Here is a 57199-nt window from a genome sequence, read left to right on the forward strand (position 1 = left end):
GATCTTGGTGCCCCTCCAGTTTAGATGCAACTTGTCCTTCTTGTACAGGTTTCTTCAGGTAAAGTTTCCCCTTACCCCCGATGGACTTCCCATCCGTGGTTACTGCGCTGCAGTTATACCCCCGCCCCCCACCCCAGCACCCACTGGTAAACAGGCAGCGAACTGCCCTAACCGGCAAAACCAGCGCACCCCGATTGGTTCTTCTTGCACGCTCCAAATCCCCTGTGCCTCTACATCCAGTCCAGATTTTTGTTCTGTCACAAAGGACTTTAAATCGCCGGCTCCCGTCCCTCTTATGCTTCTGTCCGATACCGACGGTAGTGAGTACTCACCGTTAGTTCGGTCCAGACGACACTCGAGGCCTTCACCGGGAACTGGACAATCCTGCCGACTACGCCAATTTGTTGGGAGATTTCTCAGTTACACTTCTTGGGGTTTGTTAATTTGCTGAGGGCTTCCTGTCGAGTTGGTGTGGCCAAGAGAAAACAAGAGAAAGCCACAAGACCTCGGCTGGAGGTGAAGACACAGTTGATTTTATTATCGCTGCAACGAGAGATGTGGGCTACACCAGAGTCACATCTAACAAATACAAGTTTTTATAGCAAGACAGTTTCATTCATTGCTATGGCTAACAATACAGTGAAGATAGTAAGCAATACGCGGAGATTGCTTCCCATTTCATATTAACAAGTCAAGTTCATGTTACAATGCAGCCGGAGGTAAACTCTGTTAAGTATTGATAGCCTGTTCATGATCGGAGGTGAACTCCGATGAATATTGATAGTCTACTATTGTCTACTTACAGACATCCGTCTCTCTTGAACTGCCCTCCCGTACCAAGGTTATGGGTGTTCACAATGCTCAGTTATTCCAATTATTTTAAACACACAAAATACACATACAACCCACGTCAAAGTATGTACCTATCTTACACAGATTTACAATATTAACTAGCTCAGCCTATTACCTTTGTTCTCAATTGACCCAGGTTTGTTCATGAGCAGCAGGGGTCCAAGCACCGGCACCTACATACCTTTCCATCCAGCTAATGTTGGGGGGACCACCACACAGCCAAGGAACCATGTTCCCTGACTGAAAATTCCCCACAACAGCTGCATGGCTGCCCTTTCAACCTGCGACATGGGGGACACAGGCCCAAACCAGGATGCTGAGGTTGCAAGGGGCTGTGAGCACCTCCAGCAGTGACTGCTGCATGGCCAGCGTTGGCGAGGAGATTGTACAAAGTGTGCAGTCCAAATGTTCCATGGTTCAGCAAAGTATTAGTGGACTCAAAGTCTGTGCCGGGGGGTGTGGTGGGGGGTGGGGGGCAGTGGCAGGGGTAAGGTATGGAGCACTTGGCCCTTTGGTGCTCCGCGTTGCTTGCATGGGTGGGCAGGCTAGGAGCCTGACCCCAATCATATCACTGTGGCTGCGCCTGATCTGTCTCAGTTGCAGAGGCACAGTCAATTTATACAGGTGTCCCTAATGCGAGGCCACTTTCCTCGCTTACCCTGCCCCAGACCTGTGTGTGGGATGCAGAGCCAGGGCAGCATCTGACCTCAACCCCCCTCAGCAGTTGCGTCCAAGGCTGGCCAACACTTGCCCCTGGTCACCCTCACCCGTCAGCAATCACCTGCGGGGCCAGGCATCAGTTACCCTGCCCACTGGTGCCCGTGGGGCCTGAAAACAATGAGAACGCTGCTGCTCACTCACTTCAGATCCCCCAAAATGAAGGCTGCCAAGTGCCCGTTACCTGCGTGCTGTTCTGAAACATGTCAGCTTTCTCACCAATGTAGACAGATGATATGGTGGGGTTCCAAGAGCCTGGTGGGATGGCTTTTTAATTATATGCTAATGTATTACAATTAACTCCCCGTTGACCGATGGCAGGAAACGCAGCCCACCATAGGTGGGCTGAGCAGAAGATATGAGTCCTGCCATATTTTCCACACACACCACCTATCATGCCCACTGCCAGAGAGCTCGGAAAATTCTGCCCAATGTGCCACGTCAAAGATTATTACAGAAAATAAAAGTGCATGGTGTAGGGGGTAACATATTAGCATGGATAAAAGATTGGCTGGTTGGCAGAAAACAGAGAGTATGTATAGAAGGGTCTTTTTCTGATTGGCAGGGTGTGACGAGTGGAGTCCCACAGGAGTCTGTGCTGGGTCCTCAACTTTTTACGATTCACATCATTGACTTAGATGAGGAGAGTGAAGACATGGTAGCTAAATTTGCAGATGACACAAAGATAGGTAGGAAAGTATGTTGTGAAGAGGACATGAGGAGGTTGCAGGTGGATACAGACAGGTTGAGTGAGTGGGCAAAGATTTGGCAAATGGAGTTTAATGTGGGAAAATGTGAAGTTGTTCACTTTGGCAGGAAGAACAAGAAGAGTATTACTTAAATGGAGAACGGCTGCATAATTCTGAGGTGCAGAGGGATCTAGATGTTCGAGTACATGAGTCACAAAAAGTTAGTATGCAGACACAGCAAGTAATTAAGAAGGCTAATGGAATGCTATCCTTTACTATGAGAGGAATTGAGCAGAAAAGTAAGAATGTTATGCTTCAGTTATACAGGGCATTGGTGGAGACCACATCTCAAATCTTGTGTGTGGTTTTGGTCTCCTTATTTAAGGAATGATGTAAATGCATTGGAGGCAAATCAGAGGAGGTTTACTTGATGGAATGAGAGGATTAACTTGGACAGACTAGGCTTGTTTCCGCTGGAGTTTAGAAGAGTGAGGGGTGATTGGATTGAAGTGTAGAAGATCCTGAATGGCCTTGACAAGGTGGTGAGTCCAGAACTGTTTTAAAATGAAGAGTCACCCTTATAGGACAGAGATGAGGAGAATTTTTTTCTCTCAGAGGGTTGTGCGACTTTGGAACTCTCTGCTTCAGAAGGCGGCGGAGGTGGGGTCATTGAATATTTTTAAGGCAGAGGTAGATAGATTCTTGTTAGCCAAAGGAATCAAACGTTATCAGGGTTAGATGGGAGTATGGAAATCGAAACACAAGAAGATCAGCCATGACCCTATTGAATGGCAGAGCAGGCTCATTGGGCCGAATGGACTACTCCTTTCCCTAGTTTTTATGTTCTTATGTGGCTGAGAAGTTGGGGCCGTGTCTGTGTTTCGATGCTGCTGTGTAGCCTGAGCAACACAGGGGTCTTGGTGGCAGGTCAGTTCAACTGGAATAGAAGACCAAGAAGGCTGGATCTTGGAGCAGATTTGAGAGAGATCTATAACTAGTGTGTCTTTTGGGTTAGGATTGTACCATGGAACTCAGGTGGAGTAGAACTGCTGTCAGCTGGGAACAGACTAGCTCTTGGAAGAAGAGGAGCTGAAATCCCTCATGAGAAAGACAGATAAGTACAGTCAGTACTCAACCAATCTACATTTGAAAAACTCAGAACATAATGTCTAATGTTAGATGTGATTCCACGATTGAGCGGCACTTGCTGAACAATCCCGAATGTGCTAAGAATTACACTAACAACCAGTTTAAAATTATCAGTCAGACTGACAATGTAGCTCATTTACACTTGCTAGAAGTTACATATATTGAAATGCAGGGACCTGTCCTATGTAGGAAAAAAGAATATGTCCAGACATTGCACCTTTCTTTAATAAACAAAAGCATGGGGGACGATGCTCCCTGATGATTTGCCATGGCAAGATCTCAACCAATCAGCCAACTTGCCAACCAATCAGCACCCCTTTTCTCATGCAGTCTAAATTGTTGTTCCTTTGAAATTTGGTATTCTTGCATCTGTCCTGATGAGTGCAAGATCAAAAGCTATGACAGCATGTCTCTTTTTCAGCAATACTCAAGTTTTGTGCTGCTAAACGACTGTTGCTGTTTTAATTTTAGTTTTCTTAGAAACCTGAAGGTTGCTTTTCCTTCTTGGGTTGGGCTTGACCCCAAAAAATACAAGTTTTGAAACCAAGGACTCAATCCTAAAGGTTATTACCACTCACTGTATAAAAAGTTCTTCTCACATCCCCATTGTATCTCTTATCCAAAACCTTCAATCTATGTTGCCCTAATCCTTGTACCATCTGGAATTAGAACAGCTTTTCTTTGTCTACGTTATCTATACCTGTCATCATCGTGTACACCTCTATCAAACCCTCCTTCAATCTCCTTTGCTCCAAGGAGTTCAAGCCCAGCTTCTCAAATCCACGCTTTTAGTTAAATTCCCTCTGGTAAATCTCCTCTGCCCCCTCTCAAGGACCTTTGCATCCTTCCTAAAGTGTAGTGACCAGAATTGCTATATGCAATACACCAGTTGTAGCCTAAACTAAGCTTTATAAATGTTGAACATAATTTCTCTGCTTTTGTACTCAATGCCTCTATTATGAAACCGAAGATCCCATATGCTTTGCTAACCACTCACTCAATATGTCCTGCCAATTTCAAACATCTGTGTACATGAACCTCTGCTCCTGCGTACTCTTTACAACTGTGCTATTAAGGCTATATGGCCTCTCCCATTCCCTTCTGCCAAAATATCACCTTATGCTTCTCTGTATTATATTCCATCAGCCACTTGTCTGCCATTCTGCTAACCTATCTAAGTCCTGTTGCAGTCAATTGGTACCATCCTTACTGTTTGGCAAGCCTCCAAATTTGGTATCATAGGCAACTTTTGAAATGTTAATCTGTATTCCAAACCGAAGTCATTTATATATAGCGATAAAGGCAGTGGACACACTGACCCTTGCGGAACACCATTGTCGACCATCTTCCTCCAGTCATCAAAACAACCATCTACCACAACTCGCTGTTTTCTCTCCTTAAGCCAATTTTTTAATCCAAACTGACACTGACTCTCCTATTCCATGAATCTCAATTTTGTTAACCAGTCTTTCATGTAGTACTTTGTCAAACACTTTCTTAAAATCCATATAGACAACATCCACCACATTCCCTTCATCAACCTTCTCTGTTACTTCATCAAAAAATTCAATTAGATCAGTCAAGCATGATCTTACAAATCCATCCAGCTCTCCTTAAGTAACGCAAACCTCTCCCGGTGCCTGGTGATCTTTCCCTGATTATTGCTTCTCAAACCCTACCCAACACTGATATTAAACTGATTAGTCTGCAGTTCCTCAGACTGTCTTTATGGCCTTCCTTGAATAAGGGCATCAAAGTTGCCACTCTCCAGTCCTCTGGCACCTCCTTCATAATCTAGGGAAGTTTGAAACATTATGGCAAAGCCTTCCGCTATCTCCAACCCCATTTCCTTTAGCAAACTGGGATGCAATCACCATCACTAGAGAAAAAGTACTGAGCAAACTATTCGGGCTAAAGGGTGACAAGTCCCCAGGACCTGATGGCCTACATCCCAGGATCTTAAAGGAAATGGCAGTGGAGATAGTGGATGTATTGTGTATAATATTCCAAAATTCTCTGGATTCTGGAAAGGTTCCACTGGATTGGAAAAATGCTAATATTACACCCTTATTCAAAAAGGTGGGGAGGCAGAAAGTAGGAATCTATGGATCAGTTAGTTTAACGTCTGTCATTGGGAAATTGTTAGAATCCATTATTAAGGAAGTAGTAATGGAGCATTTGGAAAGTCAAAATGCAATCCATCAGAGTCAGCATGGTTTTATGAAGAGTAAATCATGTTTGACTAATTTGCTAGAGTTCTCTGAAGATGTGACAAGCAAAGTGGATAATGGGAATCCTGTAGATGTAGGATATCTGGACTTCCAGAAGACCTTTGATAAGGTGCTGCAAAAACATTAATACACAAAATAAGATCACACAGAGTTAGGGGTAATATATTAGCTTGGATAGAGGATTGGATAACCAACAGAAAGCAGAGAGTCGGGATAAATGAGTCTTTTTCTGGTGGCAAGCTGTAACTAGTCGGGTGCCACAGAGTTGGGTCCTTGGGCCCCAGCTATTTAATCTATAGTAATGACTTGGACTGAGGGGTAGGAGGTACTATAGCTATATTTGCAGATGACACCAAAATAGGTGGGAAAGTAAGTTGCAATGAAGAACTAAGAAATTTACAAATGGATATGGACAGGTTAAGGGAATGGGCCAAAATTTAGCAGGTGGAGTTTAACGTGGATAAGTGTGAGGTTATCCGTTTTGGTTGGAAGAATAAAAAGGCGACTTATTATTTAAATGGAGAGAAACTTCAGGATGCTTCAGAGCAGAGGGATCTGGGTGTCCTCGTGCATGAATCACTGAAAGCTAGTATACAGGTACAGCAGATAATAAGGAAGGCAAATGGAATTTTGACATGTATTGCTAAAAGAATAGAGTATAAAAATAGGGAAGTGTTGTTGCAACTGTACAAGGCATGGTGAGACCGCACCTGGAGTATTGTGCACAGTTTTAGCCTCCTTACTTGAGGAAGGATGTTTTTGCATTGGAGGTGGCTTAGAGGAGGTTCATAGATTGATTCCAGAGATGCCGGGCTTTTCTTATGAGGAGAGATTGAGCAGTTTAGGCCTATGGTCGCTAGAGTTTAGAAGGATAAGAAGAGATCTAATTGAGGTATATAAGATGCTAAAGGTGATAGACAAAGTAGACACGGAGCGGATGTTTCCCCTTGTGGGGCATTCTAGAATGAGAGGCTATAGTTTTAGGCCAAGTGGTGGTAGATTTAAATCAGAGATGAGGAGGAATTACTTTTCTCAAAAGGTTGTGAATCTGTGGAATTCACTACCTCAGAGTGCAGTGGATGCCGGGACGCTGAATGAATTTAAGGAAGAGATAGACATTTTTAATTAGTAACTGGTTGAAAGGTTATGGGGAGAGGGCGGGAAATTGGAGTTGAGGCCAAAATGAGATCAGCCATGATCGTATTGAATGGCAGGGCAGGCTCGAGGGGCTAAATTGCCTACTCCTGCTCCTAGTTCTTATGTTCAAGGTGGTGGAAGCAGAGGCTTTGAATATTTTTAAGGCCGAGCTGATAGATTCTTAATTAACAAAGGGTGAAAGGTTATCAGGAGTAGGCAGGAATATGGGGTTGAGGTTACATTCTGATCAGCCATGATCTTATTGAATGGTGGAGCAGGCTCGAGGGACTGATTTGCTCCTAATTTGTATATTAAAAGATTCATGAGAATCATCCAGGGATGAGAATGGAGAAGTTGGGACTGTTCTCCTTTAACAAAAGGCAGAGAGGAGATTTGATAGTGGGATCATACTCATGGGTCTGGACAGAGTAGATAAGGAAAAACTGTTGCCACTGGTGGAAGGATCATGAACCAGAGGGCACAGACTTAATATAATTGGCAGAAGAAGCGGTGGTGAGGTGAGATAAATCTTCTTCAGGCAGCAAGATTGGTGGAGGAAGGGTCAATCAAGGCATTAGGGAAGGAATTAGATTATTATCTGAAAAGGAAGAACGTATAAGGCCACAGGGAGAAGGCACTTGGTAAATTGCTTCTACAGAGAGCCGGTAGATGCCTCCTTCCATGCTCTAACAATTCTGTGATTCATTCTATTTTCATCTTCTTTGCTTGCCAGTCTTATTTTCCTCTTCACTTTCCCCCTCAATCTATTGTGCTTGGCCTCTTTCTCGCTTGAAAATTTCACCAAACATGGATCGTGCACCTTTTTTTTTGTTTCATCATATTCTCTATCTCCCTTGCCATCCAAGGAGCCCTGGTTTTGGTTCCATCATGTTGGGATATACCTAGCCTGTACCTGAAACATCTCTTCCTAAAAGATAACCCATTGTTCCATCATAATTTTTTCCTCAGTCTTTGGTTCTTTCTAACCCTGGCTAGATCCCCTCATCCCATTAAAGTCAGCCCTTCCAATTTAAAGTTCCACTGTAGATTGTTCCTTACTCATTCTCCATTATACTGTTATAAACATAATGATACAATCATCACCTTTACCCAGTGTACCCCCACAGACACTAGGTTCACCTTATTCCCCAGCAGCAGATCCAGCAATGTCTCCTTCCTGGATGGACCGAGAACATTCTAGTCATCCTGAACATGTTTCAAATCCACCACCGCCTCCCGCCCCCGCTTACCCTTTGCTCTAATTACCCAAGTACCAATGCGATAATGTTAATGTCTCCCAGTCACCACTCTATAGTTCTTGCACGTGATTTCCCTGCAGATTGGCTCCTCCATTTTGCACACTATTTGTAGGCCTATGGAATACCCAAGTGCTGTGATTATCCCCTTTTAGCTTCTCAACTCTAACCAAATGATTCCATCGCTGCCCACTCAATGGCATCCTTTCTTTCCAATACTACAATGTCTTTCCTAATTAATCCTGCCACCCCACCTTTTTTCCTTCCCTATCATTTCTGAATACTTGAATATTAAGCGCCGTCCTCATCATTTTTAAGCAACATTTCTGTTATTGCCACATCAAATTCCCACACAGCGAGTTGTAGCTCACCAACTTTATTCACACACTGTGCAATTACACATCTGCATTTTAAACTATCTAATACGGAACTACTTCCTTCTCTAGCACTGTCCAAAACATATTCCTTTATGCACCTTATTCCTCTTTTCTACTTCCACCTCCTCTGCTCACCCTTTGCCAATTTAGTTTAAACCCTAACCACATGAGTGAACCTCTGCAGGAGGATATTGGGCTCCCATCCAGTTGCAGAGATATCCATCCTGTTTGAATAGGTGCCTTCTGTCTCAGAACTGGTCCCAAAAATTTTCCACCTACGTTATCATCGTCATTGGCTGTCCCTCAATTTGAGGATGATGTCTACTCTGGATTGTGAGTTTTTGACATGAGTCTTCATGTGACTGAACAGGCTGATTTTTGACTGGCTGATCTTTGAACACATGGGGCAGGAATACATGAGGTAGAGAGATCCAGAATGCAGATTTATTTCCTTTTCTTCAGAAGGATCTCTGCCACGTCATTAAGACCTTATGACTCAAAGCTTGATGGACAAGTTGCTATTCCAGCTATTGTTCCTGCCAGTCATTAAGGTCAATGCTAAGTGCTTCACGACAGCTTGAGTGTCTTTGAAGCATTTCTTTGTCCTGCTCTGGGATGTTGGCCATTTGACAGTTGAGGAAAGAGGACCTGGCAGGTGAAAGCTTTTGGTTATCATGAGTTTTGGCCATCTGGACAGTGTATTTTGTCCAAATGAAGGGTGCTAGCATTTGTTCAATTGTATTGAATCCAGAAGATGCGCCAGAGACATTGCTGATGGACTTTCTTCAATACTATATATGGACCCTGAAGCCTGTGTGTGGTTTTAACATGGGGACCTTGGGGGTCTATCATTGTCCAAATGAATTTGATGGGTTGATCAGATCTCAATGATGTCAAAAGCATGTTGACTGAGAGTACCTTGCTGCTGTAGCCAGTGAGACATAGTCTTCCTTCAGTTGTTCTGAAGACTTTTTGGACTGCACTTTGTCTGGCACCTCTATCCCAACCTTGTCACCAAGGCTGGCCCTGCCAGAAGGAAGAGCTTCACTGTGACAATCCATGTGTCCTACACCATGTCTAAAGCCACACGTTGATCCTCCTCCCTATTTTGCTATTGCACTGCTTCCATGTCCTTTACCCTGGCACCAGGGTGGCATCACACCATGTGGGACTTATGACAGTTACAGAATGCCTAACTGTCCCAACTATGGAAATCTCCCAAAATAACACTTTGCTGTCCCTTCAATGCAGTCCCTATCCATTGGTGTCAGGGTCTGAACTGCACTCCTTCAGGGTGTTATCACTCCCAGCTGTTTCCAATCATGAGTACCAGTTTGTGGCACACAATTCCTGCTTCTTTCAACTTTTCTGGCTGGCCAGCTACCTATTATCCTGAACTGTCACTGCCAATGTAGTGACCACCTTCTGGGACCAAGAAACCCATAGCCTCTCTGACACTCCAGTGACTTTGGCCCCTCAGGCTAAGTAATCCCAAGTGAAGAAAACTCAAGCAGCTGGGGACTTATTACGTGGTTTCCCCAAGACACAAAATGGCTGAGGGTCCCCCATGCTGATGGAATTGCAAACAACCAGTCTCAGCTGCCCATCTATGGTCTAAGAATAAGAAAAATGCCAAAGATAGCTCCTTGGGAGATTGGTCATAATGAAGATGGGGTTGATAGAAACTCACTGGCTGCAATTGTATAGGATGGAGTGGAATGAAGCAGCCGCTCCACCCTAGCTTTAAAGCAGTGGTAACCAAGTCAAAGGTCACTGAGGTCAGAAAGGGACCGTCACATCTTTTCAACCGAAATGCTAATCTCAACTAGAAGTGATAACTATATCACAGCATCGCTGGGGAGAAAACAGTAATTCTTCCTGAAATTGTCTGGTACAACAGATCAAAATGCAGCACTCATTTTTAAGGTTCACATTTGGACCAGTGTGAGTGAACCACCTTTGTATTTGTATGAAAGATACCAGGTGATGTGAAAAAGAATCCAGGGAGAAAACTAACTTAAGTAGATTTATATTAAACACCACACCAAGATGCACACATTTCATTTGCAAACTTTACTGAACACTTGAATACAAAGATTGGGAAACCAAACTGTTTAGTTGAACATAAGAATACAAAAATGATTCACCATAAATAACCATGAAACATGAGTGCTTATAATGTATGTGTTACTGCTAATGGCATAAGAGCCTTGGTGAAAATGCACATTATCTTTGCATATGCTTACAGCCACAGAATGGAACTCTCAACACTAGTTACACTTTTATTTCTGAAGCAGTTTTATTCAGTTGGCCACATTATAGTGATATACTAGACTCAAAAGGAACAAGATTTGTTCAACTATAAGGGAATTCCATCTTCATTCAACCTTTCAGAGAAGACATTCCAGCTCGCATGATTTCATCAACCAGGAGAATATTGCTAGCAATTACAGTACTGAAAAACAAAAATACATGTTATGCAGTTTTGTTCAATTTTACAAGAAACAATGCAAAATTTCCAGTCCCAAATGAAATTATATATTGCTGAAAAGAGAGATGTTGCTGAAGCTTTGTCTTGCACTCACCAGGACAAATGCAAGAATACCAAATTTCAACAATCACAATTTATACTGTAGGAGGAAAAGTGCTGGTTCACCATGGCAATGCCTCTGCCAATGGGGAACTGTAGGCCTTGAACTTCTGTGGAATAGCAATCAGAGTTAGACTGCCACTCTGCTCCTAACTTCTTACTTTAAAATACAGCTGTTCCTTCCTCACCTGACCTTTCGACTCAGGCCGGGTGAGAACAGTATAGTGCAGCGGGTTCCCAAGGCCTCGTGCTGAGAGCAGCAGAGTCAAAGTTAAGTTTCTTCTGTGTCTCCTGCCAACACAATATGGCTCTGCAAGATGGCCACCGATAATAATCTGCACGTGCACACTGGTCTACGCATGTGCAAGCATCCAATGACGTGCACACATCAGTTTACCCAGCACACCTCTAACTCATTTTGCTTTGTAACTCGGTTATTATAATAGATTGAGGATTCCATGGATCCCACGCATCATTTAGTTGGCAGATTGCTAGGGACATCGAACTCAAACATTTTGACATTTGAGAAAGTGTTACATTATTTTAGGGGGAGTGACAGAAACAATCCAGAATTGATACTGAAGGCCATTGCTTCAACTCTAATGATTTTTGTCGTCTCACAATTTATAAGCACTGAACAAATGTTGCTAAATATTAAGTGATTTGAAAGATTCAGTCAAGACGGGGAAGAAAACTGTTGCAATGTTGTACTGAGCTCACTAATTCTTGTGGTTTAGCCTGCCTTAAAACATCTGCATATTCAGTCATGTTCTCAAATCTCTTCAGTTTACGAAAGATTAATGAATTAATGACGATGCAGAACTAAATATGATATTGCAAAGTACTGTCAGCCACTTTATTTTTTATTCATTTATGGGATGAGAATGTCGCTGGCTGGGCCAGCATTTATTGCCAATCCCTAATTGCCTTTGAGAAGGTGGTATTGAGCCGTTGTCATGAACCGCTGGACATGTGGTGTAGGTACACCCACAATGCTGTTAGGAAGGAAGTTCCAGGATTTTGACCCAGCGACAGTGAAAGAACGGTGATATATTTCCAAGTCAGGATGGTGAGTGACTTGGGAGCGGAACTTCTAGGTGGTGGTGTTCCCATCTATCTGCTACCCTTATCCTTCTAGATGGTAGCGGTTGTGGGTTTGGAAGGGGAGTTTCTGCAATGCATCTTACTAATGGTACACACTATTGCCACTGTTCAACAATGGTGGAGGGAGTGAATGTTTGTGGAATGGGTGCCAATCAAGTGGGCTGCTTTGTCCTGGATGGTGTCAAGCTTCTTGACGTTGTTGGAGCTGCACTCACGCAGGCAGGTGCAGAGTATTCCATTACCTATCGGGCACATGTGGCTGCCAAGACAGCTGGCGATTTATATTGTGCTTTTGGATGGTTCCAATTGCAGGGCAATTGTTGTGCAGTCCTTACTTGGGGACTTCCGGAGGAGGGTTCCCCAGCGCATCTTTGGGGTGCCCCCCTGTTACAATGCCCCAGAGCTTGGAAGTTACAGGCCATAGACTTCCTGAGTAGTTAAAAGGCTTGAATAAATTCCTTTGTTTGTAGAGAACATGTCCCTGCATATGAATGTATGTTGCTTCTTGCAAACATAGATGAGTCACATGATGAGCTTGACTGACATCTTAAATTGTTAGTGTAGCTGTTAGCATCCTCAGGATTGTTCAGTAAGTGTTGCCTAATCACAATCACAACCATGAGTAGACGCTTTGTTTTCGGTTTTGCAGGTGCAGGCTGGTTGAGTATGGTTGTACTCTGCCTATTATGAACAACTAAAAGGAATATGTTGTTAGATTCAATCAGCTAATCTCTGTGGTTATGGCATCACACCAGCACTGAAATTTATACACAAGATTGTTCAGTTATGGGGTCTTTCTGGACTAATGGTAGCATACTGTTAGTGGAAAATACCACTCGCATACCTGCTGCAAAGTAACAGCGTGAAATATTTCCTCAACTTGTTGTTTAAATTTTTGAGATACCTTTGCCTTTCCAGAGTCATTTGATGTAGACTGGACACATTTTTCAGGTCCAAAAGTGGCGGTCTTTGGCCTATTTACAAGCTTGCGCGGCACATAGCGAACAATGATCTGATCAGGATAGTCATTACCCCACAGGATAGCTTTGAATATGCTCTATTTCTGCTTCAAACTTTCAAGGTGAGCAAATGGCTAGGGCCCTACTTACAAGACTGCTAATAAAGCTAAACTTTTAGCATGTGGAGCTTTACAAATTCCAACGTGTACAATGACCAGTGAAGACAGGTTTGCAGTAGACAGTAGTGGAGAACCCACTGGAAGATTTCTCAACTAACATGTCGAGTAACGTTAGACTGCTCCATCTCAAGTGAATTTGAGTGTGGGGTGGAGCACGTTGAGGCGTGTAAGAAAATCCTTATATATGGCTGCAGATTCAAACATTGAAATCAGAAATATGTATGAGCGAGGGTCAATTCATCAAAAAACAGTTTCTTGTGGAAATCAGCAAAAATGTGGCGAGCTCTGCACCGAGAGGGGATCCCATGGCGATATCATCTATTTGGCATAGATAGAGTCTTTTCACACTGGTACTATGCAGCAGCTATGAGAGTGGTATTTTCCACCAACAAGATGCTGCCGTCAGTCCAAGAAGATATTCTGCCTACCACACAATTGAACAACGTCATGTATAAATTTCAGTGTCAGTTCAATGCCAGGTGCACATGCCATATACCCCAGTGACTGGCTGATTGAATCAAACAGCACCTTCCTTTTGGTTGCTCATAATAGGCAGGGTATGGACTGTACTCAGCCATCCAATGCTTGCAAAACCCAGAACAAAAGGTCTTCTATTAGATGTGATTCCAAATTGAACAACATTTGCTGAACAATCCTGGGGGTGGTAATAACCAATTAAGACAGTCAAACTAGAAAAGTGGCTCACTTGTGCTTGCTACAAGCAATGTCCATTCATATGCATGAACCAGTTCTCTGCAAGAAGGACTATGTTGAAGTCTTGCACCTTTTTTGAATTACCCAAGCGCTTGGGGTCCCTATAGGCTCCTGTTGCTTTTGCCATGGAAATGCCTGAAATTTGGCATACTGGTGTTTATCCTGATGGATGCAAGACAATGCTTTGGCAACATGTCTCTTTTCAGCAAATTCTAGTCTGATGATGCCAAATGTTTGATTCTTAATGTCAGTGATTCTGCATCACTTGATCACACAATTATTGTTTACTTATCACAACTCACTGTTTTCTGTCCTTACACCAATATTTTTTATCCAAGTTGATGCTGACTCTCCTATTCCCTGATCCTCAATTTTGTTAACCAACCTTTTGTGTGGTTCTTTTTGTCAAATGCTACCTTAAAATCCATACAGACATCAATTGCTTTGTCCTGTCAAAATCCTGTTACGTCATCAAAAAAGTTCAATCTGTCAAACATGATCTGCCTTTTAAAGATGTGTGCTGGCTCTTAATTAACTCAATCTCTCCAAGTGCCTGTTAATTATCAAATAAAATCCCCATCTTTCACAAGGTTAATGCAAGGAACCTTGAAGGCCATTTGGATGCCATCAATGATGTCTTACACACGAGGGTTTTCAGTGGAGGCTGCAACCAATCAAGCAAACGCCTTCCTTCCTAGCACTGAAGGCACTGCCTTTTGCAAACATAGCTTGACACATGTGTGCTTTGATGCAGTAGGTATCTCCTCTGGTGGCTTGGCAGGATCTGGTGTTAACCAAGCTTCATTTTGCGGTAACAGCTTCCAAGGGAGGAGCCACACCTGTTTGAGACAGCTAATAGTTTCTCCTGTCTGTAGAATCAACGTCAGGAAATTCAGAGTGGGATTTCATTTGCCCAAATCTATAGATATGGCCACATACATTCCAAGCATCATGCTTTGCAAAAGTTTTGCACCATTAGCGAAGCCTTGTAAGATCTGGGTGATATGCAATCCCAAGCAAGATAAAATTCTGTTCACTTACCTCGAATGAAGCAGTTGTTTCTTGACGTTATAGTTATCCCAAACCCCAGCTTCCCCTGCTAGCATTGGTTCACCTGTGAAAGATAAAATATTGAAACAGAGACAGATATCAATACAGAAAAAACAATTCATTCATAAAGCCGTCCAGTTCTTTCCTGTGAACAGGATAGGATCTATAACAAGGAACAGGTCTTGATGCTGTGACAAAATTCTATAACAATTCACTTTACATTTGTATATCACTTCATTAAATTATTAAACTGGTACTTCATTTACTAACTTACCAGTGTTTAAATTTACACCAACAAGTTGACCTGATGCAGAATATTCTGTCTGAATTTTTACAAGAGTCTCTTGAGGATCATATCCAGAGTTTTGTGCAAGTACCTGAAACAAACGGTTATTAATTATTTGTTCTGCAAATATTGTGAGCAGTGTTAGAATGACAATATCTTATTCAAATTGAGGTTTTGTTTATATTCATTCAGGGGATGTGGGCATTGCTGGCTAGGCCGGCATTTATTGCCCATCCCTAGTTGCTCTTGAGAAGGTGGTGGTGAGCTGCCTTTTTGAACCGCTGCAGTCCATGTGGTGTAGGTACACTCACAGTGCTGTTACAAACTGAGTTCCAGGATTTTGACACAGCGACAGTGAAGGAACGGCGATATATTTCCAAGTCAGGATGGTGCGTGGCTTGGAGGGGAACTTCCAGGTGGTGGTGTTCCCATGTATCTGCTGCCCTTGTTCTTCTAGGTGGTAGCAGTCATGGGTTTGGAAGGTGCTGTCCAAGGAGGCTTGGTGAGTTTCTGCAGTGCATCTTGTGGATGGTACACACTGCTGCTACTGTGGGTCAGTGGTGGAGGGAGCGAATGTTTATGGATGGGGTGCCAATCAAGCGGGCTGTGGACGGTGTCAAGCTTTGAGTGTTGTTGGAGCTGCACTCATCCAGGCAAGTGGAGAGTATTCCATCACACTCCTGATTTGTGCCTTGTAGATGGTGGACAGGCTTTGGTGAGTTAGGTGCGAGTTACTCATGGCAGGTTTCCTAGCCTCTGACCTGCTCTTGTAGCCGCAGTATTTATATGGCTAGCCCAGTTCAGTTTCGGTTAATGATTAGATTCTGTCTTGTTGGAGATGGTTATTGCCTGGCACTTTTGAGGTGCGAATATTATTTGCCACTGGTCAGCCCAAGCCTGCGTATTGTCCAGGTCTTGCTGCATTTGGATATGGACTGCTTTCCAAAGCAAAAGCTACAAAGCTAAAAATATCTATTCTCTTCGCAAGCAGGAAACATGGCAACAAGCAAAACTAGTTTACAACTATTATGCTTGCAGGCCAGAACATCAATTTTTGTTACGATCCAGTTAGGGACCAGTAACTTTTGTTGTTGACAAAATTTGAAATCCCATTTACTTACTAAGAGAATAAAGTCACAAGATTGCACAGTTTTAAACAAAAAGAAATTTTATGGTACGGTCAGCAAAGTAAACAGGTCAACATTAATATCCAGAATTAACATGAGGTAAACATGAAAAAACAGGCAAACTACACAGACACACACACAAACTGCACATTAAATGGCAGACACCAAGACAGTTTCCATGAATTTCTCGGCAATCCACCGAGTCAGTCATCACCGAGCCACAAAAATTCTTTGAAACTAAGTCTTCCTCATGAGGAATTTCAGCTCTTCTCCTTCAAAGAGCTAACCTGACCCCCAGCTTTACTCCACCAGAGTTCCAAGAATACAATCCTCACCCAATAGGCACAGTATTCTAGATCTCTGTTAGATTTGCTCCCAGGTCCATCCTTGGTCTTCTTTCCCAGTTGAGCTGACCTACTACTACTACTCCCTCTGTGTTAGCCAGTCTACACTCCAGCGTGTAAGCCTGGGAAGGTCCCAGCTGCTCAGCCATGCTGCTGCCAATAACTGCTCCTGGGCTTTCTTGAGCTCCCAGCCTCCTCAGCCAACAATAGCACCTCAGTTGCGTGGAGCCAACCTTCCTCTTCATCTGCTCTCAACTCCCTGTAACATGGGGTCCTTTCCATGTCCTAAAATCCCAATCCCGTGATCAGAGAGTATGAACCCTCTAAGCAGATTGTCCTTGTGGCATTTCCACCTTGTCCCTCTCTGTGCTTGTGCTGGAACTCCTAACGTGCCAGGAAGTACAGTCCTTGGCCTCCACTCAGAAAACCCATGAACCCAACCATATAGATTCCTTTGAACAACTATGAAACCTTGTCCTACAAGGCTTCCTTCATTCCTTGGTACACTCAGACAGGAATGCAAATCTACAAAACTATTCAATGCAGTGTAAGAAAATAGTTGTTAGCAGGTTGGGGCTTGGAACCTCAGTTCTGATTTAAAACAAAGCTCATTCATAAAATCTTTTCTTTCAATCACGAATGCTCTCATTAGTACTGGTGTTTGGAGAGGAGGCAAAGACATACAATCAGTATTAAAACAGGTGTAGAAAAGGGAGTCACTTACCTTGGGAATAACCAACAGAGCATCTGCAAATGCTTGCACTCCCAACTGTGCTCTGCCCTTTATGCTGGCCTTGTGTTTGATCAAACCATCTGCTACAGCAACTTCAAATGCACCTGCACCTGCCACTACACAACCTACGAAAAGGCAACAAATACCAATTTTACTACCATTTCATCCGATTGCTACACAAGAATTGGCTCCCTAGATGCCTCCAAGGTAACTAAGCTGTACAGTGTGTTACTGAAATGACAGCCAAAACATTTGTTTGTGCAGTTGAGATCACTGAAGTGCTGCTAAAAGCTTTTCAATGGGCAGAGGGAATATGAAAATATGAAGTAGTGAAGATTTCTAATTTTAATAAATTAATATTTTAAGCTTTTGCATGAAGAATAGTCAGATAGGCACAGTAATGCAGGGCTGCCAGTGCCAGTATCTCAACACATGCAACAATCCCCAGAAAGAGAGAGAAATAAATCTACATAAATCATGGAGCTCATTTGATCCTTTGACACAAGATGCATTTTTAGAACTTGTAATGGTACCAAAACCAGCTCTACCAACAATTAAACATGGAAGCTATCAAGTGTGAGATAAGTATTACAGTTAACAAATTCCATACAAAATTCGGTTTCATTACTACATTAAACGACTTAATGTAACTTGTCGACAGAAAACAAGTGTTTCCTCAGTCTCTTGAGGCTTACAGAAGCCAAACTTGGAGCTCCAGACACACTTTTTCAGGCTTATGCTCCACATGAGAAAAACTCAGATGGTACTTCACATCAAGACAAGATCTCAAGTCAGCAGGAGAAATTGTACCTAATTCAATATTTATATTAGAGTTCAATAATTTAAATTAGTCACTTGCCATCCTCAATTGCATTCTTAACAGCACGCAGACCATCACGCACTGCATCTTTGATTTGTGTTAAAGTGTGCTTGTTTGGTCCCTTGAGAAGCAGTGTTACCGACCGAGGATTATCACATCGCTCAACAAAGGTGAACTTCTCTTCACCCTGTATTCAAAAGAAAAATATTTATAACATTCTTCGCAACACAAGAGATCTGAACGCAAGATGGTTCATAAAAACTGAAAATGCTGCAAGTACTCAGTAAGTCTAGTAGCATCTATGGAGAGAGAAACAGAGTTAACAGGGTTCCAGGATCTGCAGTATTTTACTTTTATTTTAGTCACCAAAAAGATGGTTTCAAGGAAGTTTCTCTTGAAGATAATCACAACAGAACTTATGACACACAGCTCCCCTATTCTGAATAGATTCTTTACATCTACTTGAGGAAGCAAACAGATCTTGGTTAACATCACATTTGAAAGATGGCATGTCTGACAATACAGTAATCCCTCTAGATAAGTATGGTTCTCAAGCCCCTGGAGCAGGTTGGAACAATAACCTGACTTAGAGACAGGGTGCACCGACTGAACCAAAGCAGATACCTAGTGCCGTAGGCTCGCTTGCAACTGCCTTCAATTTTCTTACAGCAAAGTACACAACTTCCAGTGAATACATATATTTCACATGATGAATGCAACTGACAGCCAAATCTTAATGCTCTGACAAAGTATACAGGACATAAAAGTAAATACTGTATCACAGTATAAACCAATAATTAATTCTATTACAATGGAGAGAAAAAGTGAATTGCACCACCTACCAATGTGTGCTCATACACAAGTCCAGCGTGTCCCAAGCACTCTGGGGTGAGATCCTCCACAGAATTCATGGCAATGCCTCCACAAGCAAGTGTCAGTCTGAAATGTTTAAAGTCATTAGGTCAATGATCTAATCAGGTCAGAATCCAGCTACTTCCTATTGCTTTTAGGTGTACATTGTAAAATAGCACTGCCCTAAAAGGTTCACACCCCTAAAATCAAATTACCACTGTGTGTAACACCTTCTGACATAGACAAATGCCCCAAGGCACTTCACAAGTCAGTGGGTCAACAGGAAATTTTAGGAGTGACAAAATGTTCTGTCATAGGTGGGTTCTAAAAGGATTGTCAAAAGAGGATAGGGAGGGAATTCCACAAGATACAGTAATTCACTCAAGTTCAAGGAGGTCTATGCTTCTTAAGCCACAAAATAGTTTGTAATATCTGGGAGAAAAGCTTAAGGTAGAAATTTCCAATAATTCAAACCGTAAAATACTAAATACTCTTTGCTGCCAACTTAATGATTTTTACCCATTTTCCTAATATTTTCATAAAAATTAATTGGCCAAACATGAATGGAAAGTTGTCTCAAGTGGTGTTCCACAGGGCTCAGTGTTGGGACCCTTGCTGTTTGTGTTATATATTAACGACTCGGATGTGAATGTAGGGGGCATGATTGGGAAATTTGCAGATGACAAAACGATTGGCCGTGTAGTGGATAGTGTAGAGGATAGCCATAATCTCCAAAATGATATAGATGGGTTGGTGGAGTGGGCAGTTAAGTGGCAGATGGATTTTAACATAGAGAAGTGTGAGGTCATACAGTTAGGGTGGTCAAACAGTTACAGGGATTACACAATAAGTGGGAATATACTAAGAGGGGTAGATGAAGTGAAAGATCTTGGTGTACAAGTACACAGGTCCATGAAGGCAACAGTTCAAGTAGACAAGGTTGTAAAGAAGGCATATGGAATGCTCTCCTTCATTGACAGAGGTATAGAATATAAAAGTAAGGATATAATGTTGGAATTGTATAAAACACTGGTGAGGCCACAACTGGAGTAGTGTGTGCAGTTCTGGTCACATTACAGGAAGGACGTAATAGCTCTGGAGAGAGTGCAGAGGAGGTTTATAAGAATGTTGCCAGGGTTAGAAAAGTGTAGCTACGAGGCGAGAATGGATAGGTTGGGGTTATTTTCCCTGGAACAAAGAAGGCTGACAGGTGACTTGATTGAGGCGTACAAAATAATGAGGGGAATAGATAGAGTTGACAGGATAAAATTGCTTCCCTTGATGGAGAATTCTAGAACCAGGGGACATAGATTCAAGATAAGTGGCAGAAGGTGTAGGCGGGACAAGAAGAACTTTTTTACGCAGAGGGTAGTGGGCGTCTGGAATTCGCTGCCCAAGTAGGTGGTAGAGGCAGAAACTTTTAAAAAACTCTTCTAAAAAAGTACCTGGATCTGCACCTAAAATGCTATAAGCTGCAGGGCTATGGGCTGGGTGCAGGAAGGTGGAATTAGAAAGGGCACCTAGGTGTCCTCGGGCTGGCATGGACAAGATGGGCCAAATAGCCTCCTGTGCTGTAACTTTTCTATGGTTCTATGTAAATCATTAAGCACTTGAAAGATCTAGGACAAGGTTCACAATCAGGTACAAGATCTCACTGGCACTGCTGTGATTCCATGGCTATTTTTCAGCTCTGTGGGTGTTTGATATTTACAGAAATCCCTTATTTATTCCGAAACCATGGACAAAGTTGGGAGTCCGAGCATGTGCAGATGCACTGTTGGTTATTCCCAAACACATGACTCTGGATTATTACCTGAGCCATGTGCCAATCGACAAAGGGTCAAGGAGATTAAAGAATTAAACGCTTGGCTCAATGAGTGATGTGAGAAGAAGGGGTTTAATTCATCGGGGCACTGCACTAGCATCAGTACTTGGAAAGAGCGAGCTGTTTCGTTGGGATGGGCTCCACATAAACAGGCTGGGATCAGTGACCTGACTATTCGTATAACTAGGGCCGTAGATAGAGCTTTAAACTAATGAGAAAGGATTGGAGTGGGGGAGGGGGGGTCAGGACAAGACAATAGAACAGTGTAGCAATTTGAATAAAGAGAAGCAGAGTGGAAAAGTAAAGGACAGAGTTGAATGACAATAGTGCATCAGCAAGTAAGGTCCATCAAAATAACAGCTGTTTAAAAAAAATAAATAAAAGGCTCACTAACTAAATGTGCAAAACATTCACAAAAAGATAGACGAACCACTGGCACAAATAGGGATAAACAGTTTAGATGTAATTGTCATTACAGAGACATGGTTACAAGTTGTCCAAGGTTGGGAAATAAATATCCCAGGATACACAAACTTTCCAAAAGACAGGCAGAATTGAAGAGCAGCCTCAATAGTAAAGGTTAACACAAGGACAGGAGTAAGAAAGGATCTTCACTTCGAAGATTACACAGAGAGCCAGTATAGGTAGAGATGAGTAATAAAAAGGGTCAGAAAATGCTGGAGGAGTAGTCTTTAGGATCCCTGACAGTATAACTACTGAGCATTGGTACGGAGATTATCAGAGATCAATATAAATAACAGTGCATTAAACAAGGAATTATTGGAGTTCCAAACAAAGACAACGGCTTTAATCTTCATACAAACTGGATCAATCCAGTTGACGAGGGTGGTCTGGAAGATGAGTTTGTAGAATGTTTTCCTGAAACAACACATTGTGAAACCATCTAGGGATAAAGCTATTTTAGATCTAGTATGGTGTAATGAGGCAGAGTTAAGTAGTAATATCATAGAAAAAGATTCGCTGGGTATAAGTGATAATAATAAATGAATTCCATATTAAGTGTGAAAGTGACATACTACAGTACCAAACAAGAATCTTAATCTTCAAGCTGATTACGTAGGTAGGAGGGGGTGGTTGCTCATTTTGGTAAAGTAGACTTAAAAAAAAAAGATATGCCGATATACAATGGGACGCATTTAAAAAAAAATTCAAAATGTTCAACAAATATACATGCCATTAAAAACCAAAAATTCAGCAAGAATGATCAATCCATGGCTTAATAGTGAAATTAAAGATGGTATTAGATAATAAGGATTGGAAACCAGCAAGGAGACACCAAAAAAGGGGAAAAAAACAATGTGAGTAAACTATATGAATATAAATCAGAATGCAAGAGCTTTTACAAGTATATAAAAAGGAAAGAGGAGCTAAAGTTCATGTTGGTCCTTTAGAGACAGGGGCAAGAGGAATTATCATGAGGAATGAAGAAATGGCAGAGACACTGAACAAATATTTTCTGTCTGTTTTCACGTGGAAAACACAAATTACTTTCCAGAGATCCAAGGTAACCTAGGGGCTAATAAGGATAAGGAACTTAAAAGGTAATTTATATCAGAGAAAAAGTATTGGAGAAACTTGAGGGTCTAAAACCTGACAAATCCTCAGGACATGATGGCCTACACTCTCAGTTCTAAGAGGTAGCTGCAGGGATAGTGGATGCATTAGTTATAATTTCCCAAAAATCCATAGATTTCAGAACAGTCCCAGCAGATAGGAAGGTAGCAAAGGTGACAGCGCTATTCAAGAAAGGAGGGAGACAGAACTACAGAACAATTAGCCTGACATCAGTTGTCACGAAAATGCTGGAATCTATTTTTAAAGGGCAGTCTTAGCAATGCCCTCAGTACAGTAAGATCAGACAGTGTCAACATAGTTTTATGAAAGGAAATTGTATTGACAAATTTATTAATTTTTTTTGGAGGATGTAACTAGTAGGGTAGATAAAGTAAATAGTTCCAAAGTTCATCCCCTTGTCCTCACTGCAGAACCTGGGCAATGAATAAGAAAGGGTTGATTCAAAAAAGGATGAAGAACAATTATGTTATGTCCTTGGCCACATTTACCATAAAGGCCAGTTAGGAATCCTCGACAGGGCTCTGGCAAACAAGTCCTCAATGGCAGAACAGGTGGAGCAAAATGTGCCATCTGAAATATCTCAACTGCTATTCTGACGGACAAGGCTGCAGCAGAACAAAACCTCCAAACGTCTTGGTTTCCTTGCCATTGGATCAAGGTTTCATTCAGTCAAGACACATGTGGAAGCTGGTGTGCAACGGTTTGTCCACACTAAAAGGTATCATTCACTGGCATCTTTCTTTCCAAGAACATCTTCTAAGCCCTTTGCCAAACAGCAAATGGCGACAGGAACAGGACTGCGTTGTCTCGAACCTTCCATTCATGATCTGGCACGGAGGAAGCACTTACAAGATAGTTGTCTGGCATCCAGGTGAGGCACAGGTGCCTTTTGGTAGCTGTAACTGTGACTGAACAGCCCTCTTTAGAATCCACTCTGCGCACCCCTTATGGGGGAGCTAGAAAAGGTGCCCGAAACATAGTCTGCCTCACCTCTCCTGCCTGGATAGCCATGTCCAGAGGAAACACCTTCTGTGGTAACATATAAAAAGATGCTATTAGTAAAAGATTTGGGACCTGAACAACAGGACACCTGCGAGCAAACGCCACTGCGTTTGTTGCCCGAGAGCTCCAGCGAAATGACATCAACATCAACTCTGAATAAGACTCTGGGAGATGGAGACAGGCAGCTCAAGGAACTCCAAGGTGATTATACTTTCTTCTGGAAAGGGAAATCCGAAGAAGAATGCAGAGTTCAGGGAGTTGCATTTTCCATCAAGAATAAGCTTATGAGCCAGCTTTACAAATTCTTTGTGGGGTTCTAAAGGAGGACAGGTTTATTCTTCTCGGAGACTGAGTTGGAAGAGATTCTAATCTCTGGAATGGAAACGTCGGAAATGTCAACTCTAACACCACTCTTTTTCTTACCAATAAACATGGGTTTATCATCACCCATAGCCTGCTCTGCCAGAAGAACAAATCACAGCAACACCCACGGTCAAGCTCTGGCACCTGATCGATAACGCTATCGTCAGTGCCCAGAATCACAAAGGTGTCCACACCACCATACCAAAGACATGAGCTAATGACTGCTGGACTGATCACCGACTGGTTCGTTCAATTATGTCCAAACTGGCTTTCAAACAACAGAAGAGGTGTCCATGAGAGATCAATGTTGAAACTCTGAAGGATCCAAGCAAAAGAGACCGATTCCAACAATGCCCAAGTGAAAAGCTTTCAAACTTCAATGAAGAACAGAAGAATGTCCACAGTACATGAGATGTCCTTCAGTCTAATATCATCAATGCTGGCAAAGAGACACTTGGAGTTTCTGTCAGGAAACATCAGGATTGATTTGATGAGAAAGGTCAGGATATCAACAAACCGATTGATCACAAAGGCAGGACCTTCTGTGCCCGGTGGAACTACCCAAACTCAACGCAAAAGAAACTGGCTTACCAACAACGAATGACTAAGGTACAAAGATACACATGTGACATGAAGAACATGTGGTGGGCAGACAGGACGATAGTGTCTTTTTTTAAAAAAAAATTCAGTCACAGGTGTGAGCCTCGCTGACGATGCCAGAATCTATTCCCCATCCCTAGTTGCCCTTGAGAAGGTGGTGGTGAGCTGCCTTCTTGAACTACTGCAGTCCACGTGGTGTAGGTACATCCACAGTGCTGTTAGGGACGGAGTTCCAGGATTTTGACCCAGCGACACTGAAGGAATGGAAATATATTTCCAAATCAGGATGGTGAGTGGCGGAGGGGAACTTCGAGGTGGTGGTGTTTCCATGTCTCCGCTGCTCTTGTCCTTCTAGATAGTAGTGGTCATAGGTTTGGAAGGTGCTGTCTAAGAAGCCTTGGCAAGTTCCTGCATTGCATCTTGTAAATGGTACACACTACTGCCACTGTGCATCGGTGGTGGAAGGAGTGAATGGGCTTTATCCTGGATGATGTCCAACTTGAGTGTTGTTGGAGCTGCATTCATCCAGGCAAGTGGGGAGTATTCCATCACACTCCTGGCTTGTGCCTTGTAGATGGAGGACAGGCTTTGGGGAGTCAGGAGGTGAGTTACTCGTCGCAGGATTCCTAGCCTCTGCTCTTGTAGCCACAGTATTTATATGGCTAGTCCAGTTTAGTTTTTGGTCAATGGTAACTCCCAGGATGTTGATAGTGGGGTTTCAGTGATAGTAATGCCATTGTTGGAGATGGTCATTGCCTGGCAGTTGTGGCACAAATGTCACTTGCCACTTGTCAGCCCAAGCCTGGATATTATTGCTGCATATGGACATGGACTGCTTCAGTATCTGAGGAGTCACGAATGGTGACCATCGTGCAATCATCAGCAAACATCCCCACTTCTGACCTTAAGATGGAAGGAAGGTCATTGATGAAGCAGCTGAAGATGGTTGGGCCTAAGATACTACACTGAGGAATCCTGCAGTGATGTCCTGGAACTCCAACAACCACAAGCACCCTCTTTTGTGCTATGACTCCAACCAGTGGAGAGTTTATCCCCGATTCCCATTGACTCCAATTTTGCTGGGGCTCCTTGATGTTACACTCGGTCAAATGCTGTCTTGATGTCAAGGGCAATCACTCTCACCACACCTCGGGAATTCAGCTCTTTTGTCCATGTTTGAACCAAGGTCAGGAGCTTAGTGACCATGGCAGAGCACAAACTGAACGTCAATAGGTTATTGCAAAGACAGTGCTGCTTGATAGAACTGTTTATTTTACTGATCATCAAGGGTAGACTGATGGGGAGCTAACTGGCCGGATTGGATCTGTCCTGCTTTGTGTACACAGAACATACCTGGGCAATTTTCCACATTGGGTAAATGCCAGCATTGTAGCTGTACTGGAACAGCTTGGCTAGGGGCACGGCAAGTTCTGGAGCACAAGTCTTCAGTACTATTGCTGGAATATTGTCAAGGCCCATAGTCTTTGCAGTACCCAGTGCTTTCAGCCATTTCTTGATATCATGTAGAATGAATCGAATTGGCTGAAGACTGGCATCTCTGATGCTGGGGACCTCCTGAGGAGGCTGAGATGGATCATCCATTCTGCACTTCTGGCTGAGGATTGTTGCAAATGCTTGAGCCTCAAATTTTGCACTGTTGTGCCGGGCTCCCCTATCATTTGAGGATGGGGATATTTGTGGAGCCTCCTCCTCTAGTGAGTTAATTGTCCACCACAATTCATGACTGGATGTGACAGGGCTGTAGAGCTCAGATCTGATCATTTGGTTGTGGAATCACTTAGCTCTATCACTTGCTGCTTACGCTGTTTGGCATGCAAGTAGTCCTTTGCTATAGCTTCACCAAGTTGACACTTCATCTTTAAGTGTGCCTGGTACTGCTCTTGGCATGCCCTCCTGCACCCTTCATTGATCCTCTAACTTGGTGGTAATGGTAGAGTGCCAGGCCATGAGCTTACAAATTGTGGTTATAAACAATTCTGCTGCTGCTAATGGCCCACAGCGCCACATGGTTGCCAGTCTTCAATGGCAGATCTGTTTGAAATCTATGTCATTTAGCATGATGGTAGTTCCACACAAATGTCTTCAACTCCATCCCACAACACCCAGTTAGAGCCAAGTTCAGAACTTCACCAATGCCTATGAAAAAGTGATGAAAACCATCACACACGAACAACAAAGCTGCAGGTGGTGATGGAATCTCTGCTGACATCTTTAAGCACGGAGGAAAGGAACAACATTCCAGCTCCGTGCCTCTATCCTACAGATCTGGAATGGAAAGGAATGAAGAGGAAGTCCTGAATGATCTCCAGGACACCATGACTGTGACAATCTTCAAGAAAATGGACAAATCCAACTGTGGAAAGTACAGAGGCATCTCCCTGCTTTCCATTGCAGCAAAGATTATTGCAAGAACTCTGAACTGACTTACACCTGAAGAGCTACTCCCCAAATCTCAATGTGGGTTTAGGTCGAGAGGCATGGCTGACATGATTTTTACAGCTCACCAACTACAAGAAAAATGTCATGAACAACATCAATCTCTCTACAGTGTTCTCTGACTTGACAAAGGCCTTTGACTCTAAATTGAGAGGCACTCTGCAAGATCCTGTTGAAGCATGTCCTCTAAAATTCATTACCATCCTTCGCCTGACTCATGATATATGAGCAGTGATCCTTAAAAGCAGATCCATTACAGACCCCTTTGAGGTTAAGACGGGCGTCAAACAAGGTTGTGTCATCGCCCCAACTCCCCCCCGCCAATCTTCCTTGCTGTCATGTTCCATCTCACTAGAGTCAAGCTTCCTGCTGAAGTGCAGTTTATTTATAAAAAGGATAGTAAACCATTTAATCTCAGATACCTCCAATCAAAAACTAAGACCACCCTACCTCAATCATTGAGCTCCAATGTTGATGATGCTAATGTCAGAAACGGATCTCCAGAGAATCGATGTATTTACTGAGGCACACAAGATGGGAACTTACACTCAACATTCAGAAGACCAAAGTCCTCCATCGGCAAGCTCTAAATGTATATGCCCCAGCCCCATCAATTAGGATTCATGATGAGTGTCTGGAAAATGTGGAACACTTCCAGTACCTTGGAGGTAATCGAAGAAATCGAGCAGCGCTTGAAATCTGCTGATGCAGACTTTGGTCACCTGAGGAAACGAGTGTTTGAAGATCACAACATCAAATCGAAACCAAGCTCATGGTCCACCAAGCGGTTGTGATCCCTATCTACTGTATGGGGCTGGAACACTGACAACGCTTAGCAGGAATAATATCAACACTGCTTGCAGAAGATCTTGTGCTTTACGTGAGAGGACAAACACACCAACTTCAGTGTCCTCTCACAAGAAGGCACCAGAAATATTGAGGCTATGACATTCGCCATCAGCTTCGTTGGGTTGGTCCCATAGTTCAGATGTCAGATATCAGGCTCCCAAAACAAGTCGTCGTCTCCCAGCTCAGTCAGGACAGATGCACCAGAGAACAAAAGAAGAAGCTCTTCAAGCGTATGCTGAAAGCCAATATGAAGAAATCCAACACTGTCACCAACTGCTTGGACATCACCACCCTGGATCAAACCAGATGGCAGCAGAGTGTGGAAAGGATCCCAGCATTTTGAGATCCAACAACAAGTTGAAGGGGAAAAATGAAAGCAGCGAAAGAACACGCCATGACCTGAATTAATAATACATGATTAGATATCTCACATGACAACAAATGCCCTCTGTGCCATCAAAGCTACAGATCCTGAATTGGCTTCATCAACCATCTTTGGATTTATGGAAGACAATCATCCTGACTAGCAACGGATCGACACTAGATAACAGATTATGTAATATAGCTGGGATTTTCAAAAGGCATTTGATAAGATGCCACATAAAAGGTTGGAACAGGCAGTCTTAGTGATGGTATGAATATGAGGTCAAAACTTCATCTCAGGATCAAACATGATACCAAAGTTCCAAAAACCGTCTTAATCTCAGAATGTTGCCAGAGAGACGGGTGGATTCAGTAGTTGGGAATCAAGGGCTGAAAACAATGGCTCCTGTCCTCCCAATATTTAATTGGAGGAAATTTCTGCTCATCCAGTACTGGATGTTGGATAAGCAGTTTAATAATTTCACAACAGTGAAGGCGTTGAGAAAGGTGGTGGTGAAGTAGAGTAGCGTTGGGTGTCAACAGTACACGTGAAAACTAACAGTGTGCCTTCAGATTATGTTGCCATGGGGCAGCATGTGGATAAGAAATAGGAGGGGGTCAAGGATAGATCCTTGGGGGGACATCATAAGTAACAGTGTGGGAGCAGAAAGCGATACCATTGGAAGTGATTCTCGAGCTATGATTAGATAGATAGGAATGGAATCACGTTAAATGCTTCAGAATGTCTTGAAAGGCAGCATGTAAATGCAAGACTTTCTTTAAACCTCTGTGTCTCTCTCCTCCTTTGAAGATGCTCCTTAAAACTTATCTCTGACCAAGGTTTTAGTCATCATTCAAATATCTCCTGTGCCTTGGTGTCAAAGTTTTTTCTGATCATTGGTTAAGTGTCTTGGGCATTTTGGTGCATTGAGATTCCATATAAATTTCTTGGATGTAGAACAGGGTTACTTTAATAATTTGCTATTGTACTTAGTTTTATGACTTTATTGTTACAATCTTTCCCATGTCCAAATCAGGAGCACTTAGGTGCATTCTGGAGTGGCTAAGTTGGAAAAATACTGAACATTTACAGGAAAACTGTAAAGGAGAGAACTAACTTTTAATGATCAGCAAAAATCATGCTAGCCACCAGAACCATCGATAAATTCCCACATTTCACCAACTACAACTATCCTGCTCTTTAGAACATTAGTTAGTGGCGTTATTTAGAGCCAAGTGGGAATAATCTCAGCCCAAGCGACTGCTCCACAGCTCCAGTTTCCAACAGTGAGCCAAAGCATCTGGACAATCAGTGGCATGGAGCATTGTGGACTTGCTTGGTTCTTTTATGGGATCACTTGGTCGACCAGAGGCCTGAATTAGTTCCAAGCTTCACTGAAAAAAGGTACCCTGCTTACTTTCTGCCACAGGAGGGCAACCACTACAGACTACAGTCACTACTCTAATAGATATTTGCAAACATCACATTTATTTCACAGAACCAACCTCTCCATGTTTCTTCGTTTTGCTCTTCTCAATGCCACAATGCCTTCTTTTGCAAATGCATCCAATGATAATGGATCAACACCCTGAAAATCAAAATCAATGTTAAATTTAAATGATAGAAAAATCCAGTTACAAATGTAAAGTAGGTACAGTGGGGAGAATAAATCTGCAGTAAAATTTCAAATTGAAACATCAACCTAAAGTCATAAACTGATGGGAATAAAAATATGCAGATAGAGACAACAACTGAATCAAACCAAGCGCCCTGCTACAACTATGGTTACAACTATGTTTCGAGACAAGTTATTGTTGCTCAAATATTAGGTTGAGAAATTAGAGTTAACTAAAACATTAAAAAATTCCAGCCAAGGCAGGAGTTGAGCAAGTCCAATTTGTTCTTTTGTGACAGTGGTGTTGGTGGTGGTGCAGGATTTAAAAAAAAAAATAATTCTACAACTGTTATCCAGTGATCCCCACTAAAAATGTATGTGTGTGTCAGAGGAAGTCAAGTTAAATAATTTGCTGATACTCCCAGTCGTGATTCTTCTATGAAGTAATGGCTACTTGGGGCAAGGTGATGAGAAAGGACCAGTGCCAACAGTAAGCAGTCAACCCTTTCATGAGAGCAAAGGGGGCAAAGATTGGTAAGAAGAAAAAAGCATAATGAAATGGAGCCACCAGAGCACCAACCTTTTGGTTAATAACTACAAATCCTTTATTAGATTCACCACAAACTTTTCTCTTCAGTGCTATAATTTTGTTAACTCTGTCTTCAATGAACTTTCTCTCAGCTTGTACAAACTTTTCCCTTTCATCAGCACTTTTGTAGAAGAATCCTGAGTTTACTTCTCTGGGGACAAATAAAAATGGCTCGTTACTGCACGATATTTACAGGCAAAATACCAACAGAGTTAAAGCTTTATCAAGTCTTATTCAAGCCAGTAAAAGCAATTGATGGCCACAAATATTCAGCATAGTATTGGTTTTAATTTAGCAGTCTGGATCAGGCATTATTTTGAATACCATTAAACAGAATTATAAGCTACAATCTCTAGGAGATATTAAAATACTAATACCACCTGATTCTGCCCATCTCAGCTCACCTACTGCTGAACCCCCTCATTCAAGCCTTTGTTACCTCTGGACTCAACAATTCCAACTTAATCTTGGCTGGTCTCCCACATTCTACCCAATGTAAACTTTAAATCATTCAAAACTCTGCTGCCTATGTTTTAACTCACAGCAAGTCTTGATCACCCATCATCCATGTGCTTGTTGATCCACACTGACTCCCAGTCAAACAACATCTTGATTTTAAAATACTCATTATTTTCAAATCCCTCCATGGTCTTACCATCCCTCCCATCTTTAATTTCCTCCAACCCCACAACTTTCTGAGATATCTGTGCTCATCTAATTTTGGCACCTTGAGCACCTCCGATTTTACTGGCTCCACTATTGGTGGCTGTGCCTTCAGTTGCCTGGGCCCCAAGCTCTGGCACACTCTTCCTAAACCTCCTTAACCTGCTTTCCTCCTTTAAGAAATGTACTAAAAACCACCTCTTTGACCAAGCTTTTGGTTATCTGATCTAATATCTCCTTATGTGGCTTAGTGTCATATTTTGTTTTATAATGCTCTTATCAAGCACATTGGGATGTTTTATTACATTGACGGCACTATATAAATATAAGTTGTTATAACAATAGATTCACCAAGACAAGACAAAGAAATTCAATGCCCTTTAATCTAAATTCTTGCTCTCAACAGACTTGCTATAAAGGAAATAGGTACCTCTACCATAAAACTTGTGGTTTTAATTCAGTTTAACTTCAGGAATTGCAAAGCCTGACTGCACCTACGTCTTTTCATACTCCAGTGAAACATTGCAGGTAAGAATGTAAGCATCTTCTACTCTTTTCTTCATATCTGGGTGACGAGCACCATGATCCAAGACCAGTCCTCTCACCAGGCTACAAAATGAAAAGTTCCAGTTATAATCATTACTCAAAAAGGGAATAATCATGAAAGGAATACTTGAATCAATATAAAACTAGATTCAAATAAACAGACTCCACTAATCTAAGTGCTGGTAGCTCTCTTATCTGTCAGTCAGAAGGTTGTAAGTTCAAGCCCACTCTAGGACTTGAGCACAAAACTCAAGGTCAATACTTGAATACAATACTGAGGGCAAGCTGCACTGCCAGAAGTGTTGTCTTTTGGACGATATGTTAAACCTGACTGCCTTCTCATAGAAATTTAAAAGATCCCATGGTACTATTGTGAAGTGCCAAGAGTTATCCCCAGTGTCCTGGCTTATACGTATCCTTCAATCAACTTTACAAAACAGGTTATCTGGCGATTATCACACTTTTGTTTCTGTAAATTTGCAGTCCACAAATTGGCTGCTATGTTTTCTACATTACCAGTAACTACACTTCTCCAGTACTTAATTGGCCGGAGTGTAAAGTGCTTTGAGATTTCTGGTGGCCATGAAAGACAAAATATAAATGCAAATGCTAGGCAATGACAATCTCCAACAAGAGAGAACGTAACCATCTTGCCTTGACATTCAATGGCATTACCATCGCTGAATCCCCACTATCAACATCCTGGGAGTTACCATCGACCAAAAACTGAACTGGACCAGCCACATAAATACTGTGGCTACAAGAGCAGATCAAGGGCAGGGAATCCTGCAGCAAGTAACTCGCCTCCTGACCACCAAAGCCTGTCCACCATTTACAAGGCACAAGTCAGGAGTGTGATGGAATACTCCTCACTTGCCTGGACGAGTGCAGCTTCAACAACACTTAAGAAGCTTGACACCATCTGGGACAAAGACACCCGTTTGATTGGCACCACATCCACCACCTTCAACATCCATTCCCTCTGCAACCGATGGACAGTGGCAACAGTGTGTACCATCTACTGCAGAAACTCATTAAGGCTCCTTCAATAGCACCTTCCAAATCCGTGCCCTCTACCACCTAGGTCAAGGGCAGCAGACACATGGGAACACCACCACCTGGAAGTTCCCCTGCCAGCCACTCACCATCCTGATTTGGAAATATATCGCCGTTCCTTCACTGTCACTGGGTCAAAATCCTGAAACTCCCTTCCTAACATCACTGTGGTGTACCTACAAAACATGAACTGTAGTGGTTCAAGAAGGCAGTTCACCACCACCTTCTCAAGGGTAATTAGGGATGGACAATAAGGTGTAGCCGGCGACGCCCACATCCCATGAACAAATATAAAGTCTCTCCTGTTTAATTTTTAATCCATTCATAAAAAATTTGTTATATTTAAAAATTAATGATATTGGAGAGATGGTGGTATAGTAGTAATGTCACTGAACTATTAAGCCAGAGGCCTAGACTGCTGCCCTGGGTTCAAATCTCACCATGGCAGCTGGTGGAATTTAAAGTCAATTAATTAATTTAAAAAATGGAAATTGAAAGCTGGCCTCAGTACCATGAAGCTATCATTAGTTGTCATAAAAACCTATCCGGTTCACTAATGTCCTTTAGGAAAGGACTTCTGCTATCTGGCCTACATGGAACTCTACACCCACAGCAACGTGGCTGACTTATAACTGCTCTGTGAAGTGGTCTAGCAAGCCACACAGCTCAAGCGCAATTAGGGATGGACAACAAATGTTGGCCTTCCCAGTGGCACCCACATCCCATGAAGTACGAAAAAAATACCAAGTAGTCCTGTGTTGCTGCTTCATCAGGTTGACACCTCATTTTTATGTATGCCTGGCGGTGCTCCTGAAGTACATGAAGGTCCTTGAGAAGGTGCGAGGATTTACCAGAATGGGTCCACTGATAAGGGATTTTAATGACAAAAGTTAGGTTGGAGAAGCTGGGGTTGTTCTTGGAGCAAAGGAGGTTGAGAGGAAATCTGATAGAGATTATGAAGGTAGACAAAGAAAAGGTACTCTTCTTAGCCGATTTCACAGAGACAAGTTAACACAGATTTAAGGTTTTGGTGAAGGGATACAGGGGAGAATAAGAGGGAGAATTTTTTTTATGTAGCAAGTGCCAATGGCCTGGAACTCGCTGCCCATGAGGTTGGTGGAAGTGGACACAATGATTTCAAAAGGAAATTGTAAAGGTACCTGAAGCAATTAAACTTGCAGAGATACAGAGATAAAATGGGGAATCAGTCAGGCTGGATTAATCTACAGAGAGCAGGTCTGGACTTGATCAGCTGAATGGGTCTCCTTTTGAGCTGTTATGACTCTATTAGTGACATTATGACACACTTATGAGCTACAGCCTTACCCATCGACAATGATGTTCCACAATTACCTGATGCAGAGATCAATGCAAGGTTCTCAGAAAAACTCAACCTGATCAAGTGCTGATGCTTCAGAAAGAGCTCCTGTTGAGCAACAGTTAAGTTCAGTTTCAAACCAAAGGCAGTTTTAAATTTGTGCTGCTTTACAATTAGGGCCTCTATAATTCTGAAACACCTCCAAGCTCATGTTCGAACAGCCTGCGTGAAATTATTAATCTTAACCTCTTCCAATAACTTTAAATTTGATGACAGTTTGTCACCAACTCCCCATCCAGATGAAATATCTTTCTCTTCACTCCATCAAAACCCTTAATGCTTTTAAAAAGAACTCAGATTTCCTCCTAGCCACCGCAGCTCAAGTGAAAACAGGTCCAAGTATCTTGTCCCTCCTCATAATTGTTTTGTTTCCCAAGCCTGTTTCATTGCGTTAATCTACACTGTATACTCCATGTGTTTAATATTCCTTTTTATTGAAACATATAAACAGTATTGAAACATAAGTATTACAAAAAAATGTTGTTGGAAGCATTCATCTTGCACTCATCAGGACAGAATTTGCAAGAATACCAACTGTAAAGGGAACAACAATTTATACTGCATGAGAATAGAACACTAATTGGTGGACTCATGCAAGAGCGCCGAGCTGATGGGTGGTATGTATGATAGGATTCGTCCTCTCAGCTCACGGTGTCTGCATATGTATGGGCTGCCCAAGACACACAAAAGTTATGTCCCTTTACGTTCTATCTTATTCATGACTGGTTCTGCACAACATGAATTGGCCAAAGGGTTGTTACAACCTGTTCCAAGCAAGTTTTCCACATACATGGTAAAGAGTTTCTTCACCTTAGCGAAGACCATACAGGACTTGCATATCAGTAGCAATGCCATGTCCATTCAACATTGCTAGCCTATTCACCATTGTATCGCTCAAGGAAGCCATAGGCATTTGCAGCGTGTCACAATACTATAGCGATCTAGATATACCATTGTTTGAACCTGTGTATTCATTGAACAATTGAACTCAGCAACTCATGCAGTTGAGTTCAGTTTTAACCACACTATGTATGCCCAAACAGATGGGTGTTGCCATTGGATCCTGTTGGCCCAGCTCTCGCAAACATCTGTCTTGTTTCCACGAGAAACACGTCTTTGATGGAATGACACTTAACCTCATGCCCCTTGCATATTTCCAATATGTAGACGATAAATTTGTTATTTTTGAATTTGCGGCTACATGTTAGAATTTCCTTACACACCTAATGGGCTCATCCTGCGCTCAAATTCACCTTTGAAATGGAACAGTCAAATTAGCTCCCTTTTTTAATGTGCTAGTCGAGAATGGGTTCTCTACTACTGTCTACCACAAGCCTAATTTCATGGATCAATATACATATTTGGATTCCTACAATTCCACGCACTCCAAGATTGGCCTTACCGGCAACCTCAAATAGGGCCCCAAAGCATTTTCTCACCTTGCAAACCTGATAGGGCGCAGTAAAACAATCCTGATCAGATCATTACTCGTTGTATATCATGCAAACTCATGAATGGGCTTAAGGCTGTCACTTACGGTCCTGAAAAGTGCCCCCATCTACCTCAGATTACCCTGGAAGGGTAAGGTGTCTCAAAACTTTGAGCAACAAGTGAAGTTAGCCATTTCACGCTTTACTAAGCAGTATCCTGTTAGCGACTGCTACTGCAATCAAGCCAAAAAGACTTTCTACCTATCACACAAACGAGTAATGTGGTATAGAAATTTCAGTGCCAGTGCGATGCCAGATATGTAGGTTGCACATCTTAACAACTGGCTGATCAGATGAAACCGCATGTCCCTTCAGCTGTTCGCAACAGGCAAAGCACTGACTGTACTCAACCAGCCTGTGCTTGCAAAACTCAAAACAGTGTCCAACATTAGATGTGATTCTGCGATAGGACAACATTTGCTAAACAATCATGATTCTACTAAGAATTACACTGAAATCCAATTTAAGATTACCAGTCAGGCTCGCAGTGTGGCTCACTTACCCATGCTAGAAGCCACATATATTCGCACACAGGACCCTGTCCTTTGCAGACAGAAGGAGCATGTCTACGCATTGCACCTTTTTCCAACTAAACAAAAGCTTGGGGGACTGCCATTCCCTGGTTCACAGCAATGCCTTCACCAATCAGAATCGAACTGCCTGGCTTGATATTAAACAAAGGCTTAGCAGATAACTGTTCCCTGGAGCATTCTCCATGGCAATCCCTCTACCCATCAGAGTCCACTTGCCAACCAATCAGCACTCTCTTCTCATTGTTGTTTTTTTACAATTTGTAGTCTTGCGGGTTCTGTGCTGATGAGTAAAAGACGAAAAGCTTCAACAGTATGTCTCTTTTTTCAGGAATACTCAAGTTCTGTACTACCAAATGACTATTTGAAACACACAAGATGTTGGACACTGTTTTGAGTTTTGCAAGCACAGGCTGGTTGAGTACAGTTAGTGCTTTGCCTGTTGTGCACAACTGAAGGGACGTGCGGTTTCATCTGATCAGCCAGTTGTTAGGATGTGCAACCTACAAATCTGGCATCGCACTGGCACTGAAATTTCTATACCACATTACTTGTTTGTGTGATAGGTAGAAAGTCTTTTTGGCTTGATAGCAGTATCCTGTTAGCGACTGCTACTGGGTAGATGCTGAGAAAATGTTTTCTCTCATGGAGGGGGAGACTAGAACTATAGGACACAGTTTAAAAATAAGGGGTCTCCCATTTAAGACAGCAATGAGGTGGAATTTTTTCTCAGAGTTATTATGTTTTTTGATTTCTCTTCCCCAGAGAGCAGTGGAATTACTAAAGGCTGAGTTAGACAGCTTTTTTAGCAACAAGGGAGTGAAGCCTTATTGGCAAGGGGGAAGCAACAGTAGAAAAGTGGAATTAAGGCCACAATCTTATTGAAGGGCGAAGCAGGCTCAAGGGGCCAAATGGCCTGCTCATACCCCATTGACACTTATTTTCAGCCACATATAAGGAAGCGCTGTCTACAGTGCATACAGGAAGCAGAGAGTCTTGTGGATAGTGCGTTTCAGTAGGTGGCCATCCCACAGCTACAAATGAGTTCAGGAGGAAAATCTCCAAGCATAGTGCAGAAAGAACAGAATTAAATGGAGGAAAAAATGTCAACAAGCACGGTGTTAGAATGCAAGGCATGTTAAATAAGATCGACAATTTACAAGTGCAGGTTGCCACATAGCATTGATATAATAACTAAAATGGAGACCAGGCTTAAACATGGGATAGAATGGGGACTAATCAGTTTAGTTAGTGGATTCAGGTGGATTGGGAAGGGAAAAAAAAAGGTTCTATTGTACTGACATACTAGAGTTCAAAGATTAAATCTATTTGGTTGGAGAATCAAGTAGACCCTCATATATTGAGCAGGAGATAGAGGGGAAATCTGAGAGCAAATTTTAAAGTCATGTTAAAATAAGAGCAATAGGTTTGAAGTACCCTAACATAGACTGTGGAGAAAAAACAGCCAAGGTGTGTTTCCAGCCCAACAAGAAATGAAGCAAAGCTGGATTTAGTTCTGGGAAATAAAGGCTAGTGTTGCAGAGGGAAAACACCTGGGTAACAGTGATCATAATGCAAGTAGGTTTAAAGCAATTACAGAAAGGGACAAGGGAAAAAAGATGTGAAATTCCACAGTAACTAAACTTCAAAAGGGAATACAAGAACAAAACAAAGGCCTTAAATAAGGTGGAGGGCATTTATCCCTGCATGTTGTATTCAGACGGTTGCCATCTAGCCATTCATGCCTCATATGGACACAACCTTTGTTTCTTTATCCATTACCACCCTTTTTGGCTGTTGCATCTTGAAATCTTTTGTTAGATAATCTCCTCTGCCCTTCAACCTATCAGACCTTCCCTTTAGTTCTCCCTGCCCCTTCCCCTTCTATTGGCTTAAAAACTCTTACCTTTCTATCTTTCTTCAGTTCTGATAAAAGGTCACTCAATCCAAAACATTAACTCTGTTTCTCTCTGCAAACTTGCTGAGTATTTCCAGCATACACTTTCATGTACTACCAACTTGACCTGCCAGTGAGATGATCACCTCTTGGAATATGCATTCCAGGAACCCTTCACACATGGTGTGCGCCCAGCTTTTCCAACTTAAAAAGCAGCAGCTTGAGAACAAGGACTCAGACCTATCTCCTGCACGTGTGGTCTTTTTAGTCACAGATGAATCTGGGATTGTCCTTATTATGGTCTGTTCTTAGTACAGGCATGTACCATCCTGAACAGTCTCCCAAAATAGCTTGAAGGTAAAGTGACTTAACCCTTGAAACATAACTCACAACTGCACCTCAAAGCTGAGGCTAAATTCCACAGTCCTAGCTTTGGGCTGCACTGGAGTCATGCCATTAGCACAAAAACTTACACACTAGCCCGAAAAACAAATTAGATGAGTTAAACGCATTAACTTTGTAAATAATTAACTCAAACCAACCCTAAGCTAAACCCCAACCTAAATTCAACATTGAGGATTGTTTGGACAAGAAATGGAAATTAGCAAAAATAGAAATGACAAATTAGAAACCAACTTTCAATAATGGAGCCAATAATAAAAAAAACCTAGCAGTCTACAACTCAGCCTGCAGGACTCCAAAACAAGGGTGCTGTTTCTACAGCTTAAAATTCACTCCAAAAGAATAAATCCACTAACATAAGAGCACAACAGCATTCTGCAAAGAATAACCAGTTCCAAAGGTCCCCTTTGAGTAACAAACTTGTTCCACGTTTAATACTTTGAGCTACACTTTACTAAAATTGGTAGCAAAATTTAAACAGCAAATTTAGAGTCCAAATATTCTAAGTTGGTCCCTAACCATTGACTGAAAGGTTCTGTTGTAAACTTCCTGCCATCAACTTTTATTAGTTGATACTTACTTTGTGTCACTCTCAGTTTTGTGCTTCATCTCCATAATCTCAACCATGAAGAGATCAATGGGTTCATTTGGTTTCTTCACTGCCAGCACAGCATCAACTACAGCCTAAAAGAGATCAAACATTATATAGTTGGACGTTAATTTCACATAACAACCAATTATATTGTGCATATCACAATTTTAATACTTTCTAGAAGTACAATCTTTACATAATTAAACTGCAACCACAAGAGAAACAGTTTCAAGACTGTTACATTGCAGCAGTATGTTCCTTTACTCATCCTATGAATTATTGCCAAGAATCAAACTAGACAAAGAAAACAATCTTGTGTGCCATTAGGTTAAAGACCACAGGATAATTGGTATAGGGTGTGCAGACATAATTTAGTCTCTAGCTTAAAATTATCACATTTTTATATAAATCCAGTATAATTCCAAGATCCATGTTTATTATGGAAACATGCTGAAATAAAGATGTCACATTGCTCTTCCCAACAGTGGTGGTGCTGTGCCATCTCTATGAGGGGTATAATTAATATGTGACAAATTTATATGGTCAGTTTCCATATGAAGGTGGTCATTGCAATTTGTAATCGAAAAAGTTTTAACATATTATAGATTTTGAAATATCCATATCAAGAAAACCTTGTATTCACCTTCTGAATGTTGCTGTGACAGGGCAGAGCACCAATTTCATTCAAGTGAAAATACTCTAGCATGATGTCTGACTGCTTTAACTATAGACGAGCTAATGCAGAATTCTGTCATGCACAGCTAACACCTGATTATTTGCCTACTTGCCAATATGCATCTAGGACAGAAAGGAAATGAGGGACATATCTTAAATGGCAATAGCAATCTTTTGAATAATAAAATATGATACTGCACTGAAGACTGAGAACAAATTTTAAATACCTCTGTTAAGACATCTGCCAATTCTCTGTGCACCTTTGTGCGCAATGATGTCCTGGCAACATTGAGAAGTGTCTCTCTATCCATCTCTTTGGTTACTTTCACCTGCTCCAAAATCTCAAGGGCCTTTTCTTTAGCTGCTTCAAACCCTTCGGTCACAATCCTGGGATGCAAGCCCTGAAAAGAAATGACACGTTGCACATAAAAATTCAAATCTCAGAAAATTTTGCTGAACAAATTACATCATGATGCAATTCTAAAATTGGAGGAATTTAGAATCCAGCAAAGGAGGACCAAGAAACTGATAAAGAAAGGGGAAAGAGAATATGAATCCAAGAAAGCGAGAAACAAAGGCGGACTGTTAAAGCTTCTTTAGGTAGGAAAGGATCAGATTAGCAAGGACAAATGTGGGTCCATTATGGGAGGAGACAAGAGAATTTATAATAGAGAGTAGGGAAATGCTAGAGAAACTAAACAATTACTTTGTGTCTATATAGAAAACCTTGCAGAAACACTAGGGCACCAAGAAGCTTGTGAAAATGAGGAACTGAAAAAAGGAACTTTATTAATATAAAGAGGTAGTGCTCAAAAAATTAATTGAAGGTTGATAAATCCCCTGGACCTGATGAACCACATCCCAGAGTGTTGAAGGAGATGGCTATAGAGATAGTGGATTCATTGATGGTTATCTTTCAAAATCTGAGACTGGAAAGTAGCAAATGTAACCCAATCATTTAAAGAGGGAGGGAGAGAGAAAACAGAGAATTACAGACTTGTTAGTTTGATGTTAACTGTAGGGAAAATGTTCCATTATAGAGAATGTATAACTAGACATTTGGAAAATAATGACATGGTTAGGCAGTCAACGTGGATTTATGAAGGAAAATCATGTTTAACGAATCTGATGGAATTTTTTGAGGATGTTACTTGTAGCATAAAAGGAGAGCCAGTGGATGTGTTGTATTTGGATTTGCAAAAGGGTTTTGATAAGATTGCCACATAGGTTAGTAAACAAAATTAGAGCATATGGGATTGGGGATAAAAGACTGGTATGGTTTGAGACTTGGTTAACAGACAGAAAACAGTAGGAATAAATGGGTCATTATCAGGATGTCAGGCTGTTACTAATGGGATACTGCAAGGATCAGTGCTTGGGCTACAGTTGTTCACAATCTATATCAATAATTTGGATGGGGGGAACAAATGTAATATTTACAAATTTTCTTATGACACAAAACCAGGTAGGAATGCAAGTTGTGAGGAGGATGCAAAGAGATTCAAGAGGACTCGGACAGGCTATTTCAGACTGAGATGAGGAGGAATTTTTTCACTCGGGGGGGGGGGGGGGGGGGGGGGGGGGGGGGGGGGGGGGGGGGGGTGAATCTTTGGAATTCTCTACTCCAGAGGGCTGTGGAAACACAATCATTGAACATGTTCCAGACAGAAATCTGGATAATAATATCAAGGGATATGGAGATAGTGCAGGAAAGTGGCATGGAGCAAGCTCAATGGGCTGAATGGCCTAGTCCTTTTCCTATGTTCTTAACTCTTCAACCAGAATTCTCGATGCTTGTTTCTGGCTTGTTGCATATTTGATTTTAGCAGCTCTGCTGGCTACGCAGTCCCTCCCTGAGCACTGGAATTCACTCTCAGAATGCCACTCTTTCCTCTTTTTAAGAAACTCTTTAAAAATGATGACCTGAAAACTCACTTGACCTAATACCTATTCCTTACCTTGGGCGATGGCGTAGTAGCATTTTGCTGGACTAGAAATGCAGAGACCCAGGATAATGCTCTGGGGACCCGGATTTAAAAGACCCAGGATAATGCTCTGGGGACCCGGGTTCAAATCCCACCATGTGGAATTTGAATTCAATAAAAATCTGGAATTAAAAGTCTAATGATGACCATGAAATCATAATCAATTGTAAAAATCCATCTGGTTCACTAATGTCCTTTAGGGAAGGAAATCTACCAACCTTACCTGGCCTACATGTGACTCTAGACCCACAATAATGTGTTTGACTCTTAAAATGCCCACTGAAATGGCCTAGCAAGCCACTCAGTTGTATCAAACTGCTAGCAAGTCACAAAAAAATGAAACGCAACTGGATGGACCACCCGGCATCAACCTAGGCACTAGAAATGACAACAGCATTCTGTCAACCCTGCAAAGTCCTCCTTACTAAAATCTGGGGGCTAGTGCCAAAATTGGGAGAGCCGTCTCACAGACAAGTCAAGAAACAGCCTGACAGTGATCCTCACAGAATCATACCTTACAGATAATGTCCCAGACACCACCATCACCACCCCTGGGTATGGACAGACCCAGCAGAGGTGGCGACACAGCGGTATACAGTCAGGAGGGAGTTGCCCTGGGAATCCTCAACATGGACTCTGGATTCCATGAAGTCTCATGGCATCAGGTCAAACATGGGCAAAGAAACCTCCTACTGATTACCACATACTGCCCTTCCCCACCTCAGCTGATGAATCGGTGTTCCTCCATGTTGAACACCTCTTGGAGGAAGCACAAGGGTGACAAAGGCACAGAATGTACTCCAGGTGGGGGACCTCAATAGCCATTACCAAGAGTGGCTCAGCAGCACAACTACTGACCGAGCCCTAAAGCTGTTAGATTGGGTCTGCGGCAGGTGGTGAGGGAAGCAAGAGGGAAAAACATACTTGACCTCACCCTCACCAACCTGCCTGTCACAGATGCATCTGTCCATGACAGTATCAGTAGGAGTGACCATCACACAGTCGTTGAGGAGACGAAGCCTCACCTTCACACTGAGGATACCCTCCATCTAGCAACTCAAGACTGTGCATCCATGAGGCGCTGTGGGTCATCAGCAGCAGAATTGTACTCGAACACAATCTGTAACCTCATGGCCCAGCATATCCACCACTCTACCGTTACCATCAAGCCAGGGGATCAACCCTGCTTCAATGAAGATTGCAGGAGGACATGCCAGGAGCAGCAGCAGAAATACCTAAAATTGAGGTGTCAACCTGGTGAAGTTATAACACAGGACTACTTGCGTGCCAAACAGCATAAGCAGGTGACAGGGTTAAGTGATCCTACAACCAACTGATCAGATCTCAGTCCTGCTACATCCAGTTGTGAATGGTGGTGGACAATAAAATATCCCCATCCTCAATGATGGAGGAGCCCAGTACACCAATGCAAAAGACAAGGCCGAAGATAAGGCATTTGCTACAATCTTCAGCCAGAAGTGCCGAGTGGATGATCCATCTCGGCCTCCTCCAGAGGTCCCCAGCTTCACAGATGCCAGTCTTCAGCCAATTCGATTCGTTCCACGTGATAGCAAGAAACAGCCGAAGGCACTGGATACAGCAAAGGCTATGGGCCCTGACAATATTCCGGCAATAGTACTGAAGACTTGTGCTCCAGAACTTACCACGCCTCTAGTCAAGCTATTCCAGTACAGCTACAACACTGGCATCTACCCGGCTATGTGGAAAATCGCCCAGGTATATCCTGTATACAAAAGCAGGACAAATCCAACCCGGCCAATTACAGTCCCATCAGTCTACTCTCAATCATAAGTAATGGAAAGAGTCATCAACAGGGCCATTAAGCTGTACTTGTTTAGCAATGATCTGCTCACTTTGGGTTCCGCCAGGGCCACTCAGCTCCTGTCCTCATTACAGCCTTGATTTAAACATGGACAAAAGAGATGAACTCCCAGTGTGAGATGAGAGTGACATCAAGGTCGTAAATGGGAATCAGGGGGAAAACTCTCCGCTGGTTGGAGTCATACCTAGTACAAAAGGAAGATGGTTGTGGTTGTTGGAAGTTAGTCATCTCAGCTCCAGGACATCACTGCAAGAGTTCCTTAGGGTAGTATCCTTCAGCTGGTTATCTTCAGCTGTTTCATCAATGACCTTCCTTCCATCATGAGGTCAGAAGTAGGGATGTTCGCTGATAATTGCACAGTGTTCAACACCATTTGCGACTCCTCAGATACTGACGAAGTCCATGTCCAAAAGCAGCAAGACCTGGACAAAATCCAGACTTGGGCTGACAAGTGTCAAGTAACATTCGTGCCACAAGTGTCAGACAATGACCACGTGCAACAAGGGAGAATCCAACCATCGCCCCCTTAATGTATCATTAACATCACTGCATCCCCCACTATCAACATCCTGGGAGTTACACTATTGGCCAGAAACTGGACTAGCCATATAAATACTGTGGCTACAAGAGTAGGTCACAGGTTAGGAATCGTGCGACAAATAACTCACCTCCTGACTCCCCAAAGCCCATCCACAATCAACAAGGCACAAGGCAGGAGTGTGATGGAATACTCCCCACTTGCCTGGATGAGTACAGTTCCAACAACACTCAAGAAGCTTGACACCATCCAGGACAAAGCAGCCCACTTGATTGGCACCACATCCACAAACATTCACTCCCTCCCCACCGATGCACAGTAGTAGTGTATATCATTTACAAGATGCACTGCAGGAACTTGCCAAGGCTCCTTAGACAGCATCTTCCAAACCCACGACCGCCGCCATCTAGAAGGACAAGGGCAGCAGATACATGGGAACACCACCACCTGGAGGTTCCCCTCCAAGTCACTCACCATCCTAAATTGGAAATATATCGCCGTTCCTTCATTGTCTCTGGGTCAAAATCCTGGAACTCCCTTCCTAACAGCTATGTGGGTGTACCTATACCACATGGACTGCAGCAGTTCAAAAAGGCAGCTCACTATCACTTTCTCAAGGGTAATTAGGGATGGGAAATAAATGCTGGCCCTTCCAGCGAAGCCCACATACCATGAATGAATTTTTTTTTAAAAATTTTCTTTTGATAAGGGTCCTGAAGTGCCTTGGGCTATTTTGCTATTTTAAAGCATCAAATAAAACCAAGATGCTGTTTAAATGCAGATAATTATGTATTTAATTTACAGCATTGTTATTAAAAACAAAATACACCGATTGAACATTTTCATGCCATGACACTTCAAAGTACAAAGACATTCTCCAGTAACACAAGATTCCAAACCCAGGGGACAGCTTCTTAATTGACTTCTGCAAGGTCCAAGCATTTCTAAATACCCACACTTATTTATCGGTCCCTTTTCGGCCAGAAATTCAATTTTGTGACATTCCCAGGTAGGGATTGCATGACAATTGCCTGCAAAATTCAAACTTCTAATGGGCAATTGCCCTGCAATGGGAGTCATTTGAAAATGCCAACTAACTCTCAAACTAACTTTGAATGTTCCTGACTGTTTCTGGGTAATTCCTAACGTAGAACAATCAGAAGAATTATAGCTTTTGGGTAACTATTGTACTGACCTCCCAACAGGACGATCACCACCGCCCCCCCACCCCCCAACAGACCCCGCAACTACACCCACCTGCCCCAACATACATGGGACCTCTTGACTACACCACCCTGCCCCCACCAAACTATCCAACTCCCTGCCGAGCGACCCTCCTCCGACTACCCAACCACCAACCCCCCCCCCCCCCCCCCCCCCCCCCGCAACAATCTTCCCCGCTTATACACTTACCTTCTCCCTGGCGGGATCTTTAAACTTACCTGGTACCATAAAAAAGGGGGCATAAAGGGGCACGGCTTCTTTACTTTCAACTGAACTGTCCTTGACCTGTGTCGGAAGAGATAGGATCGCCTGGGTTTGAAGTTAAGTAACTATGAGCAGATCGGCAATACCAATTGCCACCCCACAGGAAGTTATGGCCCTTTATTCCATGCCATTTAAGAATGGGGACTGCCATCATTGGTGAACATTCCTCCATACCACTGTAAGACAATCTGCCATGGTCACATTAGAACTTGAATCAAAACAAATGCTCCAAATTGCCTGTAAGACTGAGCTCCGCTGAGAATCATATTACATGCACCTCAAAAGTATTGACTTAACAAAACCATAACCATTTGTTACCTCTGAAATGTAGAGATCTGCTTGTTTCAGCAGCTCGCCAATAATGAGCACATTGGAAGTGGTGCCATCACCAGTCATATCATCCTGAGCTGTAGCCACTTTAGCAATTAAAGAGGCTGTTGGGTGTTGTATTTGCTGCAATGGAATAATTGGTATATTCAAAAATAATTTTTTTTTTTTTACACATTCCACTGACATGCGTGGATTTATTATTTCTTACTGATCCTATAAAACAGATGAAATCATTTTTCATTAGATTGAGGAACATAAGAACAGAAAGATGTCATTCAGCTCAAGCTTGTTCAACATTCAATCAGATCGTGGCCAACCTGTATCTTAACTCCAAAACCTACTTAGGTTCCATATCTCAATAACCTTCCCAACAAAGATCTATCAATCCTAATTTTTCAACTGACCCTCCACACTCAGCATCTTTTTGATGGAGTGATCCAGATTTCCTCTGACCTTTGTGTGAGGTACTTGTGACACCCTGAATGGCTTAGCTCTAATTTTAAGACTGTGCCCCCACCATGAGCAGAAATAATTACTTTTCCTATCTACTCCAACAAATGCTTGGTAATCAGATCTCCTACAAATATTAAATGAAGAATGACAATGCAAGTTTTTTCAATTTCTTTCCCCAGTTGAAGCAATCTATGAATATACTGTACTACAACTTGGCTTGAATAATACATCTCCCCTTGTTGGCAGCATATGGTATCGCTGAGCCAAGTCACTATGGCCTGGTCTCTTATTCCTAACCTTGCGAAAATGCACAGATGTGGACACCCCAGACATTCAAGACTAGTACATGTTGCAATGCCAACTGAATGAACTATTAGCATTCATGAAACCCACCTCACCATCCTCGGAAAAAGCTAAGCGAGTTTTCATTTCATTCAGCCGGAGAATTCCAGTACCTCAGTATCTAAACCAGCATATGGCCTCAAACTCAACTTAGTTTACTAATTTTTCAATTAATTGTACAAGACTATTTAAACTTGTGAGATAGTTGTAGAAATAAATCTATTTCAATTTGTTCGGCACGTTTAACGTATGAACTGTCCAGGAGCATTATAAAACAAAGCATGACACACAAGGAGATATTAGGTCAAAAGTTTAGTCAAAGCCACAGGTTTTAACAAGTGTCTTAAAAAGGAAAAGTGAAGCAGACACTTCTAGGAAGGGAATTCCAAAGCTTGGGGCTTGGATAACTGACCACCAACAGTCCAGCAATTATGATTGGGAATGTACAACAGGCCAAAATTCCAGGAGTGCAGGTATCTTGGAGGGTTATGGGGGCTGGAGGAGATTACAGGGATATGGAAGGATAATGCCATGGAGGGATTTGAAAACAAGGATGTAAGTTTTAAAATCAAGAAGTTGCTTGACTAGGATCTAATGAAGGTCAGTGAGCACAGGAGGGGGAAGGGGAAGGGGACTTGGTGCAATGAAGGATCGAGAAGATGACAGCACAGATTTAAAGTAAATGGCAAAAGAAGCAATGGTGACATGAGGAAAAACCTTTTCAAGCGGCAAGTGGTTAGAATCTGGAATGCAGTGTGTGGTGTGGTGGAGACAGATTCAATCGAAGCATTCAAAGGATTAGATTGTTATCTGAAAAGGAAGAATGTGCAGGGTTATGGGAAAAGGGTGGGGCAATGGCACTAGGTAAATTGTTCATTCGGAGAGCCAGAACAGGAATGACAAGGCAAATGGCCTCCTTTTGTGCTGTAACAATTCTGTGAGGTTAAAACACAGGCAGCAGAGTTTTGCATGATCTCAACTTTATGGAAGGTAGAATGTGGGAGACCAGCCATGAGTGTCTCGGAATAGTCAAGATAACAGGTAACAGAGGAATGGATGACGGTTCCAGCAGCAGATGACCTGAGACAGGGACAAAGTCAAGGTGGAAAAAGGCAGCACAGATGAGGTTGGAAGCTCACCTTAGGATCAAATGTGACTAAGGTTGGAAACAGTCTGGCTTAATCTCATCGACAGTTGCCATGGAGAGGAATGGAGTCAGTAGCTAGGGAGCAGGGTTTGGAACAAGGACTGAAAACAATAGCTCCAGTCTTGCCAATATTCAACTGGAGTAAATTTCTGCCCATCCAGTACTGGATGTTGGATAAGCAGCCTGATAATTCCACAATACTAGGTATGACAATGTCTGATGAACTTGGTGGAAGGAAAACACTGTTGACACAGTTACATTTACAGTAATGCGAGTTTCAAACTCCCATGGCACATAATTTTCAAAATGTCCACCCAAATTATGACTTCATTTACTTACAACAATATGCAGCTGCATTTCCCCAGCTGTGTAATTATGAATATTTTCATGGGAACTATGCTACACTTACCATTTCATGCAGCAAAACATTACCATCTTTAGTAAGCTTGATATCTCCAGCACCAGAAACGAGCCTAAGAAAAAACGATTGAGCAAGTGAACTGAAATTCAAATGGCATTTATTGCATCCTCTGTGCAGTTGCAAAATTCGCACAATGAACTTGGAAATGGATGAAGCCACGAACTATTAAATGTGTAAGTCCCCCAGTCCTTCACTAGACTGTCAACTGGATCACAGCCCCACACGATCTCACCAAAATGCCTCATGATCTAATCCCAGCCTCCTCTCCACCCACACCCACTCGCTCCCTCCCCTTCCCCCAACACTCAAGGCTCATTCCTAGCAATCACCCTCCCCCCGTATTTCCCCCTTCCGGATTCCTCATTCTTCCTCCCCACCCCATCCTGTATTCCCCCTCTACCCCACCGTTTTCCCCTCTCTCTTCCCTCCCCCCCATTTTCCCCCCTCTCTCCGTTTCCCCCCTCTTTCTCCTCCCCTGCGTTTTCCTCTCTCTCCCTTCCTCCCGTTTTCCCCTTCTCTCCTCCCCCTCCGTTTTCCCCTCCTCCCCCCCGTTTCCCCACTCTCTCCTCTCCCCGATCCCCCCACTCTCTCCTACCCCACCCCTCGTTGCCCCTCTCTCTCTCCTCCCCCGGTTCCCTCTCCCCCCCCCCCCCCCCCCCCCCCCCCCCCCCCCCATTTCCCCTCCCTCTCTCCTCCCCCACGTTTCCCCTTCCTCTCTCCTCCCCCGTTTCCCCTCTCTCCTCCCCCTCGTTTTCCCTCCCTCTCCTCCCCGTTTCCCATCCCACTCTCCTCCCCCCCTGTTTCCCCCACTCTCTCCCCCCGTTTTCCCTTCTCTTCCCGCCCCCGGTGTTCCCTTCTCTCCCCACTGCCACCCGTCCCCCCCGCCCCAGTTTTCCCTTCTCTCCCCACCGCCCCCCGTTTTCCCTCTCCCCACCCCCCCCATTTTCCCTTCTCTCCCCACCCCCCCCATTTTCCCTTCTCTCCCCACCCCCCCCATTTTCCCTTCTCTCCGCCCCCGTTTTCACTTTGCAAACCCCCGTCTTCCCTTTTCTACCCCCCCCGTTTTCCCTTCTCCTCCTCCCCCCCCGTTTTCCCTTTGCAACCCCCCCACCGTTTTCCCTTTTCTCCCCACCACCCCCGTTTTCCCTTTTCTCTCTCTCCCCGTTTTCCCTTTGCAACCCCCCACCCCCATTTTCCCTTCTACCCCCGTTTTCCCTTCTCTCCCCACCACCCCCGTTTTCCCTTCTCCTCCTCCCCCACACAGTTTTCCCTTCTCCTCCTCCCCCACACAGTTTTCCCTTCTCCTCCTCCCCCACACAGTTTTCCCTTCTCCTCCTCCCCCACACAGTTTTCCCTTTTCCTCCTCCCCACCGTTTTCCCTTCTCCTCCTCCCCACCGTTTTCCCTTCTCCTCCTCCCCCGCTTTCCCTTCTCCCCCGCCCCCCAGTTTTCCTTTCTCCTCCTCCCCGCCCCCCAGTTTTCCTTTCTCCTCCTCCCCGCCCCCCAGTTTTCCTTTCTCCTCCTCCCCGCCCCCCAGTTTTCCTTTCTCCTCCTCCCCGCCCCCCAGTTTTCCTTTCTCCTCCTCCCCGCCCCCCAGTTTTCCTTTCTCCTCCTCCCCGCCCCCCAGTTTTCCTTTCTCCTCCTCCCCGCCCCCCAGTTTTCCTTTCTCCTCCTCCCCGCCCCCCAGTTTTCCTTTCTCCTCCTCCCCGCCCCCCAGTTTTCCTTTCTCCTCCTCCCCGCCCCCCAGTTTTCCTTTCTCCTCCTCCCCGCCCCCCAGTTTTCCTTTCTCCTCCTCCCCGCCCCCCAGTTTTCCTTTCTCCTCCTCCCCGCCCCCCAGTTTTCCTTTCTCCTCCTCCCCGCCCCCCAGTTTTCCTTTCTCCTCCTCCCCGCCCCCCAGTTTTCCTTTCTCCTCCTCCCCGCCCCCCAGTTTTCCTTTCTCCTCCTCCCCGCCCCCCAGTTTTCCTTTCTCCTCCTCCCCGCCCCCCAGTTTTCCTTTCTCCTCCTCCCCGCCCCCCAGTTTTCCTTTCTCCTCCTCCCCGCCCCCCAGTTTTCCTTTCTCCTCCTCCCCGCCCCCCAGTTTTCCTTTCTCCTCCTCCCCGCCCCCCAGTTTTCCTTTCTCCTCCTCCCCGCCCCCCAGTTTTCCTTTCTCCTCCTCCCCGCCCCCCAGTTTTCCTTTCTCCTCCTCCCCGCCCCCCAGTTTTCCTTTCTCCTCCTCCCCGCCCCCCAGTTTTCCTTTCTCCTCCTCCCCGCCCCCCAGTTTTCCTTTCTCCTCCTCCCCGCCCCCCAGTTTTCCTTTCTCCTCCTCCCCGCCCCCCAGTTTTCCTTTCTCCTCCTCCCCGCCCCCCAGTTTTCCTTTCTCCTCCTCCCCGCCCCCCAGTTTTCCTTTCTCCTCCTCCCCGCCCCCCAGTTTTCCTTTCTCCTCCTCCCCGCCCCCCAGTTTTCCTTTCTCCTCCTCCCCGCCCCCCAGTTTTCCTTTCTCCTCCTCCCCGCCCCCCAGTTTTCCTTTCTCCTCCTCCCCGCCCCCCAGTTTTCCTTTCTCCTCCTCCCCGCCCCCCAGTTTTCCTTTCTCCTCCTCCCCGCCCCCCAGTTTTCCTTTCTCCTCCTCCCCGCCCCCCAGTTTTCCTTTCTCCTCCTCCCCGCCCCCCAGTTTTCCTTTCTCCTCCTCCCCGCCCCCCAGTTTTCCTTTCTCCTCCTCCCCGCCCCCCAGTTTTCCTTTCTCCTCCTCCCCGCCCCCCAGTTTTCCTTTCTCCTCCTCCCCGCCCCCCAGTTTTCCTTTCTCCTCCTCCCCGCCCCCCAGTTTTCCTTTCTCCTCCTCCCCGCCCCCCAGTTTTCCTTTCTCCTCCTCCCCGCCCCCCAGTTTTCCTTTCTCCTCCTCCCCGCCCCCCAGTTTTCCTTTCTCCTCCTCCCCGCCCCCCAGTTTTCCTTTCTCCTCCTCCCCGCCCCCCAGTTTTCCTTTCTCCTCCTCCCCGCCCCCCAGTTTTCCTTTCTCCTCCTCCCCGCCCCCCAGTTTTCCTTTCTCCTCCTCCCCGCCCCCCAGTTTTCCTTTCTCCTCCTCCCCGCCCCCCAGTTTTCCTTTCTCCTCCTCCCCGCCCCCCAGTTTTCCTTTCTCCTCCTCCCCGCCCCCCAGTTTTCCTTTCTCCTCCTCCCCGCCCCCCAGTTTTCCTTTCTCCTCCTCCCCGCCCCCCAGTTTTCCTTTCTCCTCCTCCCCGCCCCCCAGTTTTCCTTTCTCCTCCTCCCCGCCCCCCAGTTTTCCTTTCTCCTCCTCCCCGCCCCCCAGTTTTCCTTTCTCCTCCTCCCCGCCCCCCAGTTTTCCTTTCTCCTCCTCCCCGCCCCCCCAGTTTTCCTTTCTCCTCCTCCCCCCCCCCCCGTTTTCCTTTCTCCTCCTCCCCCCCACGTTTTCCCTTCTCCTCCTCCCCCCAACGTTTTCCCTTCTCCTCCTCCCCCCACCGTTTTCCCTTCTCCTCCTCCCCCAACCGTTTTCCCTTCTCCTCCTCCCCCCACCGTTTTCCCTTCTCCTCTTCCTCCCCACCCCAGCCCCGTTTTCCCTTCTCCTCCTCCTCCCCCCCCCGGACCACGTGCTCTCCCCGCCGGCTCAGTAGGCCGCGGCTTCTCACATCTTCATGGTTCCTTTCGGTCCCAGGTTGGTCCTCAGCACATCCTGCAAACCCCGAGCCGCACTAATATTCACAGCGAGTGCGGCCTGGGCCCTGGCCACCTCGGCTTTCGGGTTTAAAGCTTTGATCGCGGACATTGCAGGAACTCAACCAACCAACACCGAACTCAACCCCAGAGTCACTGCTAACCGCCCTCCTCTTCATCCCATTGGCTGCTAACTGCCCTCCTCTTCATCCCATTGGCTGCTAACCGCCCTTCCCCCTCATCCCATTGGCTGCTAACCGCCTTCCTCCTCATCCCATTGGCTGCTAACCGCCCGCCCCTTCATCCCGTTGGCTGCTAACCACCTTCCCCTTCATCCCATTGGCTGCTATCCGCACTCCCCTTATCCTATTGACTGCTAACTGCCCGCCCCCTAACACTATTGGGTGCTCTCCTTCAAACCCCGCTATGTATGGTCGGTATGCACGTCAATCACTCCTGCTCAAGATGACAGGCTTTTTATGTGATAGAGCCGCTTGTCAATCATCACTTATCTGATTGATGATTGGTTCAGAAATATGTTGTGGGTGGCGGTTTGGAGAATGTTCTGGAAGGTGATGGAGGCTACGCGGGGCGCGGGGTGTGGGAGGAGGAGGCTGCTCGGGGGGGGGTGGGCGGAAGAGGAGGCTGCGCAGGTGAGGCTGGTGGGGCGGGAGGAGGAGGCTGCGCGAGGGTTGGTATGGGGGGATGGTGGTGAGGAGGAGTCTGCGCTGGGGGAAGGGGGGAGGAGGAGGAGTGCCAGCAGTGTGGGAAAGGAGAAACTTGAAATAAATCAGAGAATAGGAGGAGGCTTTTCGGTTTGTCGTGTCCATGCTGGCACATTAAAAGAGCAATTCATCGCCCCCCCGCACATTTTTCCTCTTCAGATAATTATCCAGACCTCTCTTGAAGATAAAAACAAAAAACTGCGGATGCTTGAAATCCAAAACAAAACAGAATTATCTGGAAAAACTCAGCAGGTCTGGCAGCATGGGTGGAGAAGAAAAAAGTTGACGTTTTGAGTCCCCATGACCCTTCAACAGAACTAAGTGAAATTAGGAGAGGGGTGAAATATAAACTGGTTTAAGGTGGAGGGGGTTAGAGGGAGAGAAGTGGGGGGGGAATGGTGTGGTTGTAGGGACAAGCAAGCAGTGATAGGAGCAGATAATCAAAAGTGTCACAGACAAAAGAACAAAGAAGTGTTGAAGGTGGTGATATTATCTAAACGAATGTGCTAATTAATGGCTGGTAGGACACACAAGGTACAGCTCTAGTGGGGGTGGGGTGGAATAAGACTAACCAGGCATAAAAGGCATAGATTTAAAAATAATGGAAATAGGTGGGAAAAGAAAAATCTATATAAATTATTGGAAAAAACAAAAGGGAGGAGGAAGAAACGGAAAGGGGATGGGGATGGAGGAGGGAGTTCAAGATCTAAAGTTGTTGAATTCAATATTCAGTCTGGAAGGCTGTAAAGTGCCTAGTCAGAAGATGAGGTGCTGTTCCTCCAGTTTGCGTTGGGCTTCACTGGAACAATGCAGCAAGCCAAGGACAGACATGTGGGCAAGAGAGCAGGGTGGAGTGTTAAAATGGCAAGCAACAGGGAGGTTTGGGTCTTTCTTGCGGACAGACCGCAGGTGTTCTGCAAAGCGGTTGCCCAATTTGCGTTTGGTCTCTCCAATGTAGGGGAGACCGCATTGGGAGCAACAAATGCAGTAGACTAAGTTGGGGGAAATGCAAGTGAAAGGCTGCTTCACTTGAAAGGAGTGTTTGGGCCCTTGGACGGTGAGAAGAGAGGAAGTGAAGAGGCAGGTGTTACAGCACTGGTATCTACCTGGTTATGTGGAAAATTGCCCAGTTATGTCCTGTACACAAAAAGCTGGACAATTACTTCCCCATCAGTCTCCAATCGTTCATCAGTAAAGTAATGGAAGGGGTCATCAACAGTGCTATCAAGCAGCACTTGCTCAGCAATAACCTGCTCACTGATGCCCAGTTTGGGTTCCGCTAGGGCCACTCAGCTCCTGACCTCATTACAGCCTTGGTTCAAACATGGACAAAAGAGCTGAACTGCCGAAGTGAGGTGACAGTGACTGCCCTTGACATCAAGGCCGCGTTTGACCAAGTGTGGCATCAAGGAGCCTGAGCAAAACTGGAGCCAATGGGATTTGGAGGAAAACTCTCCACTGGTTAGAATCATACTATTGTATTAGTACAAAGGGAGATGGTTGTGGTTGTTGGAGGTCAGTCATCTCAGTCCCAAGACATTACAGCAAGAGTTCCTCAGGGTAGTATCCTCAGCCCAACCGTCTTCAGCTACTTCATCAATGACTTTCCGTCATAAGGTCAGAAGTGGGGATGTTCGCTGATGATTACACAATGTTCAGCACCATTCGCTACTCCTCAGACACTGAAGCAGTCTATGTACAAATGCAGCAAGACCTGGACAATATCCAGGTTTGGGCTGACAAGTGGCAAGTAACATTCATGCTACGCTACACAAGTGCCAGGCAATGGCCATCTCCAACAAGAGAGAATCCAACCATTGCCCCTTAATTTTCAATAGCATTACCATCACTGAATCCCCTACTATCAGTATTCTGGGGGCTACCATCGACCAGAAACTGAACTAGACTAGCCATATAAATAATGTGGCTACAAGAGCAGATCAAAGGCTAGCAATTGTGCGACAAGTAACTCACCTCTTGACTCAAAGCCCGTGCACCATCTACAAGGCACAAGTCAGGAGTGTGTTGGAATACTCCCTACTTGCCCGGATGAGTACAGTTCCCACAACACTGAAGAAGCTTGACGTAGTGAGTTTGGAAGGTGCTGCCAAAGGAGACATGGTGAGTTTCTGCAGTGCATCTTGTAGATGGTACACATTGCTGCCACAGTGCCTTGGTGGTGGAGTGAATGTTTGTAGATGTGTTGCCAATCAAGTGGGCTTCTTTGTCCTGGGGTAGTGTTAAAGACTAAAGAAGGTGCTGATAGTGGCATAAAGGTAAGATAGCAGAATCTGTTAATAGCAGAACAAGGGTCAGTGCTCTGAAACAAAGCTTAGGAGCAAGTGACAGAGGTTGGAGATTGGGGCTGTTGAGGACAAAGAATAAATTTTAAAAAAGAGTAAATAAAAATGAACAAATTTTAAATAAATAAATAATTTTAAAATTGATTAAAACAGTGGTAAAGGTGAAGGAGAGTTCATGGTCTGAAGTCGTTGAATTCAATGTTAAGTCCAGAAGGCTGTAAAGTGCCTAATCGGAAGATGAGGTGCTGTTCTTTCAGTTTGCCTTGGGCTTCACTGGAGCATTGCAGCAGGCCAAGGACAGACATATGGGCATGAGAGCGGGAAGGTGAGTTGAAATGGCAAGCGACAGGAAGGTCTGGATCATGCTTGTGGACTGTACTAAGGTGTTCCGCAAAGTTTGCGTTTAGTCTCCCCAATGTAGACGGAGCCGCATTGGAAGCAGCAAATACAGTAGGCCAAATTGAAGGAGATGCAAGTGAAGCACTGCTTCTGCTGAAAGGAGTGTTTGGGGCCTTGGATGGTGAGGAGGGAGAGTAAAAGGGCATGGGAAGGTGCTGTGGGAAGGGGATGAGGAGTTGGGAATGATGGAGGAGTGGACCATAGTGTCATGGAGGGAATGGTCCCTTTGGAATGCTGACGAGTGGGGTGAGGAGAAGAGGTGTTTGGTGGTGGCATCATGCTGGAGTTGGCAGAAATAGTGGAGGAAAGGCAGAGAAAGCATTTTCTGTTTTTATTTCAAATTCCCAGCATCTGCAATATTTTGCTTTTATCATTGGGAATGATTTATCCATTTCTATTCTGTCCAGACCTGTCATAATTTTGAACATCAAATCTCTTCTCAACCTTCTCCAAGGAGAACAGCCCCAATTTCTCCAATCTATTGATGTATCTGAAGTTCCTCATTCTCGCAACCATTCTCATGAATCTTTCCTGCACCCTTTCTAAAGGCTTCAAAGTGACATCCTCTTTAAAGTGTGATGCCCAGAATTGGACATGTAACTCCAGTTGAGGCTCAACGAGGGTGCTATACATGTTCATCAAAATGTCCTTGATTTTGTACCCAATGCCTCTATTTAATAAAGCCGAGTGTCTGGTATGTCTTATTAAACACTTTCTCATTCACCTTCAATGGTTTCCATACATACAACCCCAGGTCCCTCTCCTCATGCGCCCCCTTTAGAATTGTACTATTAATTTATATTTATATTTGGTCTTCCAAAGTAGAGGAGACCACAATGTGAACAGCGAATACAGAATACTAAATTGAAAGGAATACAAGTAAATCGTCGTTTCACCTGGAAGGAGTATTTGGGGCCTTGGATAGTGAGAAGAGAGGAGGTGAAAGGGCAGATGTCACAGTTTCTGCGTTTGCACAGAAAGATGCCAAAAGATTCTGAAGGGACTTGACAGGGAGACTGACATTGAGACGTTGGTTCTGCTGGCTGGGAAATCTAGAACATGACACATAGTGTGATGAAATTAATATTTTTTTGGATTTGTTTTGTCTATATGTTTTTGCAGGCTAGCACCTGTGGAAGAGACCTTTGGTTGACCAGCTGTCCAACTCTCAACTCTGGCAATGATTTAGCAGCTTTATCAAAGTGAAATTTGGCATTGTTGTTTCACTTTGATTCTGTCACTCTTGCCGGTTACCACTTCTGGCTTCAGTAGTGTTTTAGCTGTTGAAAGAGTAGTTTGGGTGCGGTGTGACATTAGTTGCTGAACTGGACTACTTTCCATGTTCTCAGCAGGAGTGTTTCTCCACTCCAGGATTGCCATGTACACATCTAAGCTGGATCTACTTGATTTTTTGACAATCCCTTAGGCAATTTTCACTGCTGCCTCAGCCTTTCCATTTGACTGGGGATACTGTAGAGATGAGCTGTAACTTCTGAGCTCCCCAGCAGCATATTTTGGGGGTACCCCAAAGATGCACTGGGGAATTCCCATCAGATGTTCCCAGGTAAGGTCTGCACAGCAATTGCCCAGAAGTGCAAATTTACCCTGGGCAATTGCCCGGTACTGGGAACAATTCGAAAGTGCGATTTAAATCACAAACTTTATATGGTTCCCACTGGGTTACACCAACAGTTACCCAGAAAAGGTTAGAAGGATGAAAACCATTTCTAACCTCTGAGTAACTATCGTGCAGAACCAGACCGACTCGCCCCCACTCTCCCCCCCGCCTCTCCTGACTACCCCCCAAGCCTGACAACCTAGGACACTCCCCACAATCCCCCAACTACTCACTGCCTCGAGATATTCCCCTCATGGGAACCTTTCACTCCCACCCACCAGGCCTGACCATGCCCGCCCCCCACTGAGGCCGAG

The 57199-nt window shown here is 44.0% G+C and overlaps 1 protein-coding gene and 1 non-coding gene across 3 annotated transcripts; both read right to left on the reverse strand.

The window, feature by feature from the left end:
• Positions 1-10466: 10466 nt before the first annotated feature.
• Positions 10467-52027, reverse strand: cct6a (chaperonin containing TCP1, subunit 6A (zeta 1)). Of its 2 annotated transcripts, XM_041198315.1 has the most exons (14): positions 51816-52027; positions 48191-48254; positions 45828-45962; positions 39883-40056; positions 38969-39072; positions 31588-31698; positions 30418-30577; positions 29728-29810; positions 19157-19253; positions 18354-18501; positions 17486-17619; positions 15279-15381; positions 14996-15068; positions 10467-10863 (listed from the first exon to the last, which is right to left on the reverse strand). In XM_041198315.1, exons 1-14 carry the CDS (start codon positions 51950-51952, stop codon positions 10791-10793), a joined length of 1596 nt encoding a protein of 531 aa, XP_041054249.1. In that variant the 5' UTR covers positions 51953-52027; the 3' UTR covers positions 10467-10790. The 2 variants fall into 2 exon arrangements, with proteins under 2 accessions (XP_041054249.1, XP_041054251.1); XM_041198317.1 differs by lacking the exon at positions 31588-31698 and having other exon boundaries at positions 51816-52025.
• On the reverse strand, positions 39612-39737 carry LOC121283699. Its single transcript, XR_005944345.1, has one exon. It is a non-coding gene; the product is annotated as a small nucleolar RNA SNORA15 (small nucleolar RNA).
• Positions 52028-57199: the final 5172 nt, after the last annotated feature.

Source organism: Carcharodon carcharias, chromosome 10 (assembly GCF_017639515.1).
Source record: "Carcharodon carcharias isolate sCarCar2 chromosome 10, sCarCar2.pri, whole genome shotgun sequence".
In the NCBI taxonomy this organism is placed as follows: Eukaryota; Metazoa; Chordata; class Chondrichthyes; order Lamniformes; family Lamnidae; genus Carcharodon; species Carcharodon carcharias.

What these genes read in the sequence shown, in the direction of transcription:
- cct6a (XM_041198315.1), bottom strand. Translation starts at nt 51,952, where the DNA reads ATGTCCGCGATCAAAGCTTTAAACCCGAAAGCCGAGGTGGCCAGGGCC. An exon ending in CAGATCTCTACATTTCAGAG is followed by an intron (nt 40,057 to 45,827) that starts GTAACAAATGGT and finishes ATTTCTTTTCAG; the next exon opens with GGCTTGCATCCCAGGATTGT. An exon ending in AAACAACTGCTTCATTCGAG is followed by an intron (nt 10,864 to 14,995) that starts GTAAGTGAACAG and finishes TTTGTTTTTCAG; the next exon opens with TACTGTAATTGCTAGCAATA.